This window comes from Macaca fascicularis, chromosome 18 (genome assembly GCF_037993035.2).
Source record: "Macaca fascicularis isolate 582-1 chromosome 18, T2T-MFA8v1.1".
NCBI classification, from domain to species: Eukaryota; Metazoa; Chordata; class Mammalia; order Primates; family Cercopithecidae; genus Macaca; species Macaca fascicularis.
This window is the reverse complement of record NC_088392.1, coordinates 45,357,343-45,429,431: the sequence shown is the minus strand read 5'-3', so window position 1 is coordinate 45,429,431 and position 72,089 is coordinate 45,357,343. Positions and strand designations below refer to the sequence as shown.

Sequence of the window (72,089 nt, the reverse complement as noted above, 5' to 3'; positions counted from 1 at the left end):
AAGGAAATGAAGTGATAAAATGAAGTTTCACTTTAAGAAGTTTGATATGACAGTAGACTATAGAGTGTATTAGAGTGTAGGAAGAGAGCTACAAAGAGCTTCAAAGTTATTGAAAAAAATAAAGTAACAGTAATATTTCCCAGTTACCATTGAAACCTCTCAAAGCAGAAAAATGACCTCAAAATAACTTTATTTTCTAAGCAGGGCTCCCTTAAGTGCAGAAATTTTATGTTTCTGAGATTCTGGGTATATTAGAGATGCATGCCACAGGAAGGAGACAGGTAAGAATAGGAAGTTTGAGGTCACATGACTCTCTTACTGGCTGACAAACATTCCCAGATGTCCAGCTCTCTTACCCAGATTCTTTCTACAATGTCTACAAATTGACAATGGAAAGAGAGATAATTAAATGCATAATTTTTGGGCCTTTATCCTTACTCTTGATTCTAATTTTGCCCATCTGACGGAGGTCAATATTTCATTATATCTAGAGTTTTGTAATAAGGAGCCTCTAAACCTCCCTATTAATTGTCATGAAGAAGGAAGATAAAGACTTGCAAGATGTCAGGCTTAGGTAGAAAAGTGAGACAGAATTATGAGCCTGATGAGTATACAGGAAGAGGATGAAAGAATGATGGCAGTGGCATGATTCAAAATGTAGTGATCTAGACCTTACAAGAAAATCCTACAACTTCACATTACTAAAGCTTAACTCTTATTATTTTTTATATATAATGAATTACAGTTTAGGTGAAAAATCAATTTAAAAAATCACATGACGTTCACAGTACTTGGCTATTTCCTGTTGCTTACAGCCTAAGCTATACACAAACACTAAAATTTGCTGAGATACTGCATAACAACAACCAATAATCAGTAAGCTAAATGTCTTGTTCATAGATACATACTGCCCGTTAGCCATGTAGCAAGAAGACTTCAGACTCCTTTGTCTCAGTGCAAATTTATTTCTGTTGCTCTAACACAGTCTTATAGAAGAGAAACATTCAAGATGATGACAGTCTAGCCTAAAATTTGCCTGTACTCTCCAATTCTTTTGCCCCATTTCCTCTCACCCATGATAGTTACAGAACAATATTTTATAACTATGGTGAACAATGAGGAGCAAACAATTTCTTGAAGCTATAGCCTGGAGCTTTTCCATAATAGCCTGGTTCTCCCCATTTGTCTTGTATTTTATACCTAAATGGGCTATGTCATATCCAAATGTAAAATGAGCCAAATTAACCTGTTAAACTCATGAGGTTGCCAGGTTTGGAGAAAATAAAAGGATCATGGATATATTAAAGATTGGTTTTGTGTAAAGATAGTTAATCTTTAAATCAGGCAACTTGAAATAAATCCAGTAACTGTGTGTCCAAGTGTAAGACATTTAATCTTCCTGGCCTCAATTTCCTCATCTGTAAAATAAGATATTAAACAAAAGAACTGGTGAGCTCTTTTAAAATGGAATATTCCATGAGTCAAAACCTCTTAAAGAAATAGAGAAATAGCCAGTAAATTGATGCTCCAAAGGCAGATGGCAAAGCTGGCAATGTCCAGAAAGTGACAGCTCCTTGGTTACCCAATTACACCTTTCAGAGAAAAATAGGAAGTACCCAACTGCTTCTAATTGTAATATGCACTGTGCTAGGGAAAGACAAAGTCAAATGTGTTAAAGGCCTAATGAGGTGTGTGGGAGCAACCTCCCTCTGCAGTTTGCAGCTTTTTCACACTGTTAGCTCTCACTGCCCCATCAGCAGGTGTGAAGGGAGAGTCAAGGGAAAAGAGTAGTTGCTTTCTGGCCCAAAATGATGACATAGAAGGAACCATACCAATGCCTTCACTTTATTGTTTTCACACAAACTTGACAAAGGATTCTTAAATATTGTTTTGCTTTCAGCATCAGCCTCTTAATAGGAGAAATGCCAGACTTGTTAGAAATAGAGTCTGATCCATTCTGCAGAAGAGTTAACAGTTTAGTTAAGCTCCAGGAAATCTGGATGCAGCCCATATGGAATTGTCACTGTTGCTTTCATCAAAGCTGGAATTACACACATCAATATGTGGTTGCGCCAATGTGGAATATTAGAAATCACCCTGGCATGTATCTTCCACGAGTGGCGAATCTGTCATACAGGGGCTACCTTGGTTCTGCCACTGACATGGTTAAAATGGAAAGTTTGTTTATTTGTAAAAATATGGAAATATGTTCCTGCTTATTAAACCCATTAGGATTATGAAAATCAATTGTGAAGAAATGGACATATTGCATATTAAATTTTAATTCCTATGTATGATCATAATGTTTTCTAAGATACATTTTTCAGAATAATCTCTTTTTAAAATATTAGTGATAATAGAGTTCTTAGGGTTGAAGAAATCTCAGTAAACCTTCATGTATCTCCAGAATTATGTTTGTAAATATTTTTTTCTCAAAATTCTTTCTCCAGATATAATCTTCCTTAGTAGCCTAATCCTTAATTTCATTATATTTCTCTTTATACTTACTAGAACTTATTCTTCCTGCAATTCTACTCTCCTTTAGTAGAGCACTTTAATTTACTTAACTAGAATGGCTTGATAATTGTATTGTAGATCTAAAAGATAAAATTAATTCTATATTTTAATTGATAATTTTATAGATTTCACTGAAATTTGTGAAGAATTCTGAAAGGACATTATAATTATCACTTTGTACATTTCTATTTGCAAGTCAGATACATTTGAATGAGCACTGATATCTTGGCTGTATTGTTTGAAAAATTAATCTGCAAATGAGAGTTTATCCCCCTCTTCAATTAGATTTCAAAACTAATCTAATAACTAAATATAATAGAAAATTATTTTTGCATAAGGAAACTTCAGATTGAAATGTGTGACTACTGCAATTAATTCTCTTTCTCATTTAATTTTGAAACATTTATGATCTGTATTTAATCTAATTTTGTTTTTTGTTCCCGGACTCCAAACAACCCAGGAGAGTTTCATATGAGTTATAAAGTTCCCCCTCCCATTTATCCAAAGTTAATAGACCCACATATTAATATACACCTTCAGGGATACATTTGCATCATTTTTCAATCATCTGTGATGACAAACTTTCTTTTTTAATTTTTAATTTTTGTTGGTAGATAGTAGGTGTATATATTTATGAGGTACATGAGCTACTTTGAAACAGGCATGCAATACGTAATAATCATATCATGGTAAGTGGGGAATTCATTCCTTCAAGTACTTACCCTTTGTGTTGCACACAATATAATTATATTCATCTAGTTATTTTTAAATGTATGATTAAATTATTATTGGTTATAGTTGCCCTGTTGTGCTATCAAATATGAGGTCTTATTTCTAACTTTTAAATTCAATATTATCCAATGTTACCAGAAAGAATTAAAAGAGTATTTGAAATTATTTAAATGATCTTACTAAACCATCAATTTTGAACATCTCTCCATGCTATTTAATCAAGGAATATGATGATGATGATGATGATGATGATGATGATATTGTTTGCCTCACATTAAATGCAGTAGATGATATGACTCGACTATAGAGCTCAGTCCATGTTTTTCAAAACTTTAGTTCCACTTTAGTGTTCAAAATATTTTAATAAGGGTGAAATGAGTAAATAAACCTTCAAAGTTCTTCTCGTATAAGAAACTAAATTTAATGTTGTTCACATTTTTATCCTTACACACCATAATCATCCCATGACAAAGTGCAAAAAAAACAACAACAACAAAAAAAGAAACATGATTTGTCCTCTATCTTTAACTACCTCTTTTTCTATTATCTCTGCCTTGACACTCTATTCCAACATATCACTCAATAACTCCTTGTGAATGAACTGAAACTGATATCTCATATAACATCTGTTTATTTGCGCTCCTGGAAACAAACACTCCTTAAGGTATTACTGAGTTTTAGACGTTGCAGAATAAGAAATAGTATGAAAACATCTTCTGAGGTTCAGAAAAAGAATCCCTGGAGAAACGACTTCCATAATGAAATACAAAATTCAGAAACAGAAGATGTGGTTATTCTATTAAAAAAAAAATGTGAGGCTGTTAGTATAATTGAAAACCTTCATCAATTCTGCTTGTAAGCAGGTGATTTCCTATGTAGTATTATTTAAAAGGCTTCAGGAGGTGACATGTAAAAACACACCCTTCCCAAGTTTCATGAAGTTAAAATTGTATTGTGACAATTTTATTATTTAAGTATTTAAATACAAAAGCCCCTAGAGGAAAAAGTAACACTTTATGTAGTTATCTGTGACCATCATAAAATGATCTTATGATACCTTATAATTTTGAAATTATATAAATACATTATTATACCTTAGTTAAAAGTATCTGAGAAGAAGTGTTTATAGAAATAGAATCTGGGGCTTCTTGGTTCCCAAGACACATTTAATGAACAGATACAGAAATAGCGTAAAAACGGAGGACTCAGAAACCAAAACAGTTTTATCAGTTTCACATTTTACCTGAAGCTGGCAATTCCCTAATACACTGAAGAATTCTAGTACCAGAAATCTCAGAAATAAGGCCATAGTGTATTACAAAAAGAAAAAGAGAAATTTTAGCTTCCAAACTTTGATGTTGATTTCAAAGATTTGTAAAGACTACTGTAAATTTAAATATAAGATCATTTTTTAAAATATCAGGGAAAACTAGTTTAGATAATTACTATAGTCAATTTTGGAGCTGGGAAAATTGATGCCAAATAACGCAAGCACAAACACAAGCCAGAAATTTAAAAATGCCTCAAGCTTATTTCCCTTAGAATACAGTACTGCTCCTCATCGCTCATCACCAATATTGTTTCTGACCTCAATTCAATTTAGCAGTGAGGGTGATTCTCCTGATCGCTGAAGAATCACCCTGAACTCCACCAGACCTCATTGGTGTCCCTTAAACCAGCTTTATTTCTACTAGCTCATTAGACATCTATCAACTGTGAACATCAGCTAGCCATTGGTTCTTCAGAGATGGGATTCCAACCTCTCCCTTAGCCCTGCCTTATCCCTGACCTACCAGTCAAGAATAGGCAATTAAATGACATTTATACCTCTTTTTTTTTTTTTTTAGACGTAGTTTCACTCTTGTTGCCCAGGTTGGAGTGCAACGATACAATCTTGGCTCACCGCAACCTCTGCCTGCCAGGTTCAAGGGATTCTCCTGCCTCAGCCCCCCAAGTAGCTGAGATTATAGGCATGAGCCACCATGCTGGCTAAGTTTGTATTTTTAGTAAAGAGAGGGTTTCTCCATGTTGGTCAGGCTGGTCTCGAACGTCCGACCTCAGGTGATCAACCCACCTCAGCCTCCCAAAGTGCTGGGATTACAGGCATGAGCCACTGCACCTGGCTCATTTACACCCTCTTTTAAAAATAAAAAGAATTTTCAGTTTCTCTCAGTATTCATTACTTTATATTTATCAACTGAAAGATAGAATGCGGTCATTTGTTAGGCATTGCATAGTGTCTACTGCTGTAATCTGCATAAGTGACTATTGCAGAATTTTCTGCAGTAACTTTTTAAAGCCTGAACAAATAAGATGAAGAGAAATGTGGCCGGGCACAGTGGCTCACGCCTGTAATCCCAGCACTTTGGGAGGCCGAGGTGGGCGGATCACAAGGTCAGGAGATCGAGACCATCCTGGCCAACACGGTGAAACCCCGTCTCTAAGAAAAATAAAAAAAATTAGCCGGGCCTGGTGGTGGGCGCCTGTAGTCCCAGCTACTCAGGAGGCTGAGGCAGGAGAATGACGTGAACCCGGGAGGCGGAGCTTGCAGTGAGCCGAGATCGCGCCACCGCACTCTAGCCTGGGCAACAGAGCGAGACTCCGTTTCAAAAAAAAATACATATATGTATAAAGATGAAGAGAAATGCTCAGAGCAGGTGGGTGCTTAATAGTGACTTATTCCTCTGGTGATACTGATTCCATGGGTGCCTAAATGGACACAGTGGTTTCATCCACCAGTGAGATTATTATGAAGCTGCTATCCTTCTGTCATGAATAATTGATTATTTCACTGTTCAGGGGGGAAAAACAACAGATGTGATAAACAATGCAACAAATGTGACAAAGAAGGAGCTTAAAGTTTATTATTTTACTGCCTATTATTTCACCATTTGTGACGATGCCATAGGCAAAATCACCCAATCCCTGCATGAATGTGTAAACTGCATGACACACAAAAGATTATAATTAATTTAACCCTAACTATCCAAGACCCGTTTGGGTTTTGTGGAAAAGCCCGTTTCTAAGAGAACACACAGAGCAGTGATGACTATTTCTACAACTGTGTAGTTAACAGAGTTTCTTTATGGTTCTTCTTGTCTTTCATACCAGCTTTCTTCTCACAGTTGACATCCTGTGTGCTCCAAGAGTCCAGACACCTGTGCAACCCATTGATCAGTCCAATTCAAGACCCTGATTACAAGGGTTCTACCTAGCCATTCTCCTCAAGCTAAGCAGTATATTCAATATTTACTCATCTGTCTTTCCACCAAAGTCTTACTCTACTTCCTTGCCCTACTGTACCAGCTTTTAGGAGGAAAGTAATCTGATTGATTAAAATAAACTACATTAAATCCTATAATGAGAGCTAGTAACTTTTTACCGATCTAGCTAATTGAAATCAATATTATTTTTAGAAAATAAACCTAAAATATGACCAAGATTTTGACAATTTATATAGTCCGCCTAACCTGCCAATTTCTGATGTCTTTTGAAAATCATAGCATACATCAGAAAAAATAGGATTCATGATCATCGAAGTTCTAGGTAAGAATCTTTAAAGATACGTAAGCCTAAATAGTTTGTCATTATTTCTGTAAATACAGATGTATAAAGAAATAAATTATGAAGGAAGATGATAATATTAAAAGCTGTATTTTCTAGAGCTCCTGGAAAGATGGAATTTTTCTTAAAAGATTCAGGAAGTAATGAAAAGAAGCCTTCCCAAAGTTTTGAATATGTAATTCAACAGGAAGCAGAAACATTTTTTGTAAATAACATTCTAAAAACAGGTGTTAAATAAAAAGTATGTATAGCAGAAAGAAGAAAAATAAAGAGGGTTTGGTTACAAGAGGAGGGAAAAGAAAGAAAGGAAAATTCTCAGTAGATGTCTGATACGGCATGACCCACTTAAATAGACCAAATCCACTCATAAAATGGACTCTAGGAACATTCTTAATCCCAGTTATGAGAAGTAGGTCCATTTTCTAGAATCACATGATACAATTTTCATATTTAATTGTTAACCAATATTTGTGTGGTATCTATAACATGTGAAGCATTCTTTTTGATACTAAACCTAGAAAAAAACAGACAAAATTATTTGCCCTCACGTAGCATGTATTCTAGTGAGGGAAACAAACAATAACTAAGCTAAGGAAGTAAATTTGTATTATGTTAGAGAGCAGATAGTACTATGGCAGAATGCAAAACAGGGACTGGGAATAGAAAAACAAATGGGGGAACATGCAATTTTAGAATTTGCATAGGAAGGTGAGAAAGGTTTACATCAAGAAAGTAGTGAGAGAATAAGCCATATATATTGAAGGAAGGAGCATTCTAGGTAGGAGAAAGAATTAAATGCAAAGGCCCTGGTGCAGAAGAATGCCTGTTATGTTCAACCAACTGTGAGGAGAACAGTTTAACTGACAAGCAGTGAGTAACAAAGTATTAGGAGAGGAGGTCAGAAAGTGAGAGGCAGTGGATGGGACTTACTGATTATTGTTCGGACCTTGGGTTTGTTTTGTTTGCTTTTTCCTGGTGAGGAAGAAAACCTTCAGAGAGTATTGAACACACAAATGACATGATCTCTCTTACATCTTAAGATGATGGTTGCTACTGAGTTGAGGAAAGACAAACCAGGTGAGAATGGAAGCTGAGAGACTGCTCAGGAAGGAGGCTGTTGAGCTAATTGGAACAAAAGACAATGGTGACTTGGGCTATAATGAAAGATACAGTGATTAAAATGATTGATTATTGTTATATTTTGAATGATGAGACAGTGAAATCTCCTATAATGTTTCAGAAAGGAATGAGTCAAGGATCATGAGAAACTGTAGGGATAAAACATTTTTACTTCATTGGGAATAACTAAGAGTCAGATGTGACATTGAGGCATTCTCTTTGGGACATGTTAAGCTGGTGATAACTGTACACCAAGTGAGAATTTACCCCCAAATTTTCATCACAACAATCACTTACAACAATGTAGTTTATGTACTTCTCGAGTTACATATACACTATAGAGTTGGATACAACTCTGCTTCTGTTTTCTTCTCTTTGGGACCAAAGCTTATGGTCAGTCTCTCTAACCAGAATGTTCCTAATCATCATGGTAGATGTAAAAAAGATATGAGAGTTCACACACTGCATCTTAAAACCTACTTAAACTGTGCATATCACATTTAATTGACCAAAAGAAGTCATAAGGTTAGAACTATCATCAAAGTGATGAAGTGGTGTAATTTTTTCTTAGGGAGAAAGCCAATTATGATGATGATGATGATGATGATGATGATGATGATGATGATGACAATAATGGTGGCAGTAATAGTAATGAAAATAATAAGAAAGCTTACTACAACATCCAAGTAGAGATTTAAAGAAGGCAGTTGTATATATTAGCCTGGTATTCAGAAGACAGGTTTAGACTGAAGATATGAATTTCAGAGTCATTAGACTTAGTTAATATTTAAAACTATGAGACTATATTGATAACCAAAGAATGAGTATAAAGAAAAAAGGGAAAAAGTCCAAGAACTGAGCTCTGAACCAGCCAATATTTAGAGGTTAGGGAGATGGGAAAGAATCAGCAGTCAAAGCTAAGATGGGGAATGTGGTATGGAGTAGTGAAAACAAGAAAGTGCTTCACAAAAGTCAATTAAGATGACACCAATGATTAATCATTAAATATAACAACATGGCCATCACCGAGGGTTTTGTTTAAAATAATGAAGTGGGGAATAGGAGGGGAAACAAAATCCTCATAACAACTGTAATGAGAACAACCTGGAATCATATTAAAAATCCTTTCCCCAAACTGGAAGGGAGCTGAGAGACCAAAGAGTGACTGGGACAAGTCCAGTTTGGTGAGTAGATGAGTTTATTAGGACTTATATACAAGGCACTCCTAGGTGGCAGCAGAACAGATTTAGAGATCCTCCCTGCCTCCTGTCTCTAAACTGCTTTTAAGCTAATATTCTGGCTCTTTGCCTGCTGTGTATGTGTGATAGGACTGTTTTCCTAAGTAGGTTCTCAGATACTCTCTGGTATGTTTGGGTTCTCAGGGACACCTGGTCCTTGGCTGGGCACTATGCCTTTGGCTCAACCTAAGAGACATAAACTCTCAAGTAACCTGGTCAGGGACCTGTCATACTATAGCAATGGGTTCAAAAGAAAAATGAGAGAAGAATTAGAGGCAAGCATGTATATGTTTGTTTTATGGAACTGTTATGTGAAAAAAGAAAACTGTGGTAATAGCTGAAAAGTGGGCTTAAGAGTTTTACTATATTTTTTTAAGTGAGAAAAGAAAATAGTTACTGTGTATACTGATAAAAAGTGATTCAGTAAAATGGAAAAATTGATATTATGAAAGAATGGAGAAGAGATTAACTTCCAGCATGGCAGTATGAGAAGTTCTGTAGGCAATCTCCACAGAGAATCTAGTGAAAATTTAATAAAACAACCATTTGAAGTCTCCAGAAATGGTCCCAAGGGTATACAGCAAATAAAAAAATATCTATTCAAGAATATCTGCTGAAATTCTGTAAGACAGTTGAGAGTCTGTGGTATTTTAACTAACATTATTCAATCTCCTACCCATCACTCAATGAGGTAGAGACTTTATTTCAGACTAGTGCAGTCGGAAACACAGAGCTCCTACTCTCACCAACTTCTAGTTGGGAGGATAACCTCTAAGAACGAACAGAATGTCAGCATTTTTCATCCTGCCACCACTTATCTATTTTTGAGGTTGTTATGGGTGTGGCCAAATCTGGGGGCTTCCCTTCTTCTGCCCAGCCCCAATTCATAAAATGGAAGTTATACCTTGGGAACAACATTGTCTAGAATACTGGGACCCTAATCATCCTTACCATGGTTCATAGGGTGGTGGGTGAATGCCAGGAGAGGCAGGCTAAGAGGATCTGAGACTATTGTCATCCCCCCATCTAGTGTTCATCCCCTAACAAAGGCATATCATTCAGAGAGAAATATGCCATTGTCCTCACCCCCAACTCCAACGCTGAGGCTCAACCATTTTGCCTGGCATGAGAAGCAGGCCATAACACAAATAGCTCCTATTATTTTAAATTAATTTTTTTTTGTAAGAAACTAATTTAATTTGCAACATAATACAGAGAAGTTCAAGCCTAAGGGAACTATCAAAAACAGTGGTGGTGGTTGGGCATGGTGGCTTGCCTCTAGTCCCAGCACTGTGAGAGGCCGAGGCGGGTGGATCACAATGTCAGAAGTTTGAGAACAGCCTGGCCAACATGGTAAAACCCCGTCTCTACTAAAGATACAAAAAAATTAGCCAGGTGTGGTGGTGTGCACCTGTAATCCCAGCTACTCAGGAGGCTAAGGCAGGAGAATTGCTTGAACCTGGGAGGCAGAGGGTGCAGTGAGCCGAGACCGCGCCATTGCACTCCAGCCTGGGTGACAGGGTGAGACTCCATCTCAAAAAAAAAAAAAAAAGTGGAGGTAATAATATATAAACATAAACATACATAAAAGATAAACCATAGTGAGAGGAAATTGGTAGAGTCATTGAAGATATAGGCTAAACTGTAGCCTGATTATTTATCAGAGAGAACCAAGGAAGGAGACACCCAGAAGTTTAACTGTTGTTTGAAAAGTATCAAAGACTGACCTTGAAAGCTATTTCTTCAAAGGACTGTAGATTTGATTAGATTAGTCTACAGAACAATTTATGCCTCAAAAGCATTGTTGAACATGATAGGGCATTTGACAGATAATTAATGGAGCTTAACAAGTAGGTGCAGTCAGGGAAAGTGACAGTAAAAGAGACAGTTCTGCCAAAAACACTGTAATTCCAGAGCAACAGTGGACATACCCAAGGTTGTTGCCTCCTGAGGAGGACCATCAAAGGCTTTTTCTTTGGAGTGAAATAGGCTTCACTAAAATTAAAATTATGCAGATAGTAACTGAACAACTACAACAACAAAAGGATAAATAATAATGACAAGTCCAGGAAGGGGAGCCTAGTACCTAAAATTAATACAATATATTATCTAAAATGTCCATTTTAAGAAAGTATGACCCATACACTGGGGAATAAAAGTAGGCAATAGAAACCGCCTGTAAGAGTGTACAGATGTCAGATTTAAAAGGAAAATACTTCAAAGTTGCCATCAGAAATATGTTCAAAGAAATAAAAAATATGGTTACAGAAGTAACAGAAGAAATGAAAACAATGTTGTGTCAAATACAATATATTAATAAAGAAAAAAAAATTATAATAAAGAACCAAATGGAAATTCTAGAGTTAAAAAGTATAGAAGTTGAAATAAATATTTACTAGTGAGACTACAGTAGATTTCAATTGACATAAGAAAGAATTAGCAAACTTGAAAATAAAGCAATAAACTATTAAATCCAAAGAACAGAGAGGACAATAATGAAGAAAAATAAGCAGAGTCTCAGAGAAATGTGAAACATCAATCAGTGCAAGAATACATATTGGGAATATGAGGAGGAGAGAAGACAGAGAAGGGATATGTATATATGTATTTGTTTCAATAAAATAATAACTGTAAATTACACACATCACAAATTACACACACCTTCCTCATTTGGGAAAAATAAATAAACTCTAAAAATGATAAACCCACATTCATAAAAAGACATGTCATAGTAAAAATGCTGAATGCAAAAAAAACAAGGACAAAATCTTACAGTGAGAGAAAAATGACTTATTCACTAGGGAACTCCATTAAGATTAGCAGCTAACTTTCTGTCAAAAACAATGAAGACTAAAAGGCAGTGGGATAAAATATTTCAAGTGCAATTAAAAAAAAAAAAAAGCCAACCATGATTTCTATATCCAGTATGGCTAACCTTCAAATATGAAGGTTTAAGAAAGACATTTCCCAATAACAAAACCTGACAGGATTTTTTTCTATCTGATCTATCTTACAAGAAATACTAAAATTCTTCATGTTAAAAGCAAGTGACCCCAAACAGTAATTCAAATACACATACACAGAGAGAAAGAGAGAGAGAGAGAGAGAATGTGTGTGTGTAAGAACATCAGTAAAGGTAATTAAGCAAATTATTATAAAAGCATAAATGTATATTTATTTCCCTTTCCTCTCAAGTCACTGGAAAAACAATTATATTGAACCATATGTATATAATGCACTGAGCCTATAATATATAGAAATGTAATATATATGCCAATAACGGAGAAAGAGGTAATTGACAGCAAAGCTGTATTGAGTTAGGGAAATGATTCCAGATAATAACTTGAATCTACAAGTATAGATGTAAAGAACAAGAAATGTTATTTTAAAAAGTTAATAGTAACAAAGCTACAAGTATTTACTTGTTTATATTTCTTCCCTTCTTTATGGTGATAAAATTATATAAAGTAATAATTTTAACAATGCATTGTTACATCTGTAACATTTATAAATATATATAACAATAATATCACAAAAAGAGAGGACAAGAATAGAGCTATGTAGGAGTAATGTTCCTATATCTCACTAGAAGTAGCATAAATCTGAAGCTGATTCTTATAAATTAAGGTGCATAAGGTAAGCCCTTGAGCAATCACTAAGGAAAAACCTACAATGTTTTTAATCATTAAAGAAATTAATTAATGTTCACTTAATGAAAAAGTAGTAAAATAGGCATAAAGGAAAATTAAGACATGAGACCTTAAAAAATAAAATCCAGGCATAAATCCAGCTATGTCAATATTAGTGTTAAGCATGAATAGATTCCAAAACCCAAACAAAAGGCAGGAAAATTTCAAACTGGATGAAAAAAGAAGATCCAGTTCTATGTTATCTACAGGAGACATAATTTAGATTCAAAGACAATATAGATTGATAGTAAAGAAGAGAAAAAATACATATCAGGCCAATAGCAACAACAAGAATGCCCAAGTAGCTACATTAATGTCAGACAAAATAGACTTTAAGACAAACAAAAAAAAAATACTGAGATAAAAAGAAGCGTTTTATTGTGATAAAAGGGTCTATTCATCAGGAAGATCTAACAATTATACACATATATATACCTAATAACAGCACCAAAATATATAAAGCAAAATTTTACAGAAAATGAAAGTAGAAAATTTAACAATAGTAGTTTAAAATTTTCATACTGTATTATCAATAATGGAGAAAGAAACCAGGCAGAAGAACAAGAAGGAAATGAAACACGTGCCTACCATAAAGCAAGTAGACCTAACACACCTATAAAATGCCACCGCTAATGACAGCAGAATATGCATTCTTCTCAAGTGCTCACAGAACATCCTCCAAGATAGGGTATATGCTAGGTCATAAAATAAACCTCCACAAATTTTAAAAGATTGATACAATAATGGAATGAAACCATAAGTCAATGTCTATGACAATTTTTTGAAAATCACAGATTATGTGGAAATTAAACAACACACCCTTAAATGGTGGGGGGAAGGGTCAAAGAAAGAAATCAAGAGGGAGGTTAGAAAATATTTAAAATAAATGAAAAGGAAGACATAACCTACCAAAACTTATGGAATACAGTAAAGCAGTGCTTCAAGAGGAAGTGATAACTGTAAGTCCATATATTAAGATTCTCAAGCTAATAACCTAAACTGCCACCTTGAGGCACTGAGAAAAGAAGAGCAAACTAAACCTATGGAAGTAGAAGCAATAAAATAAAAGGATTTGAGCAGAAATTAATAAAGTCTAGAAAAGTAATCAACAAAATTAAAAGTTGGTTCTTTGAAAAATATTAGCAAAATTCACAAATCTTTCACTAGATTGGCCAAGCAAAAAAGCAAGAAGAGAATCAAAAATGAAGAAAGATATCACTATGGACTTCTTTGCAGAAATAAAAAGGATTATGAAGAAAAGGTATACAAAATATGTACCAATTAGGTAAGTTAAATGAACAAATTCCCAGGAAGACAAAAATCTCTTAATCGGCTGGTGCTTCTATAACAAAATGCCAAAAACTGAGTGGTTTAAACAACATGCATTTATTTATCACAGTACTGAATGCTGGGAAGTTCAAGATCAGGGTGCCAGCATGGGAAAGTTCTGGTGAAGGCCCTCTTCCTGATTTGCAGACTTTCTTGCTGAATCCACACATGGCAGGGAAAGAAGTTCTGGTGTCTCTTTCTCATGTTATAAGGACACTCATCCCATCACGGGGTCTCCACCCTTATCATCTCACCTAAACCTAATAACCTCTCAAAGGTTATAACCTCATCTCCTAACACCATCACATTGGGGATTAGGGGTTCAACACATTAATTTTAGGAGGACACAAACATTCAGTCCAAAAAACAAAACCTATTAAAATTGACTCAAAAAGAAATATACAATCTAATAGACATATATATTCGTCAGTGTTCTTTAGAGAAACTGAATGAATAAAATATGCTTATGTGTGTATATGTATGTGAACTGACTCATGGAATTTTGAAAGCTGACGAGTCCCAACATATGCATGCAGGGTGACTTGTCCAACCAGGGACTTAGGAGAGTCAATAGTTTTGCTTCAATTCAAGGCGAACAGGCTCAAGACTCAAGTAGAGATGATGTTTCAGTTCAAGTCTGAGAGCAGGAAAAAAAGGTAATATTCCAGTTCAGAGACCATTAGACAGGAAGAATTCTCTCTTAGGGAAGGGCCAGCCTTTTCTATCCAGGCCTTCCAATGATTGGATGGGATCCACTCACACTTTAGAGGATAACCTGCTTTATTCAGTCTATCAATTCAAATATCAAACCCATCCAATAACACTCTCACAGAAAGATAATGTACGACCAACTACCTGGACATCACTTGGCCCCATCTGGTTAACACACAAAACTAACCATCACAGCCTATAACAAAGAGATTGAATTCATAATCAAAAACTACCCACTAAAAATCTCAGGCCCAGATGGTTTCACTGGTGAATTCTAACATTTAAAGATAATTATAGTTATAGTAATTCTTCATAAATTTTTCCAAAAAATAGAAGAGGAGGGAACACTTTCCAAATAATTCTGAAACCAGTAATCCTGATACCAAAATCAGGTCAGTCAGAAAAGACTCCAAAGCTATATGATTTTATTTATTGGAAATGTTCAGAAGAAGCAAATACTATATAAAGAGGCAGAAAGTAGGTTAGTAATTGTTTTGGTCTGGAGAGATGAGAGGATGGGGAATGATAGGTATATAGTATGAAGTTTCTATTTGAGGTGACATTCTAAATTTGATATTCTAAAATTGACTGATGATGGTAGCAAATAATAAATATAATAAAAACCATTGAATTGTGTACTTTAGAAAGGTGAATTGTATTGTCTGAATTATTAGTCAATAAAGTTGCTTAAAAAAGGAAGATGAGTGAGTGTGGAGAGTTGCTCAATTGATGTCCTTGTTCCAAGTATGTAAGGACATTCACTGAAATAAGAAGGTAAGGCAGAACCAGAAAGTGGGTAAATGTGGTTTATAGGGTCTGTAGACCAGACCTGCCCTCCATCCCAAGCTTCCCTGTATATGCTGCCAGTACTAGAGGGATGCTCATGTGAAGCTCTTCTTTCCCTGAGATATGTTTTGGACATTCCCCTCCCTAGGCCCTCTCCATATCTGATACTGGAGCTTTGATCTCATATGCCTTACACATAGAGAAAAAACTCCTAACCCAGATTCAAGGGATTCCATCTTACTATCATCTCAGAATGGCTTCCTGACAAAACAAGTCCATCAGAACGGGAGGAGGTATCATGTGCTATCTTCCAGTGTAATGTATCTTTCCATGTAGCTATTGAGAACTATTCCAAGTGTGCCTGCATTATAACTTAATCTGTTGTTTATCTCTAAAAAAAACCTTTGTGCTCTATCCCTCTGTTTTCACAAATAAAATGTGAAAATAATGATAGGGTCACTCCATGGCTTTCTGTGAAGATTAACTTAAATAACATATATAAAAAAATGGAAAGAGTGCATAGCCAATTGAAAGTATGGAAAGTGGCCTGGCACTAATGCCTGAGATTCCAGCACTTTGGGAGGCAAGGGACAACATACCCAGTCCTCATCTCTTAAAAAAAAACAAAAAAGAAAAAAAGAAAAAGAAAAAAAAAAGAAAGAAGAAAGGAAGAGGAGGAGAAAACAACGTGGGGAATGAAAACTTTTGTTTGCTAATGTTTTTCCTCCTATAACCAACAACACTGGTTGAGGTGTAGTAAATAATCAGTTGATGGCCAGTGGATGAGACATCTCCTACTGTGAATTACAATGTTATCCTCTGATCACATGTCTCAAGCTGAATTTGACCCTGTACTGTTCAATAATTCTAAATTATTACATTATGCATTAGAATGGTCCTAGATTAAATTTAAAGATTCCATATAACTAGAGCATGTAATTAATATATTACATGACACCATCAAAGTTCAACTGGTTCTCAACAGACTGGATGACCTAAAACAAATCTGAAATTAAGAGGTTTAGGTGGTATTTTTATAGCACAGTCACAGGATGGAAACTTGGCAACAACATGCAATAGTAGAAAAGCAAGAAATTTGCTGACAGTGTGTGGATGTGTATTATGATTTGCTTGGTTACAAATTGGGAAATCTGGGCAATTTAATTTACTCAGTTTTTTCACCTATAAATTAGGTGTAACTGGAAGAACAAATTACATCCCTCAATTTGTGGAGGTTGCTTACACAGAAGTTGCTTTCCTTCTCACGGAAAGTAATGATAATGATAGTATAGGAGGAAAAGGAGGAGGAGGGGCTGTACTGTCATGAATACATTCAGCTACAAATAATAGAAAAATCCACTAAAATGCCTAAAACATACAACTTGTATGCATATCTGTTTCACTGAACAAAAATTTCAGAGAGGCCTTCCGGAAACGGTTCTGTATCCTAATACTGTCCTTAAAGACAGGGGCTCCTCCTGTCTTCTTGTGGCTTTCCCCTAGGCCAGAGGTTGCATGCTATGCCTCCAGGGACCACATCTCCATCCCAGGCAAGAAAAAGGGGAAGAGCAAAAGGAGGAGCATGACAGCCAGGACTGTCCATTTTAAAGAGCTGGCATAGAACCCAGCATTCCCTCACAGTGCACTGGCAAAAATGTTGTCAGCCTGCTCCTTAGTATAAGGTAGCTCAGGGGTCATGGGAGCTTAAAGAAAGCTGTTGAACCTGCCAGAGAGCAAGGAGTGCTTCAGTATTAGACAGTGTGAGGCATTTTACATACATCAATTCATTTAGTCCTCTCAACAACCCCCATTTACCAATAAGGAAACTGAGGGAAGGCAGAACAGGGCCAAGATGGCTAAATAGAAACAGCAGCAATTGGAGGCTCCCATGGAAAAGAACCATAAGTGTGTGAATCTTTCACCAGCAACCAAGGTACCCAGGTTCTCCCATCAGAACAGACCAGGCAACTGGTGTGATCCACTGGGAGGAGGTAAGAACAGTGTGGTGCGGTGATCCACATGAGAGCTACACATAAAAATGACACAAAAAATAATAAAGGAGTATCACCACTGATCCCACAGAAATACAAACTAGCATCAGAGAATACCATAAACACCTCTATGCAAATAAACTAGAAAATCTAGAAGAAATGGATAAATTCCTGAACACATATGCACTTACAAGACTAAACCAGGAAGAAGTCAAATAGACCTAAATAGACAAATAAGTTCTGAAATTGAGGCAATAATCAATAGCTTACCAACCAAAAAAATCCCAGGACCAGACAGACTTACAGCTGAATTCTACCAGAGGTACAAAGAGAAGCTGGTACCATTGCTTCTGAAACTATCCCCAACAATTGAAAAAGAGGGATTCCTCCCTAACTCATTTTATGAGGCCAGCATCATCCTGATACCAAAACCTGGCAGAGACACAACAAAAAAATTTCAGACCAATATCCCTGATGAACATCGATGCAAAAATCTTCAATAAAATACTAGCAAGACAAATCAAGCAGCACATCAAAAAGCTTATACACCACGATCAAATCGGCTTCATCCCTGGGATGCAAGACTGCTTTGACATGTGCAAATTAATAAACATAATCCATCACACAAACAGAACCAAAATGAAAAACACATGATTACCTCAATAGAGGCAGAAAAAGGCCTTTGATAAAATTCAACACCCCTTCATACTAAAAACTCTCAATAAACTAGATATCGATGGAACATATCTCAAAATAATAAGAGCTATTTATGACAAAACCACAGCCAATATCATAGTGAATGAGCAAAAACTAGAAGTATTTCCTCTGAAAACCAGCACAAGACAAGGATGCCCTCTCACCACTCCAATTCATCATTGTATTGGAAGTTCTGACCAGGACAATCAGACAAGATAAAGAAACAGGGTATTCAAGTAGGAAGAGAGGAAGTCAAATTGTCTGTTTCTAGATGACATGATTTTGTATTTAGAAAACTTCATCATCTTAGCCCCAAAACTCCTTCAAGTGATAAGCAAATTCAGCAAAGTGTCAGGATACAAAATAATGTGCCAAAATTACAAGCATTCCTTTACACAAACAATAGATAAACAGCCAAATAATGAATGAACTCCCATTCACAGTCACTACAAAGAGAATAAAGTACATAGGAATACAGCTAACAAGAGATGTGAAGGATCTCTTGAAGGAGAATTACAAACCACCGCTCAAGGAAAGAAGAGGACACAAACAAATGGAAAAATATTTCATAGATAGGAAGAATCAGTATCGTGAAAAGAGCCATATGGCCAAAAGTAATTTGTAGATTCAATGTTATCTCCATCAAACTACCCTTGACATTCATCACAGAATTAGAAAAAAACTGCTTTCAATTTCATATGGAATCAAAGAAGACTTTATAGCCAAGACAATTCTAAGCAAAAAGAACAAAGTTGGAGGCATCACGCTGCCTGACTTCAAACTATACTACAAGCCTACAGTGATCAAAACTGCATGGTACTGTTACCAAAACAGACATACAGACAAATGGAACAGAACAGAGACCTCAGAAATAATACCACACATCTACAACCATCTGATCTTTGACAAACCTGATTAAAACAAGCAATGGGGAAAATATTTCCTATTCAGTAAATAGGAAATCTGGCTAGCCATATGCAGAAAACTGAAACTGGACCCCTTCCTTATACCTTATACAAACATTAACTCAAAATGGATTAAAAATTTAAATGTAAAACCTAAAACCATAAAAACCTTAGAAGAAAACCTAGACAATACCATCCAGGACATAGGCATGGAAAAGACTTCATGAATAAAACATCAAAAGCAATGGCAACAAAAGCCAAAATGGACAAATGGGATCTAATTAAACTAAAGAGCTTTTGCACAGCAAAAGAAACTATCATCAGAGTGAACACACAACCTACAGAATGGGAGAACATTTTTGCAATCCATCCATCTGACAAAGGGCTAATATCCAGAATCTACAAAGGGCTTTAACAAATGTACAAGAAAAAAAAAATCAAAAAGTGGGCAAAGTATATGCACAGACACTTCTCAAAAGAAGACATTTATGCAGCCAACAAGCACATGGAAAAAAGCTCCTCATCACTGGTCATTAGAGAAATGCAAATCAAAACCACCATGAGATAACAGCTCATACCAGTTAGGATGGTGATCATTAAAAAGTCAGGAAACAACAGATGCTGGAGAGGATATGGAGAAACAGGAATATTTTTACGCTCTTGGTGGAAGTGTAAATTAGTTCAACCATTGTGGAAGACAGTGTGGCAATTCCTCAATGACTTAGCACCAGAAATACTGTTTGACCCAGCAATCCCATTACTTGGTATATACCCAAAGGATTATAAGTCATTCTACTATAAAGACACATGCACACTTATGTTTATTGCAGCACTGTTCACAATAGCAAAGGCTCGGAACCAATCCAAATGCTCATCAATGGTAGACTGGATAAAGAAAATATGGCACATATACACCATGGAATATTATGCACCCATAAAAAAGGATGAGTTCATGTCCTTTGCAGGGACATAGATGAAGCTGGAAACCATCATTCTCAGCAAACTAACACAATAACAGAAAATCAAACACTGCATGTTCTCACTCATAAGTGGGAATTACACAATGAGAACACATGGACACAGGGAGGGGAACATAACACACCGGGACCTGTTGGTGGGTGGGAGGCTAGGGAAAGGATAGCGTTAGGAGAAATACCTAATGTAGATGACACGTTGATGGGTGCAGCAAACCACCATGGCACGTGTATACCTACGTAACAAACCTGCATATTCTACACGTGTATCCAAAACTTGAAGTATAATAAAGAAAAGCAAAGAAAGAAACTGAGGCACAGAACGAATAAGTGAATTTTCAAAGGCCACCCTTAGGACAACTATTAGTAGTTATAGTGCCATTGCTCAAATTCAAAAGAGTGTCTCTCAACTTCTAAAAGGTGAACCTTCCTCTTTGCTAAACTAGTCTTACCTCAAGGCTGACGTCTCAATGACTAGGGTTCAAGCTGTATTTCTATTCTCATGTGCTCTTGTGACTCAGGAGTCTTTGTCATTACTGGCTTTGGTATGGACTCTGCTAAAAACATATCCTCCCCTGCCCCTTCCCATCTCCCACATCCCCAGAGCTCTGTTTTAGGATTGTTTCCTCCGGAGTCTCAGGACAGAGCCTGAGCAACTGTACATCGGGGACCTGGGTCACATGGCTGGTAGCCGGTAGAGTCAAACTTTGTCAGAAGGATAAGACACCAGAAGCACCCTCTTAACCAACCAATTTCAGTTGCCATATTCTAAGGTTGTTTGGGAGAAAGAAAGTGTGGGTACACTGGTTGAGAATGTTATCTGGCCTTAGGAACAGGAAAATTTCTTTTAAAACTTCTGCTGCATTGTACTATAGTTATGAGTAGATAGCAATTACATTATGGCCATCATTTTTAATACAAGTTCTGAATGTCAGAGGTCAAACAACAGTGAGGACTAAAACCTGTCTACATAATAATGTAAAGCAACAAAAGTGGCTTTGTAAGCAGAAAGTGTGGCAGTCAGGTAGTCCTCTTTTTAATATGGTGACAGGATCTCTTGCCTCGGGATTAACATAACTGTATTTAGAAGCCATGCTAGGAGCCTTCAAGGGAAGTAGGAGCCAAGCCTTCTAACATATGGTACGAATACACTCCAGAGCAGTGTTCAAGGACTGCGTTTTATTACCTGGAGTACAAATGCAAAAACAGATCTCAGTTCAGTGTCTAAGCCAATGTGGAACAGAAGAAAAGGAAACAATCACAGAACAGAGCTACGGAACTGTGGGGGCTGGGAAGGTGCAGCGGAGGATAATTTTTTGGCAGAGTCAATACCAGAGCCAAAAATGACAAGACCATAAGCTGCCTGGGAACTAACAACAAAATTTGAGGAAGGCATTGAACCTCCTGCAGAACTGGAAACAGGGATATCAATCCATTACAAAAGTGCATAAATGTTAGCAAACCACCATGGCACATGTATCTATGTAACATGTTACATAGATACCTATGTTACAGAGATACACATAGATATCTATGTTACATAGATAACATGTTACATAGATACACGTTACCTATGTAACAAACATGCACGTTCTGCACATGTATCCCAGAACTTAAAGTAAAATTTTTTTTAAAAGTGCATAAATGTATTTACAAGGAAGGGTGACACAGCTGACATCTGGGTGACCTAGATAAAACAATAATCCCTATGCCTAGGATTACCTTGAGCATCAACCAATATAATACTACCTAAAGTGCTTTATAAACAGTAAATTGCTATATAGGTGTTAATGAGAATTGCTGCTTTCATCATTCTCTTTATTGTTATTAATCCGCATTTCGTTCAGAGCCTTGCATGTTGTAAGTTCTGTGTAATTATTGACTGGCTGATGGCAATGGTTTCCAAAAAGAAAAAGTGACCTTTCTATTCTCTCCAGTACCCCCTCTCCAATTCCCAGTCCCTGGAAAAGAAACAAAAATTAACATCATAGGCAATTCCCAGGAGATGAAACTTGCGGAAGGGACAGTCAGTAGGAAACACAAAAGGAGGCCTGCTGAGCTGCTTAAAGGGGCTTACTAGGTCTGTTTACAAGAAGAACATGCATCCTGATTGTAATAAGTGAGCTTGGAGGGCTAGACAGGCTCTTTAATCTCAGAAATGACACTGTGAACTCCAGTTCACCTGCTCGATTTATTTACATTGCTTTTGCCCGCTAACAAATCCAACTCTCCATCAGATTAATCAACATTTATCAGCCAGCGGCGGGAGCATCATTTCATAACGTAAGTAAAATAGAGAGGGAGTGAAATGGAATAGAGAGAGAATAAAACTCCCATTACTCTGTGGCTATTTTATTCCCCATGTATTTTATTCACATAATGAATGATGTACTTCTGGCTTTAACAGCATAGCAACCCTGGGTTCTGTTTGTTTAATGTTTCCCCACCAGGGACTGTGCAACTCAGTAGAATATGTATAACAGGATAAAGGAGGAAGATGGTTAAGCCCAGGTTTTGGGGTTTACAATTTCCCAAATAAACCAAAAGTGGTTAACCACTAAGTTTTCTAGAGTCTGGTGATATGGTGATGTTAATTCAAATATATTATCACCAATCAACAAAATAATTTGTCTATATGGTTTGTCATTGGCCATTAACACAAACTATTCACGCACTCATCCATTTAACAATTATTGAGCACTAAGTAGGTGCTGGAAATTGTTCTGGGTGCTGAAGATGTAACAATAAGTAGAAAAAAGTTCCTGACCCTGGGAGTTTACATTAGAAACCAAATTATAGACAGCACATGAATACATAATAAAATGTCGTGTTGTAGTAACTGTTATGATCACAAATGAAGTGAGCTTAAAGGACAGAAACCAGAAGAATGCTACTTCAGATTGAGGTAGCCAAAAAACATTACTCTGAGATGATACTGGAGCAGAGATTTTCAATAAATGAAAGAACCAGGCATTCTGATATATGAGTGAAGTGCATTTCAGACAGAAAGAAAAAACAGAAACAGTTGAGAAATAGCAATGAGGCCATCATTGATGGAAAGGTGTGAGCAAAACTAAAAATAGAATGACCATGATCCATCAATCCCACTACTGGATATATATCCAAAAGAAGGGAAATCAATATATCAAAGAGATATATTTGCACTCATATGCTTATTGAAGCACTATTCACAATAGCTAACATATAGGATCAACCTAAGTTCTATGAACAGATAAATGTTTTCTTAAATGTGGTATATATAGACAATGGAATACTACTTAGCCTTAAAAATTAATGAAATTCTGTTAGTTGCAACAGCAAAGATAGAATTGGAGGTCATTATGTTACATGAAATAAGCCAGGCACAGAACGACAAGTATTACATGTCCTCACTTCTATGTAGGAGCTAAAAAAAAAAAAAAAAAAAAAAAAGTGGATCTCATGAAGATAGAAAGTATATTTGTGAATATTTGTGATTACAAGAGCCTGGGAAGGGGATAGGGTGGTGGTGGATAAAGAAGTTGATTAATGGATACAATACTACAGTTAGAAGGAATAAGATGTAGTATTCGATACGTCAGTAGGGTGACTATAGTAAACAATGATCTATTGTATATTTCAATAGCTAGAAAAGTTCAAGTGTTCCTAGCATAAAGATAAATGTTTGAGGTTGATATCCCAATTATCTTGACTTGATCATTAAATATTGCATAAATGTATCAAAATATGTGTACACGTCTTATGTATCAGTTTTTAAAAATGGGAAAGAGCAATAAGAAAGTTTATCAGAGATGTAGTACTGGGTTATATCATGTCAACTACTATGCAATAGTAGAAACTTGAAAATAGTAAGAATTAAGTGGAAATTTTTAAAATCACATTATGATTTTGTCCCTAACTATACTACTCAAGGACAGAAAATCAGATTTGTAATTTTTTTAATTTTTCAGATTAAGCATTGATCCTGTCCAGATTACCAATATTTTAATAATGTTGCTGCTGCTGATATAATAGGTCATATGGTGATTGATTAATTGATCCACTACTGGACCAACTAAGCCAGGAACAAATAACCTTTTAAAAAAATGATTTGTTCGCTGGGCGTGGTGGCTCATGCCTGTAATCCACTTTGGGAGGCTGAGGCAGGCGGATCACGAGGTCAGGAGATCTAGACCATCCTGGCTAACACAGTGAAACCCCGTTTCTACTAAAAATACAAAAAATCAGATGGGTGTGGTGGCAGGCGCCTGTAGTCCCAGCTACTTGGGAGGCTGAGTCAGGAGAATGGCTTGAACCCGGGAGGCAGAGCTTGCAGTGAGCTGACATCAAGCTACTGTACTTGAGCCTGGGCAACAGAGTGAAACTCCATCTCAAAAAATTAAAAAATGATTTGTTTTATTTACTTAACTTTTTTTCAGTAGAAGTATAACAAGAGACAAGTGCACAATTTATATATGAACAGCTTAATAAATTATCATAAAGTGAAAATACTACCCAGATTAAAAAATTTAACATCTATCAACATCCAGAGCTTCTTGGCCTCTACCAGTCACAACTCCTCTCATCTCTCCAGAATTAAACGCTGTCTTGACTTCTATCTGCGTACATCAGTTTTGCTCATTTTAAAAATTTTATGTAGATAAGAGATTCATTCTTTATTGCATTTATCTTTTCACCTTCAATGCTGTTTAGGAGTCGATTGTAAATTATATCAGTTATATTTATCTATTATATTCTCAATAGACGTTAGAGGTGTTTCCAATTTGTGGTTATGAAGCATTATACTACTATGAATATGCTTTTACATGCCTATTCTTACACATACAACAGTTTTCTGTTGGGTATGTACCTGAGCAAATATCCAACAGAAAAGTATATACTTCCACAATTACAGTTTCACAAACCATCTTGATAGGTGTCTAGTAGCATCTCATTATAGTTTTAGTTTGCATTTTCTGTTGACTAATGAGAAGCATTGTATTTCTACTGATTGTTTAGATATCCTCTCTTGTGAAGTGTCTGATTCTCTTGTCCTTTTTTTTTTTTTTTTTATTGTCTATCTTTTCCTCATTGGTAGGAAGAAATTACCTACTTTCTTTTTTTTTTTTTTTTTTTTTTTGAGACGGAGTCTCGCTCTGTCACCCAGGCTGGAGTGCAGTGGCCGGATCTCAGCTCACTGCAAGCTCCGCCTCCCGGGTTCACGCCATTCTCCTGCCTCAGCCTGCCGAGTAGCTGGGACTACAGGCGCCCGCCACCTCGCCCGGCTAGTTTTTTGTATTTTTTAGTAGAGACGGGGTTTCACTGTGTTAACCAGGATGGTCTCGATCTCCCGACCTCGTGATCCGCCCGTCTCGGCCTCCCAAAGTGCTGGGATTACAGGCTTGAGCCACCGCGCCCGGCCAGAAATTACCTACTTTCTATACATTTGTGGCAAAATAACTTTTCCTGCTCTTATGACTTTCACTTTCTTCAACTTGTCTTTCAATGATCCAAAATTCCCAATCTTAATTTAGTTTACTTTGGCAATATTTTCATTTATTATTGGCATTTATTGTGACCTATTCGATAAACATTTCCCTATCCCAAATTATTAAGAATATTCCCATACATTATAAAATATTTTTCTTTGTCTCACATTTCACATTTAGATTTACAATAGTCTAAGATAGATATTTGTTAGCATGAAGTAGGTTTCAAGTTCTCTGGGTTTTCCTTTTCTATTTGTTAGAATATCTAGTTGAACCAACACTATTGAAGGGAATGTCTTTCCTACTCTTTGCAGTGCCACTTTCCTTGTATGAGTTGTATGTTGTAAGTCAATTTATAAATACTTGTTTCTCAGCTTTTTATTATGTCCACTTATATTAATAACCTATTCTTCTACCAACAGCAGTCTTATTAAAAAATTATAGTGTTTCAATATATGATAGAATATTTTTTTCATTTTCAACATTGTGTTAACTCTTCTTGACCCTATGTCCATATAAATCTTTTGTTACAGATTTTATTTTTTGGAGAAGTTTTAGATTCACAGCAAAATTGAGCAGAAGGTGCGGAAGGTCCAGTTTCAGTTTTCTGCATATGGCAAGCCAGTTTTCCCACTACCATTTACTGAATGATCCTTTCCCCCTTGTTTGTTTTTGTCAGGTGTGTGGAAGGTCAGATGTTTGTAGATGTGTGGCATTATTCGTGAGGCCTCTATTCTGTTCCATTAGTCTGTATGTCTGTTTTGGTACCTTCATGTTGCTATTATTATTTTGAACAACTTTATCTGTTAAATCAGTTAAGAATAAGAAAAATGAAAGGTTTCATTTTGCCTTCAATTATTCCTTCTCTGATATTCTTCCTTTCTTTATGCAAATTTGGGCTTTGACCAATATATTTCCCTTTCTCTTTGAAGTACTTCTTTTAACATTTCTTATAAAGCAGCTTTACTAGTAGCAAATCCTTGCAATTTTTATTTCTCTAAAGAAGTCTTTATAGCCTCTTCACATTTTAATTTTTATTTTTATTTTGTTGTCAATTGTCACAGTAATTATACATATTTTATGGGGTACAATATAATGTTTTGATACATGTATACATTATGTAATGATCAAATCATAGTAGGTAGTGTTTCCATTACCTCAAATCTTTATCGTATTTTGTAGTGAGAATATTCAGAATCCTCTCATGAAATATACAGTATTATTGTTTACTGTAGTAATCTTATTGTGCTATGGAACACCAGAACTTATTTCTCTTATCTAACTGTAATTTTGTACCTGTTGGCCAACCTTTTCCCCATCATATTTTTTCCGCCTTCTCCAGCTTTTCATAACCATTATTTAACTCTGTACTTCTCAGAGACCATCCTTGTTACATCGCACATATGAGTGAAATCGTGCAATATTTGCATGTGTGTGTGTGTGTGCACACTCCTGGCTTGCTTCACTTAACATTATGTCCTCCAGGTTTATCCATGTTGCTACAAATGACAGGGTTTTATTTTTATGGCTAAGTAGTCTATTGTATATGTATATCACATCTCCATTATCAATTCCTTTATTGATAGATCCTCAGATTTAGTCCATATCTTGGCTATTGTGAATAGTGCTATAATAAACATGAGAGAATGCAGATATCTTTTTGACATACTGATTTCATTTTTTTAATAAACACCCAGTAAAGAAAGTACTGGATCATATAGTAGCTATGTTTTTAATTTTTTGAGAAACCTCAATAATCTTTTGCAAAATCGATATATTGATTTATATTTCAAACAACAGTGTATAAGTGTTCTTTTTTCTCTACATCTACACCAGCACTTGTTACTTTTTCTTGTGGTTTTGATTCATGTTGTTCTGATGATGAGTGATGTTGAACAGTTTTTCATACCAGTTGGCCAATTGTATGTCTTCTTTTTTCAGAAATGTCTATCTAGTTCCTTGCTTATTTTAAAAACATATTATTTGCTTTTTTATTTTGTTTCTTTATTATACTTTAAGTTCTGGGGTACATGTGCAGAACGGGCAGGTTTGTTACATAGGTATACATGTGCCATGGTGGTTTCCTGAACCCATCAACCCATCATCTATATTAGGTATTTCTCCTAATGCTATCCCTCCCCTAGTCCCCCGACCCTCCAACAGGCCCCAGTGTGTGATGTTCCCCTCCCTGTGTTCATGTGTTTTCATTGTTCAACTCCCACTTATGAGTGAGAACATGCGGTGTTTCATTTTCTGATCTTGTGTTAGTTTGCTGAGAATGGTGGTTACCAGCTTCATCCATGTCCCTGCAAAGGACATTAACTCATCTTCTTTTTTATGACTGCATAATATTCCATGGTGTATATGTGCCAAATTTTCTTTATCCAGTCTATCATTGATGGGCATTTGGGTTGCTTCTAAGTCTTTGTTATTGTGAATAGTGCCACAATAAACATATGTGTCTTTATGATTTACAATCATTTGGGTATATACCCAGTAATAGGATTGCTGGGTCACATGCTATTTCTATTACTAGATCCTTGAGGAATCGTCACATTGTCTTCCACAATGGTTGAACTAATTTACACTCCCACCAACAATGTAAAAGCATTCCTATCTCTCCACATCCTCTGCAGCATCTGTTGTTTCCTATCTTTTTAATGATTGCCATTTCCATGAGATGGTATCTCATTGTGTTTTTCATTTGCATTTCTCTAGTGACCAGTGATGAGGAGCTTTTTTTCATATGTCTGTTGGCTGCATAAATGTCTTCTTTAGAGAAGTGTCTGTTCATATTCTTCAGCCACTTTTCGATGGGGTTTTTTCTTGTAAATTTTTTCCCATTCTGTAGGTTGCCCGTTCACTCTGATGATAGTTCTTTTGCTGTGCAGAAGCTCTTTAGTTTAATTAGATCCCATTTGTCAATTTTGGCTTTTGTTGCCACTTTGGTGTTTTAGTCATGAAGTCTTTCTCCATGCCTGTGTCCTTAATGGTATTGCCTAGGTTTTTTTCTAGGGTTTTTATGGCTTTAGGAATTGCCTTTAAGTCTTTATTCTACCTTGAGTTAATTTTTGTATAAGGTATAAGGAAGGGATCCAGTTTCAGTTTTATGCATATGGCTAGCCAATTTTCCCAGCAGCATTTACTAAATAGAGAATCCTTTCCCCATTGCTTGTTTTTGTCAGGTTTGTCAAAGATCAGATGGTTGTAGATGTGTTGTGTTATTTTGGAGGCCTCTGTTCTGTTTCATTGGTCTATATATCTGTTTTGGTACCAGTAGCGTGCTGTTTTGGTTACTGTCGCCTTGTAGTATAGTTTGAAGTCAGGTAGTCTGATGCCTCCAGCTTTGTTATTTTTGCTTAGAATTGTCTTGGCTATGTGGGCTCTGTTTTAGTTCTATATGAAATTTAGAGTAGTTTTTTTTCCAATTCTATGAAGAAAGTCAATGGTAGCTTGATGGGGATAGCAATGAATCTATAAATTACTTTGAGTAGTATGGCCATTTTCACGATATTGATTCTTCCTATCCATGAGCATGGAATGTTTTTCCCTTTGTTTGGTTCCTCCCTTATTTCCTTCAGCAGTGGTTTGTAGTTCTCCTTGAAGAGGTCCTTCACATCCTTTGTAACTTGTATTTCTAGGTATTTTATTCTCTTTGTAGCAATTGTGAATGGGAGTTCACTCATGATTTGACTCTCTGTTTGACTGTTATTGGTGTATAGGAATGCCTGTGATTTTTGCACATTGATTTTGTATCCTGAGATTGCAGAAGTTGCTGATCAGCTTAAGGAGATTTTCAGCTGATACTATGGAGTTTTCTTAATATACAATTATGTCATCAGCAAACAGAGACAATTTGACTTATCTTTCCCTATTTGAATATCCTTTATTTCTTTCTCTTGCCTGACTGCCCTGGCCAGAATTTCCAATACTACATTGAATAGGAGTGGTAAGAGAGGGCATCCTTGTCTTGTGCAGGTTTTCAAAGGAATGCTTCCAGGTTTTACACATTCAGTATGATATTGGCTGTGGATTTGTCATAAATAGCTCTTATTATTTTGAGATATGTTCCATCAATACCTAGTTTATTGCGAGTTTTTAGCATGAAGGCTGTTGAATTTTATCAAAGACCTTTTCTGCATCTATTGAGATAATCATGTGGTTTTTTGTCATTGGTTCTGTTTATATGATGGATTACACTTATTGATTTTTGTATGTTGAACCAGTCTTGCATCCCAGGGATGAAGCCAACTTGATCGTGGTGGATAAACTTTTTGATGTGCTGCTGGATTCAGTTTGCCAATATTTTATTGAGGATTTTCACATTGATGCTTATCAGGGATATTGGCCTGAAATTTTCTTTTTTTGTTTGTCTCTGCCAGGTTTTGGTATTAGGATGATGCTGGCCTCATAAAATGAGTTAGGGATGAGTCCCTCTTTTTCTATTAATTGGAATAGTTTCAGAAGGAATGGTACCAGCTCCTCTGTGTACTTCTAGTAGAATTCGGCTGTGAATTTATCTGGTCCTGGACTTTTTTCTGGTTTGTAGGCTATTAATTCCTGCCTCAATTTCAGATCTTGCTGTTGTTCTATTCAGGAGTTTGACTTCTTCCTAGTTTAGTCTTGGGAGAGTGTATGTGTCCCGGAATTTATCCATTTCTTCTAGAGTTTCTAGTTTATTTGCGTAGAGATGTTTATAGTATTCTCTGATAATTTGTATTTCTGTGTGATCAGTGGTGATATCCCCTTTATCATTTTTTTATTGCATCTATTTGATTCTTCTCTCTTTTCTTCTTTATTAGCCTTGGTTGGCAGTCTATTTTGTTGATCTTTTCAAGAAACCAGCTCCTGGATTCATTGATTTTTTGAAGGTTTTCTTGTGTCTCTATCTTCTTCAGTTCTGTTCTGATCTTAGTTTTTTCTTGTCTTCCAATAGTTTTTGAGTTTGTTTGCTCTTGTTTCTCTAGTTCTTTTAATTGTGATGTTAGGGTGTTGATCTTAGATCTTTCCTGCTTTCTCTTGTGGGCATTTGTGCTAAAAATTTCCCTCTGCAAACTCCTTTAAGTGTGTCCCAGAGATTCTGGTATGTTGTGTCTTTGTTCTCATTGGTTTCAAAGAACATGTTTATTTCTGCCTTCATTTCGTTTCTTACCCAGTAATCACTCAGGAGCACATTGTTCAATTTCCATGTAGTTGTGCAGTTTTGCATGAGTTTCTTAATCCTGAGTTCTAATTTGATTTCACTGTGGTCTGAGAGACTGTTATGATTTCCATTCTTTTGCATTTGCTGAGGAGTGTTTTACTTCCAATTTTGTGGTCAATTTTAGAATAAGTGTGATGTGGTGCTGAGAAGAGTGGGTATTCTGTTGATTTGGGGTGGAGAGTTCTGTAGATGTCTATTAGGTCCACTTGGTCCAGAGTTGAGTTCAAGTCCTGAATATCCTTGTTAATTTTCTGTCTTGTTGATCTGTCTAATATTGACAATGTGGTGTTAAAGTTTCCCACTATTATTGTGTGGGAATCTAAGTCTCTTTGTAGGTCTCTAAGAACTTGCTTTGTGAATCTTGGTGCTCCTGTATTGGGTGCATATATATTTAGGATAGTTAGCTCTTCTGGTTGCATTGATCCCTTTAACATTATGTAATGCCTTTCTTTGTCTCTTTTGATCTTTGGTGGTTTAAAGCCTGTTTTATCAGAGACTAGGACTGCAACCCCTGCTCTTTTTTGCTTTCCATTTGCTTGGAAACTATTCCTCCATCCCTTTATTTTGAGCCTATGCGTGTCTTTGCATGTGGGATGTGTCTCCTGAATACAGCACACCGATTAGTATTCTTTATCCAATCTGCCAGTCTGTCTTTTAATTGGGGCATTTCCCTATTTTTAACTACTAGTATTAAAGTTTCACGTCTTACATTTAAGTCTTCAATCTATCTTGCATTGATTTTTGTATCTGCTGAGAGATAGGAGTCTATTTTCATTTTTCTGGATCTGGATATTCATTTTTCACAGCACCATTTATTGAAGAGACTGTTCTTTCCCCAGTGTGTGTTCTTGGTGCATTTTTGGAAAGTCAGTTGGTTGTTAGTATGTGGGTTTATTTCTGTGCTCTCTATTCGGTTCCATTGATCTGTGTGTTATTTTTATGCCAGTACCGTCTTGTTTTAGTTACTATAGCTTGGTAGTATATTTTGATATCAAATAGTGTGATACCGCCAGCTTTGTTCCTTTTGCTCATGATTACTTTGGTTATTCAGGGTCTTCTGATGTTCTATATTAATTTTAGGATTTTCTTTCTATTTCAGTGAAGAATGTCATTAGTATTTTGATTGTGATTGCATTAGATCACTTGGGGTAGTAGGTACGTTTTATTAATAACAAAATAAATTCTTTCAATTCATAAGCATGTAATGTCTTTCCATTCACTTTTGTCTTCCTCAATTAACTTCATCAGTGTTTTATAGTTTTCATTGTAAAAATACTCTATTCATTGTAAAGATATTTCACCTTCCTGATTAAATTTATTCCTAGGTATTTTACTTTTTGTAGTTTTGTAAATGGCATTGCATTTTTTAATTTCCTTTTCAGACACTATTGGCTTATAGAAATGCTACTGATTTTTGTATGTTGATTTTTGTATTTTGCCATTTTACTGAACTATTAGCTCCAACTCTTTTCAGTAGAGTCTTTAGGATTTTCTATACATATAGTCATGTCATCTGCAAATGGGAATAATTTGATTTCCTCCTTTTCAATGTCGATGCCCTTAATTTCTTTCACTTGTGCAATTGCACTGGCAAGGACTTCTAGTATTCTGTTGAATAGAAGTAATGAAAGTGGGTATCCTTCACTTTTTCCAGATCTTAGAGGAAAGGATTTTAGCTTTTTACCCATTAAATATGTTAGCTGTGGGTTTGTCATATATGACCTTTATTGTGTTGAGATACATTCCTTCAATATATAATTTGTTGAGTTTTTAATCATAAAGGGATGATGAATTTTATCAAATCCTTTTGGATGTCTATTAAAATGATAATGGTTTTTCCCTTCTAATTCTGTAATATGATATATTATTGATTCACAGATGTTCAACAATTCTTGTATCTCTGCAATGAATCCTAACATGATGAATGATCTTCATAACTTGCTGTTGATTTCAGTGTGCTAATATATTTTGAGGATTTTTGCATCCACGTTTATCAGGGATATTGGCCTATAGTTTTTCCTTTCTGTTGTGTCTTTAGCTGGTTTAGTATCATGGTAATGCTGACCTCATAGAAATAGTTAATAATTTCCTCCTCTTCAACTTTTTGAATAGTTTGAACAGGATTGATATTTGTTCTTCTTTAAGTGTTTAGTAGAATTCAGCAATGAAAACATCGTGTCCTAGGCCTCTCTTTGATGGGGGGCTTTTTGTTACTGATTCAATTTTGTTACCTGTTATTGGTCTATTCAGATTTGTCTAGTTCCTTGTGATTCAGGATACAGAATCCTATGTTGGTGATTTTTTCCTCAATATTTTAAATATTTCCTTCCAATCTCTTCTTGTTTGCATGGCTTCTAAAAAGTCAAATGTAATAGTAATCTTTGTTCCTCAGTTTGTAAGGTGTTTACTTTGTTTGACTTCTTTCGATATTTATTCTTTATCATTGATGCTCTATAGTTTGAATGTCATATGCATAGGTATCGTGGTTTTTCTGGCATTTATCTTGCTTCGTGTTCGCTGAGTTCTCTGGATCTGTGGTTTGGTGTCTTCCATAGTTTGACTGTTAGAATACTGTAGACTGGGTGGCTTAAACAACAAATATTTCTTTCTCATAGTTCTGGAGGCTAGAAATCTGAGATCAGCATGACAATATGTCACTTTCATAGTGAAGGCCTTTTTCTGGGTTTAAATATTGTCATGTTTTACTGTATATTCACATGGCAAAGAAAAAACAGAAATAAGCATGTTCTCTTGTATTTCTTCTTATAGGAATTCCAGTTTCATTCATGAGAGCTTTACACTCAAGATCTAATTGCCTCCCAAAAGTTTTACCACCAAATACCATCTATTAGGGTTAGGCTTCAAAGTGTGAGTTGGCAGAGGAGGGCACATTCAATCTATAGCAGCGCCTGACATTCATTTGAAAAAACTACCCATGATTATTGCTTCAAATGTTTCTTCTCTTCCCTTGTCTCTTTGTTCCTCCTCTGTATTCCCATTATGTATATGTTATACCTTGTGTAGTTGTCCCACATTCCTTGGATATTCTGTTTAGTTTTCTTTTTCAGTCTTTTCTCTCTCTTTGTTTTTCTAAGAAGATTTTGTTGACATATTCTCAAGCTCAAAGGTTTTTTTCCCTGGCTATGCCCAGTCTACTGACAAGCCTATCAAATATATTACTCATTTCTTTTATAGTGCTTTTGATCTCTAGCAATTCTTTTTTATTATTTCTAGAATTTGCATCCTGTGATTGCATGGCCCATCTGTTCTTTCATGCTGTCTACTTTATCCATAATGGCCCTTGGCATATTAACCATAGTTGTTTTAAATTCTCACTGTGAAAACTCCAACATCTCTGCCATATTTGATTCTGGTTCTGATGTTTTCTTTGTCTCTTCAAACTTTGTTTCTTTGCCTGTTAGTATGACTTGCAATTTTTCTTGATAGTTGACATGATATATGGGTAAAAGAAATGCTGGGGTTTTGGTATTTTTCTTGCTTGGTGTTCTCTGAGTTCTCTAATGTAAATAGGGCTTTAATAATGTGGTAAGGTGTAGAGGGAGAAAAAATGTTTCATAGTGCCATGATTAGGTTGCAGTCTTTTTGTGAGCCCTTGAAGCTCTAGTAAAATAGTTTCTCTTGAGGGCGGGCCTTCTTAAGATGAACAGAATGCACTAGTATATTTTAAAGTTGTTCTTTTCCCCTCCCCTTACCAGAAGCACTAGGGTATTTTTCTCCAATCTTCACTATGAGGATCTGGAAAAGCTCCTAAAGTCAAATTCACAAAAGTGTGGGACCCTCCCCACCCCCTGACTGTGTCCTCCTGGAGTCTTTTTTCTCTCAGACTTGTCCACACTGAGCCTCCAGCAATTCGTCAATTACAACTCAAGTTTTCTTCTCCTGGCTCTGGTTACTATGGAGATTTCTTCTTGGGGGTTTCTGCTCTGGTAAGTTGTGATTCTCTATATCTAGTCTGTCTGTCTCTACAATTTTGTGGAGCAGCAGTTTGCCCTGTGACCTCACATCTCTTATGGATCTAAAAAGAATTATTGATTTTTCAGTTTGTCCAACTTTTTATGCCTTGTTATTATGGTCAACTTTCAAGCTCCTTACCTGCCAAACTGAAAACCAGAAGTGTGTGCAGATAAATTGTAGAATCACAACGACAAAATCCCGAAATGTTTACTGGGATTACATAGAATCTATAAAAAAAAACTTATTCTGACAGTTTTATAATTGTTATTCCTCCAATTCATGAATATTTTATTCACTTACTTTAATTTTCTCTCAAAAACATTTTCTAGATTTCTGTATAGAATTCTTAAGCTACTTTAATTAGATTTATTTCTAGTTAGTTGAATTTGTGTGTATGCACTACTATAAACAGTACTGGTTTTAACTTCGTTTCTACATGTTTATTTCTGGTATATAGAAATACAATTGATTTCTCTTTATTAATCGAATATAAAATAAACAATTAAGTTCAAATCTAATTCCTTATCTATAGCTTCTTTGAGATCATATGTATATACACAATATGGCATCTGTGAATAACAATTTTAGAAGAGTAGGACACATTGAATAGGAGTGATGATATAGGATTCCTTTGTCTCATCTTAAATTTCAGAGAATGTTTTCTGTTGTTGTCATTGTTCTTGTTTTAATTTCTACTTTCATTTTATATGTGGGGGATACATGTCCAGGTTTGTTACATGGGTATATTGCACCTTGCACCTAGGCAGTAGGCATAGTACCCAATAGGTAATTAATCAATCCCCGCCTCCCTCCCTCCCTTCCCCCTTTATAGTCCATAGTATCTGTTGTTCCCTTGTTTATATCCATGTGTACTCAATTTTTAGCTACCACTTATAAATGAGAACACATGGTATTTAGTTTTCTGTTGCTGCATTAGTTTGCTTAGAGCTATAGCCTCCAGGTCCATCCATATTGCTGCAAAGGAAGTCTCGCTCTATCACCCAGGTTGGAGTGCAGCAATGCGAACCCGGCTCACTGCAAACTTTGCCTCCTGGGTTCAAGCGATTCTCCAGCCTCAGCCTCCCAAGTAGCTGGGATTACAGGAATGCACCACCATGCCTGGTTAATTTTTGTATTTTTATTAGAGACGGGGTTTCATCATGTTGGTCAGGCTAGTCATGAACTCCTGACCTCAAATTATCCCCCTGCCTCAGTCTCCCAAAGTGCTGGGATTACAGGCGTGAGCCACCACATCTGGCCTCAATTTCATTCTTTTTTATGGGTGTGTAGTATTTGGTGGTATATATGTACCACATGTTCTTTATTCAGTTGACCATTGTTTGGCACCTAGGTTGATTCCATGTCTTTACTATTGTGAATAACATGGCCATGAACATATGAGTGCATATGTCTTTCTGGTATAATGATCTATTTTTCTTTGGGTATATACCCAGTAATGGGATGGGTGGGTCAAATGGTAGCTCTTTTTTAAGTTCTTTGAGAAATTAACAAGTGCTTTCTATAGAGTGACTGAACTAATTTGCATTCCCAACAACAATGTATAAGTGTTCCCTTTTCTCTTCCGCTTCACCAGCATCTGTTATATTTGACTTTTTAGAAACAGCCATTCTGATGATGAGAGAATATCTCATTGTTGTTTTTATTGGCATTTCTCTCATGCAAATAATGATGATGAGCATTTTTTCATACATTTGTTGGCTGCTTGTATGTCTTGTCTTCTTGTTCCCTGTTTGGGTCCTTTGTCCATTTTTTAAATGGGATAATTTGTGACAAACACACAGCTAACATCATACTAAACAGGCAAAAGCTGGAACCATTCCCTTTGAGAACTGGACCAAGACAAAAATGCCCACTCTCACCACTTCTATTTAACCTAGTCCTAGAAGTCCTAGCCAGAACAATCAGGCAAGAGAAAGAAAGAAAAGGGTATCCAAAAAGGAAAAGAAGAAGCTAAACTCTTTTCACTGATATGATTCTTTTTTTTTTTAATTATTATTATACTTTAAGTTCTAGGGTACATGTGCATAACGTGCAGGTTTGTTACATATGTATACATGTGCCATGTTGGTGTGCTGCACCCATCAACTCATCAGCACCCATCAACTCGTCATTTACATCAGGTATAACTCCCAATGCAATCCCTCCCCCCTCCCTCCTCCCCATGATAGGCCCCGGTGTGTGATGTTCCCCTTCCCGAGCCCAAGTGATCTCATTGTTCAGTTCCCACCTGTGAGTGAGAACATGCGGTGGTTGGTTTTCTGTTCTTGTGATAGTTTGCTAAGAATGATGGTTTCCAGCTGCATCCAATCAATAAACATAATCCAGCACTGATATGATTCTATACCTAGAAAATGCTAAAGACTGCCAAAAGGCTACTAGAACTGATAAATGATTTTAGTAAAGCCTCATGATAAAAAATCAAGGTACAAAAAATCAGTAGCATTTCTAGACCCCAATGATGTCCAGGCTGAAAGTCAAATCAAAAAGACAATCCTATTCACAACAACTAGAAAGAAAATAAATACCCAGGAAAAAGCTAACCAAGAAGGTGAAAGATTTCAACAATGAGAATTATAAAACAGAAATCAGAGACACCATAAATAAATCAAAAAACATTTCATGCTCATGGATTGGAAGAATCAATATCATTAAAATGACCATACTACCTAAAGCAAATTATAGATTCAATGCTATTCCTATCAAACTACCAATGTCATTCTTCACAGAAAGACACAGAAGTATTCTAAAATTCATATGAAAACAAAAGAAATTCAGAACAGCCAAAGCAATCATTACCAGAAAGAACAAAGCTGAAAACATCACACTACCCTACTTCAAAAAATACTACAAGGTTACAGCAACCAAAACAGCATGGTACTGGTACAAAAACAGACCCGTAGACCAATGGAACAGAATAGAAAACTCAGAAATAAAGCTGCACACTTAGAACCATCTGATCTTCAACAAGGCCAACAACAACAAGCAATGGGGAAAGGACTCCCTGATCAATAAATGGTGCTAGGACAACTTGCTAGCCATATGCAAAGGAATGAAACTGGACTCTTATATTTCACTGTATAGGAAATTTAACTCAAGATGCATTAAAGATTTAAATGTAAGACCTCAAAATATAAACATCCGGGAAGAATACCTAGGAGATACCCTTCTCAACATGGTCCTTGGCAAAGAGTTTTTGGCTAAGCCCCCAAAAGCAATTGCAACAAAAACAAAAATTGAGAAGTGTGACCTAATTAATTAAAGAATTCTGCACAGCAAAACAACCCAGCAATAAACAGACAACCCACACAATGGGAGAAAACATTCACAAACTATGCATCTGACAAGGGTCTGCTATCCAGAATCTATAAAGAACTTAAACAAATCAATAAGATAATTTGTTTATATATTTTATCATTAACTATTATGCTTTCCATAGGAATCTTGTAGTATCTTTTATCATATTAAGGGTATGCTAATAGATTTTTGTTTGTTTTAATCAAAATAGTTGTTGATTTAAAAAAAAAAAAATCAGATGTTGGCAAAGATGCAGAGAAAATCGAATGCTTATACACTGTTGGTGGGAATATAAATTAGTAAAACCCCTGTGGAAAACAGTATGGACATTTCTCAAAGAAGTAAAAATAGAGCTACCATTCAATCCAGCAGCCCCAGTACTGATTGCCATTCGATCCAGCAGTCCCAGTACTGGGTATCTTCCCAAAGGAAAATAAAGTATTATATCAACAAGCTACCTACACTTTTATGCTTATTGAAGCACTGTTTACAATAGTAAATTTATGGAATTAATGTAAGTGTCCATTGATGGATTATCACATAAGGAAATTGTGGTATATCTATACCATAGAATACTACTCAAGATATGAAAACAGAATAAAATTATGTCTTTTGCAACAACATGGATGAAACTGTAGGCCATTATATTAAATTTAATAACTCCAACAAAAAGTCATTTACTGCCTGTTCTCACTTATAAATGGGAGGTAAATAATATATACACATGAACATAGAGAGTGGAATAACAGACATTGAAAACTCGGAAAAGTGGAAGGGTGGGAGGAGAATGAGGAATGAGAAATTACCTAATGATGAAGATACCCTACATGCATCTGATTGAACTTCCAGAAAAAGAGAGTAAAGAATAAGTAGCATTTGGAGAGATATTAGCTGAGATTTTTTCATAGCTATTTAATGGCACCTAACATTAAACTCACAAACCTGGTGAATCCCTAGCAAGATAAATAAAAATATATATATATACATATGCATCCAAATGTTTCATAGTAATCCTGCAGAACATCAAGCTTTCTACAATAATGTAGTAATTAAGGCAGTGTGGAATTGTCACAGAGATCGACAAATGGTCCAGTAAAATATAATAAGGAGCTCAGAAATATATTTACACATACAGGGAAACTTTATAATTGAACTACTATAAAATAATAAGAAATAAGGTAAGCATTCTAATAAAGAAATGGCCAAAATATATGAATAAGTTTTACACAAATATTTCAGAGAAGAGTAAAAACGAATGGTTAATAAATGTCAAAACAAAACAAAAATAAACTTAGTAAATGTCAGGAAAATAACCCACTTCCAATCATCGGTAAAGATGAAGAGCAATGGTAACTCTCAGACATGGCAAATGGGAGTTTAAATTGATACAGTTTAAGAAAATAATTTAGCGTTACTCACCGAATTTGAACATACTCATATACTGTACTTGTGTAATTATGCATCGTAGTAAGTCCACTTTACTTACTTTTAGAATAATTGCTAACATTATCCTCTTCAAGTTTTCGAAATGTTCCAATTTGAACAATATACTAAATGATCATCGTATCTGTGACCAACAATTCTACTTCCGGATACATTTATCTGAGATAACCTCTTGTTCATGTACAACAGAATAACTCTGTGATTGCTTTTGGTAGCATTATTTGGAATTGTGAAACCTGAACTCTAAATGTTCAATAGAAAGGTTAGATAAAAGAGGATATGTTTTTTATGCTAGAATGCTAGGTAGAAAGAAAATAAAATGAATATATCTTTACTCACAGCATAGATGGCTCAAAAGAACAAAGTTAAGTGACATAAACAAGTGACTGAAGAATACACACGGTATGGCTCTATTCATATGAAGTGAAAGCACAGGCAAACCCAGGTAATATACTGTTAAGCCATGTGTACACATGGAGCTACATCATCCACAAAAGCAAGGTAGTGATTCACATACAACTGAAAATAGTGGTTACTTCTAGCAAGCAAAGTTTTAAAAAGAGTATACTAAAGTTTCAAATGTACTGGTTTCACTCTTAAGATAGGTGGTGCTACTGAATAATAATTGTAATAATACATACTCATTAAAAGGTATGATATATTTCACATGAGTAAACTCCAGAATTTTGATAAAATATATTATTGATATTTTTCTTTTTTTATAAATAATAAACATATTTGTGCCTTTTCTTCAGTTGAGGTGATAATGGTTTTCCTATTTATTTTAATGGCTCTTTGTATACCATGGATAATAATTTCTTCTCTACAAAATGTGCTAGACATTATTTCCTCTTGCTTATTGTTAGCAAATAAAAAGTATAAATATAATTTTGTTTCCTTTAAAATAGTCCCATATCTCTTATTGCCACATCCAATTTAGAAGTTTGATTTTTTGCTGTTTCATCATTCAGAGAAGTGCCTGTTTTGTTTCCAATACATAATTCTTATTACCTGGGACTGAATGGCACTCTTGATTATATTCTCTTATTAGACTCGAGGACCATTGGAAGTTCATGCAGAAGAGCCTTTTGGAATTAGAGAAGTCTTACAAAAACAGCAAACTAAAGCCCAGGGAGAGGGTGTGATTGCTTCTACATGCTACAGCCAGTGAACCACAGAACTGACAACAGACACTAGTTCTCTTGCCTCCAGGTCAAGCCAGTGGACCTTCACAAAGAGGGCTTCAGGTGAGCCTGCTTCTTTGCTTGCTCAAGATAAAAATACATGCATATGTAACTTTAAACTGCCAAGTAACATAACTGTATATACAATATCCTTGAGATGTGAATGACTGGATGGCATTTCAATGCTAGAAAACAGGGAAACCAGTTATAATTTCTAATTATACATGGATGATAAACAAGGTTGGAAAAATGTATTAGAACTGAGTTTACAGCTGAAAGTTAAGACTTGGCCACCAAAGAGAGGAAAATAGCAAGGACTAATATGTTTTAATGAAACAAACCACATGGTCCCACCATATGCATGCTACACTATACTGTATTCATCGTTCCTGTAGCTTTCATTTTTAGTGGCTACCTCAGCACATCAGTGTAATGGGTAGTGGAATAAATTACATATCACATTTAATTGTCACATTGAGCAGCATTTCCATGTAGGCTTTCTTAGAATTTTAATAGAGTGACCTGGCTGGCTTGCCAGCTAATATAAAATCAGCCTCCTAACTACTTTCTTTACTGCCGTCATGACGACCTCAACTGATAAGCTCTTATGACCCTTCTCAATTTAATTCAATTTGTTAGACATTTAAAATTGAATTTTTTTTCACAAATTAATGGTAAATGTGGGATTTCCTCTGTCAATCAACCCTCCCTCTTTCCTCTAGGAAAGATTATGATAGATGCATCAAAATATAACTGGCTCAAATTGCATAAATGTTCAAAGTATACAAGGCAGCATGCAATTTCACAGTGTAAAACATTTCTCAAATGTGTTGATCTGGGGTGAAAAACCAAAACCAATGTCGAGCTCATTCTTTTGCTTCATAAAAGATTAAACTTTGTGATTAATAACATGGCCTTTCAGGTCAGACAGGTATGGGTTTGAGTCCTCTTTTGACTACTTGTAAATTGTGTTCTAAGTAGACAAGTTGTTCTATTTCTTTGAATGCAGTTTTCTTAACATGAAAGTGAGATTCTTGATGCCTATCTCACATAATGATTATAAGAACTAAATGAGAAAATGTACAAAAGCAGTTAGGATGGAGTCTGGTACATAAAAGTGCTTGATAACTGGCTCTTACTTCTGTTTTTCACTGTTATGCTCCATGAGAATCTGTTTCCCAGAATCTGCATCTCCCTGCATTCCAAGGTTCTTCCTTTCAGCCAGATGTGCTAAGGTAACATTGGGTTTAATTAGCCAGGCTGGAACAGGTTTCTGAGCATATAGAAATCATATACCAGTCTCAAGTTTCACAGAGATAAGGATTACTGTACTTTTATAGGTCTCTGATTCTGGATGCTGTGGACACCTGGATTCATCAATAAAGCAAGGCCATCCATTTCCATGTCTTCCAATGTCATTTCTTTTTCTGAAGTTAAATCATGGTACTATATCTATCTTTACCAGGGTGACTATGGGCCTGTCTTACAATAATCCTATATACTAAAGTGATACATCATAGTTGTCCTTAGCCTAGAGATCATGGCCAGGCTTAGTTAATTCTTGACTGAGGAACAATTCTAAATCTAGCCAAGACTACTTGGTGTAGGGAGGCAAGCTGTCATCTGTCCCACACCAGGCTAAAGAAAGCTGGTTACTCTCGGCTACTGAGGAAGAACAATTAGCAAAGTAACTGTTTGTACATATCCTCTGCTTGCTAGCGTAATTACTCTACACCCTAATAAGAAGCCTTCCTTCTCTATGGGATGTATATGACTTTTTAAATCCCCAAATTATTGATTTTTCATGATCATAAAAGCAAAGTTTTAGAGAAAGAAGAATAGAAAACTGGTTCTTAAATTGGTTAAGGCTTACTTTCATTCTCTGTATTCCCCTGTCTTTAACCACAGTCAAATGGGGAAATGTATAAGATTTTGTATACGTTTTTGCCACCATCATCAGGTACTTTAGAGACTCCACCAACATCTCCTTTTTTCCGAGCTCAAACACCCCCACACACACACATTTGCCCTTTTTCCAATATTATTCTTTACTTAAACCCTTTTCTCTACTAATACCTGTGAATATTTCAAACATGCAGCAAGCCAGTGCTATTAGTGTCTCTCGGTTTTCTCCACTAAAAATAGGAGACACATAAACTTCCTAATTCCCCACTGTACCTAATGGAATTCCAGCCTCAATGATTTTAACAGTTATCTCCTCCACAACCCAAACTACTGAAATGTCCCCTGCTCTGCCAACTCAGGTGTCATTATTCGGGAAATATTACTTCTCAACATTCTTTTTCTAGTTGTTTGCTTTTTCCATTATTTGCAGTTCAGCAGCTATTAAGATCCAATGCTGCAGAAAACAACAATAACAACAAAAGAGCCGCTTAATAACTAAACTTAAAAACCAAACTAGTCAGCAGTGAACAATGCCTTGTCAACATTTCTAAATGGAGCAGAAAGAAGGCGAGCCAAAAGGACACAGAGAGGGCAAAAGGGAGAAAGGGACACTTCCTGATGGATGAGTATGCATAAGTGCTTCGGATAATGGCTAAGAGGTAGAGTTTGCAACACATTAAAGAGGGGGAGGAGAGAAATAGATGAACAGCCTCAGAAGGGAATCTGAGTGCAGTGAGATGGGCACACCCAGACCGTGGTGAAATGCTGAAGTCAACAAGACCTCCCTGGGGTGCGCCCTTACAAACTGCCCCCACTTCAAGGCTCTATTCCTTTTAGCATCACCACCTCCCTTCTGCTTTTTCTGTTCCCACAGGGCTTTGCCCTCAAGATAAATGAAATAAATCCCCCAACTGATGAGAACTTAATATGTTCTCCCTCCCCAAGGTATTTACAAAGGCAGCAGAGACTCTCGGAATCCCCAAAGCCTTCACGCTCCAAAGTAAAGCACGACAGATTTCAAGGAGGAGGAGATATTTTGGGGCAGAAGAGTTTTCCAGGATCCGTCAAATCACTCCCTACAGACATCTGTCTGATAGATAATATATTCTTAAATGAGCTTTCTTTTGCTATTTTGTATCTTAAGAGAAAAGGGCAAAGTTGTGACTTTCTGTGATATCAGTTCCAGGATTAAGACCCACTCTCCAATTGCCTTTGAAAAGAGAAAAAAAGCAAAACGAAACCTTCTTCTGGCTTACTTTCAGAGCTCCAGATTGACTGTGCCAAGCAGACAGACCACCCACAACCTGCAATAAATAACAACCATCTCTTCTGAGTCGGTTATCCACTGTATCACCCAAAGCAAGTGATTAAAAATTGCAATTTCTTTCACATAACAAGGCTGCTGTCAAACTGTAACCCCTCACCATGGTTTTACAAGACTATGTTGAATGGACAAAGTTCCATGTGCTGAGTTTGGTACTCCACAACTAGCCTGAGATTATCAAATCAATGCTGGAATAGAAGTTTGCAGGAATAATTTCCCTACACATTATTTTCTTTATCTACTGACATTGCCTAAGAGATTTAATTCACTCTTCTTAGTCCTTTTTTTTTTTTTTTAACTTACAAGACCTGTCATTGAAAGGCTCATCCAATTTTTTTGCTCCTCCTAATATGGATTTCTGACAAAACATGTTGCCATCCTGGTGTCATTTCTCAAATAGTCTACCAATTAAAAAGCATCATCTCAGAAAACTATGTTCAAAACTCACCTCCTGCAAGACTCCTCTCGTACATTTTCACTTAGACCCTATGCTACTACCTTTGTCAATAAGGTTCCTTACTGGCTGTCTTTAGTTGATCCTGCTTGCATGGCATCTTTCACATGGATATCTAATGAAGATATTGAACATAGTGTTTCAAAAAGCCACCTACCTTCTCCTGAGTAAGCAGAGTCATATGATTCCACCTATATAAAGTTCTTGAACAAGTGAAAGGAGCCTCAAATGGGGAAAAAAGAGTCAAGGTAGTCATTTGTGTGGATAGAATGAAGATGAACTGGGAAGGAGTGACGAAACATTCTAAGATGAAGGTCATGTTTAATGTTTTGTAGGAGTTTAGGTTAAACAGATGTATGCAACTGTCAAAACTCAGTGAAAGTATACTTAAGATCTGTGCATTTCATTGTATTTAAGGTAAAAAAGGAAGAAAAAAGCAATCAATTGCCTTCTATCCCTTCAATGCTGTTGTTTCCTCAGAAATTCTGTCTCAGAAAAAAAACCACTATTCACTTATTCACTCAGGGCCAAAATCTTAGAGTCGTCTTTGACTTACCACTCCAGTTTATCAACAAATAATGTTGTCTATACCTTCAAAATATAACTGAATAAATTTTGTTTTAAGTTTTGCAATACCAATATTCTAAGCCAAGCCACCATCAACTATTTCCTGAACCACTGCAAACCTCCTAATTGTTCTCTTGGCTTCCATTTTTGCCCTGATGCCCACCCACCTCTTTCGGCCCCATAGTCTAGTCTGTACACAACAGCTATATTCAATCATATAAAATATAAGTCAAACCATAGGTCTCCCCTGTTCTTCAATGACTTCTCTTCATAGTTAAAATAAAATCAAAATGAAAATATATTTTTCTTCATGGATTACAAGCTGCTAAATTATCTGGTTCCTGCCAAATTCACTTTTAACCTCTTTCTCCTCTCTCATATAATTCTAACCATGCGGGCTGCCCTGATGCTCTGCCAAGCATATCCCTACCTGTCTGCCTATAGCACCTTTCCCCAGATAATAGCACAGCCCACTCCCTGTATAAGAATAGATTAAGAATCTATCCTTATTTTACTTTCTAAGAGAGGTCTTTTTGAGAACTCCAAGTTGCTATCCCCATTATTCTCTATTATTTACCCTATTTTATTTTTTTTCATAGCATTCATCATTCTCTGACCATGGATTATTTGCTTCTAATTGTTTTCTGTACTTGGATACAACCTTCACAAAGTCAAAACTTTTATTTTTTCCACTGTAATATTGCTATTACAATTCCTAAAATCTGGAACACTACAGGTGGTCAGGAAATACCTCTTAAATCAATACTTTTTTTAAAAAGCTATTCAGTAATTTTTTTTAATTCTCTGTCGCAGATAGTAAAAGATGACTATCATCAATTTCTTCCTTCTCTTTATGTGTCTGCTCCTATTCACATCAAGTGAAGTTCAATCTCTATCCATTTGCATTTATGCTGATCTTAGTGACTTGTATTGACCAATGAAATGCGGTAAAGTGAAGTTTTGAGACTTTTTTTTTAAAATTTATTTATTATTATTATACTTTAAGTTGTAGGGTACATGTGCATAACGTGCAGGTTTGTTACATACGTATACTTGTGCCATGTTGGTGTGCTGCACCCATCAACTCGTCATTTACATCAGGTATAACTCCCAATGCAATCCCTCCCCCCTCCCCCCTCCCCATGATAGGCCCCGGTGTGTGATGTTCCCCTTCCTGAGTCCAAGTGATCTCATTGTTCAGTTCCCACCTATGAGTGAGAACATTCGGTGTTTGGTTTTCTGTTCTTGTGATAGTTTGCTAAGAATGATGGTTTCCAGCTGCATCCATGTCCCTACAAAGGACACAAACTCATCCTTTTTGATGGCTGCATAGTATTCCATGGTGTATATGTGCCACATTTTCTTAATCCAATCTGTCACTGATGGACATTTGGGTTGATTCCAAGTCTTTGCTATTGTGAATAGTGCTGCAGTAAACATACGAATGCATGTGTCTTTATAGCAGCATAATTTATAATCCTTTGGGTATATCCCCAGTAATGGGATGGCTGGGTCATATGGTACATCTAGTTCTAGATCCTTGAGGAATCGCCATACTGTTTTCCATAATGGTTGAACTAGTTTACAATCCCACCAACAGTGTAAAAGTGTTCCTATTTCTCCACATCCTCTCCAGCACCTGTTGTTTCCTGACTTTTTAATGATCGCCATTCTAACTGGTGTGAGATGGTATCTCATTGTGGTTTTGATTTGCATTTCTCTGATGGCCAGTGATGATGAGCATTTTTTCATGTGTCTGTTAGCTGTATGAATGTCTTCTTTGGAGAAGTGTCTGTTCATATCCTTTGCCCACTTTTTGATGGGGTTGTTTGTTTTTTTCTTGTAAATTTGTTTGAGTTCTTTGTAGGTTCTGGATATTAGCCCTTTGTCAGACGAGTAGATTGCAAAAATTTTCTCCCATTCTCTAGGTTGCCTGTTCACTCTGATGGTAGTTTCTTTTGCTGTGCAGAAGCTCTTTAGTTTAATTAGATCCCATTTGTCAATTTTGGCTTTTGCTGCCGTTGCTTTTGGTGTTTTAGACATGAAGTCTTTGCCCATGCCTATGTCCTGAATGGTACTACCTAGGTTTTCCTCTAGGATTTTTATGGTATTAGGTCTAACATTTAAGTCTCTAATCCATCTTGAATTAATTTTCGTATAAGGAGTAAGGAAAGGATCCAGTTTCAGCTTTCTACTTATGGCTAGCCAATTCTTCCAGCACCATTTATTAAATAGGGAATCCTTTCCCTCTTGTTTCTCTCAGGTTTGTCAAAGATCAGATGGCTGTAGATGTGTGGTATTATTTCTGAGGACTCTGTTCTGTTCCATCGGTCTATATCTCTGTTCTGGTACCAGTACCATGCTGTTTTGGTTACTGTAGCCTTGTAGTATAGTTTGAAGTCAGGTAGCGTGATGCCTCCAGCTTTGTTCTTTTGACTTAGGATTGTCTTGGAGATGCGGGCCCTTTTTTGGTTCCATATGAACTTTAAAGCAGTTTTTTCCAATTCTGTGAAGAAACTCATTGGTAGCTTAATGGGGATGGCATTGAATCTATAAATTACCTTGGGCAGTATGGCCATTTTCACGATATTGATTCTTCCTATCCATGAGCATGGTATGTTCTTCCATTTGTTTGTGTCCTCTTTTATCTCACTGAGCAGTGGTTTGTAGTTCTCCTTGAAGAGGTCCTTTACATCCCTTGTAAGTTGGATTCCTAGGTATTTTATTCTCTTTGAAGCAATAGTGAATGGAAGTTCATTCCTGATTTGGCTCTCTGTTTGTCTGTTACTGGTGTATAAGAATGCTTGTGATTTTTGCACATTAATTTTGTATCCTGAGACTTTGCTGAAGTTGCTTATCAGCTTAAGGAGAATTTGGGCTGAGACAATGGGGTTTTCTAAATATACAATCATGTCATCTGCAAACAGGGACAATTTGACTTCTTCTTTTCCTAACTGAATACCCTTGATTTCTTTCTCTTGCCTAATTGCCCTAGCCAGAACTTCCAACACTATGTTGAATAGGAGTGGTGAGAGAGGGCATCCCTGTCTTGTGCCAGTTTTCAAAGGGAATTTTTCCAGTTTTTGCCCATTCGGTATGATATTGGCTGTGGGTTTGTCATAAATAGCTCTTATGATTTTGAGGTACGTTCCATCAATACCGAAATTATTGAGCATTTTTAGCATGAAGGGCTGTTGAATTTTGTCAAAAGCCTTTTCTGCATCTATTGAGATAATCATGTGGTTCTTGTCTTTGGTTCTGTTTATATGCTGGATTATGTTTATTGATTTGCGAATGTTGAACCAGCCTTGCATCCCAGGGATGAAGCCCACTTGATCATGGTGGATAAGCTTTTTGATGTGTTGCTGAATCCGGTTTGCCAGTATTTTATTGAGGATTTTTGCATCGATGTTCATCAGGGATATTGATCTAAAATTCTCTTTTTTTGTTGTGTCTCTGCCAGGCTTTGGCATCAGGATGATGTTGGCCTCATAAAATGAGTTAGGGAGGATTCCCTCTTTTTCTATTGATTGGAATAGTTTCAGAAGGAATGGTACCAACTCCTCCTTGTACCTCTGGTAGAATTCAGCTGTGAATCCATCTGGTCCTGGACTTTTTTGGTTGGTAGGCTATTAATTATTGCCTCAATTTCAGAGCCTGCTATTGGTCTATTCAGGGATTCAACTTCTTCCTGGTTTAGTCTTGGAAGAGTGTAAGTGTCCAGGAAATTATCCATTTCTTCTAGATTATCCAGTTTATTTGCATAGAGGTGTTTATAGTATTCTCTGATGGTAGTTCGTATTTCTGTGGGGTCGGTGGTGATATCCCCTTTATCATTTTTAATTGCGTCGATTTGATTCCTCTCTCTTTTCTTCTTTATTAGTCTTGCTAGTGGTCTGTCAATTTTGTTGATCTTTTCAAAAAACCAACTCCTGGATTCATTGATTTTTTGGAGAGTTTTTTGTGTCTCTCTCTCCTTCAGTTCTGCTCTGATCTTAGTTATTTCTTGCCTTCTGCTAGCTTTCGAATGTGTTTGCTCTTGCTTCTCTAGTTCTTTTAATTGCGATGTTAGGGTGTCAATTTTAGATCTTTCCTGCTTTCTCTTGTGGGCATTTAGTGCTATAAATTTCCCTCTACACACTGCTTTAAATGTGTCCCAGAGATTCTGGTATGTTGTATCTTTGTTGTCATTGGTTTCAAAGAACATCTTTATTTCTGCCTTCATTTCGTTATGTACCCAGTAGTCATTCAGGAGCAGGTTATTCAGTTTCCATGTAGTTGAGCGGTTTTGATTGAGTTTCTTAGTCCTGAGTTCTAGTTTGATTGCACTGTGGTCTGAGAGACAGTTTGTTATAATTTCTGTTCTTGTACATTTGCTGAGGAGTGCTTTACTTCCAATTACGTGGTCGATTTTGGAGTAAGTACGATGTGGTGCTGAGAAGAATGTATATTCTGTTGATTTCGGGTGGAGAGTTGAGATGAGTTCAATTCCTGGATATCCTTGTTAACTTTCTGTCTCGTTGATCTGTCTAATGTTGACAGTGGAGTGTTGAAGTCTCCCATTATTATTGTATGGGAGTCTAAGTCTCTTTGTAAGTCTCTAAGGACTTGCTTTATGAATCTGGGTGCTCCTGTATTGGGTGCATATATATTTAGGATAGTTAGCTCTTCCTGTTGAATTGATCCCTTTACCATTATGTAATGGCCTTCTTTGTCTCTTTTGATCTTTGATGGTTTAAAGTCTGTTTTATCAGAGACTAGTATTGCAACCCCCGCTTTTTTTTGTTCTTCATTTGCTTGGTAAATCTTCCTCCATCCCTTTATTTTGAGCCTATGTATGTCTCTGCATGTGAGATGGGTCTCCTGAATACAGCAGACTGATGGGTCTTGACTCTTGATCCAGTTTGCCAGTCTGTGTCTTTTAATTGGAGCATTTAGTCCATTTACATTTAAGGTTAAGATTGTTATGTGTGAACTTGATCCTGTCATTGTGATATTAACTGGTTATTTTGCTCGTTAGTTGATGCAGTTTCTTCTTAGCCTTGATGGTCTTTACATTTTGGCATGTTTTTGCAATGGCTGGTACCGGTTGTTCCTTTCCATGTTTAGTGCTTCCTTCAGGGTCTCTTGTAAGGCAGGCCTAGTGGTGACAAAATCTCTAAGCATTTGCTTATCTGTAAAGGATTTTATTTCTCCTTCACTTACGAAACTTAGTTTGGCTGGATATGAAATTCTGGGTTTAAAATTCTTTTCTTTAAGAATGTTGAATATTGGCCCCCACTCTCTTCTGGCTTGGAGAGTTTCTGCCGAGAGATCTGCTGTTAGTCTGATGGGCTTCCCTTTGTGGGTAACCCGACCTTTCTCTCTGGCTGCCCTTCAGATTTTTTCCTTCATTTCAACTTTGGTGAATCTGGCAATTATGTGTCTTGGAGTTGCTCTTCTCGAGGAGTATCTTTGTGGCGTTCTCTGTATTTCCTGGATTTGAATGTTGGCCTGCCCTACTAGGTTGGGGAAATTCTCCTGGATGATATCCTGAAGAGTGTTTTCCAACTTGGTTCCATTTTCCCCCTCACTTTCAGGCACCCCAATCAGACATAGATTTGGTCTTTTTACATAATCCCATACTTCTTGCAGGCTTTGTTCATTTCTTTTTCTTCTTTTTTCTTTTGGTTTCTCTTCTCGCTTCATTTCATTCATTTGATCCTCAATCGCAGATACTCTTTCTTCCAGTTGATCGAGTCGGTTACTGAAGCTTGTGCATTTGTCACGTATTTCTCGTGTCATGGTTTTCATCTCTTTCATTTCGTTTATGACCTTCTCTGCATTAATTACTCTAGCCATCAATTCTTCCACTTTTTTTTCAAGATTTTTAGTTTCTTTGCGCTGGGTACGTAATTCCTCCTTTAGCTCTGAGAAATTTGATGGACTGAAGCCTTCTTCTCTCATCTCATCAAAGTCATTCTCCGTCCAGCTTTGATCCGTTGCTGGCGATGAGCTGCGCTCCTTTGCTGGGGGAGATGCGCTCTTATTTTTTGAATTTCCAGCTTTTCTGCCCTGCTTTTTCCCCATCTTTGTGGTTTTATCTGCCTCTGGTCTTTGACGATGGTGATGTACTGATGGGGTTTTGGTGTAGGTGTCCTTCCTGTTTGATAGTTTTCCTTCTAACAGTCAGGACCCTCAGCTGTAGGTCTGTTGGAGATTGCTTGAGGTCCACTCCAGACCCTGTTTGCCTGGGTATCAGCAGCAGAGGCTGCAGAAGATAGAATATTTCTGAACAGCGAGTGTACCTGTCTGATTCTTGCTTTGGAAGCTTCCTCTCAGGGGTGTACTCCACCCTGTGAGGTGTGGGGTGTCAGACTGCCCCTAGTGGGGGATGTCTCCCAGTTAGGCTACTCAGGGGTCAGGGACCCACTTGAGCAGGGAGTCTGTCCCTTCTCAGATCTCAACCTCCGTGTTGGGAGATCCACTGCTCTCTTAAAGCTGTCAGACAGAGTCGTTTGCGTCTGCAGAGGTTTCGGCTGCGTTTGTTATTGCCCTGTCCCCAGAGGTGGAGTCTACAGAGACAGGCAGGTTTCCTTGAGCTGCTGTGAGCTCCACCCAGTTCGAGCTTCCCAGCAGCTTTGTTTACCTACTTAAGCCTCAGCAATGGCGGGCACCCCTCCCCCAGCCTCACTGCTGCCTTGCCGGTAGATCACAGACTGCTGTGCTAGCAATGAGGGAGGCTCCGTGGGTGTGGGACCCTCCCAGCCAGGTGTGGGATATGATCTCCTGGTGTGCCTGTTTGCTTAAAGTGCAGTATTGGGGTGGGAGTTACCCTATTTTCCAGGTGTTGTGTGTCTCAGTTCCCCTGGCTAGGAAAAGGGATTCCCTTCCCCCTTGCGCTTCCCAGGTGAGGCAATGCCTCGCCCTGCTTCAGCTCTCGCTGGTCGGGCTGCAGCAGCTGACCAGCACCGATCGTCCGGCACTCCCCAGTGAGATGAACCCAGTACCTCAGTTGAAAATGCAGAAATCACCGGTCTTCTGTGTCGCTCACGCTGGGAATTGGAGACTGGAGCTGTTCCTATTCGGCCATCTTGCTCCGCCCCCCCCAAGTTTTGAGACTTTCATTGGAAAGTCATAAGACTTGCAACTTCCATCCAAATATCTTAGAAAAAATTATATGACTCTCCGCTGGGAAGCTCGTTAAAATACTGAAAGCCAATTTGCCAAAAAAAGGCCACATGTAAATTCTCCAGTTGGCAGACCAGCTGAGTTCCCAGCTGACAGCAAGAATCAACTGAGTAAGCCATGTTGGGTACACAGCTGAGTCAAACCTTCAGACAACTCCAGGTTCAGACACCATTTTATGACAACTGCATGATGGATCCCAAGTAATAGCCTTTTAGCTGATTCCAGTCAACCCATAGAATCATGAAAGATGGATTGTCTTAAGCTACTAAGTTTTGGGCAATAGATATTGCAGCAATAGGTATCTAGACATTCTTCAAATTATACTTTTCCTTCCACTCTACAAAATCTCTATGTTTTATAGTTGTTTTAGTGTACCTCAATCTATAAATATCCTGACTCACTGATGTTCTTCATGTATTCAACTGATATCTATAAATGTAAACCACTTAATATATCATGTACATTCTCTGTGCACCTTCCACAAATACCAATATTATAGTAGGACTTACAAAATATGAATAAACTATACCTATTTTATATTCCTTATGCCTCAGGTGTGAGCCAGTTCATTGAATCACATGCCCAATGCCCCTACTTCAACTCTTCCATTTTATGTGCATCTTCTTTGCCTTTGATAAAATTGCAACCCCATCCTTCATCCTATTTATATTTAAATTACATTCTTCAAAGACTCAGCCCAAGTCTTTAATAAATAACTATAAAATATCTTACCTTTGGTTTAGTACCATCAATTTATTAATATTTATTTATTAAGTCAACAATTTATAGATAAATTTACAAGGCTTTGGACACAGAAGAAAAGAGGAATAAAGCTTGGTTCTAAACTCAATGACTTTTTGATCCAAGTGTGGGAAGAGAATAAAGCTCATAAAATGTACTTAGAATGCAAAACATTATGGGATGTCAAGATGATCAACACCCAGAAGACTGTGGAGGAGGCAGATTGAGGGTGATGGGTACCTGCTGGCTTTGTGGGATGCTCCTTAGGTTGCAAAGGAACCCTTGGCGAAGCTCCCTTATGGGTTTCTAATATCATCAATTCAGTGCCCACATTGGAGATGAGAACTTGAGAACCCGCAACTTGCTTTTAAAAGCCACTTTTCTTGCCATCCACTACATCCCTCTGGGCTGCTGTCTCTTGCCATAAATCTTAGCTCTGGGAACTCCAGGGCATCTGACTGACCATGGAGTACCTCTTGGAAACTCAGGCTGGCTCCTACCTCAATTAAGCTTTTTAGAGTGACTACTCCATACTTCTATTATAAAGAGAAAAAAAAATCTCACTGTGAAGGCCTAACTCTTGCTATAATACACAGTCAGAAAATTTGGTCACAGTTAAGTGACTCCCCAAGCTACTTTGGGTGACCATAATCACATCACTTTTCTAACTCCCAACATTCTGGTTTCTAGGACTTCATTATCCTATTGTGGACATTTTGATGGTAATTAAAACATGTCAGCAACACTAAAATTCTTGTGAGTTTTTCTAAAACTGTTAGGAAAGTCTGCATAGAAGGGTAATTCCCAATTTCTTACGTTTCTTCCCCACAACCCAGCTCCTTCAAAACAACTTTCAATATCTCTTTTCAAATACCCCTTCTAAAACATATTTAACAATTTTGGCTGTAAAGATGTGTTTTTGTGGTATAATAAGAAATATGTATGTGGTCTCTGCCCCAATAACTGCCACCAAGCTCCTAAATCCTTTGTAATTTTCTGGGTGATAGAGGTACCAAGTGCATCTTTTCTTCTATACACTGTGTTTGACCCCAGTTTCTGACACAAAGTATCTTATCCTTTGGAATTTCCTAGGTGATTGGGGTGTGTTTTGTTCTGATGAAGAGACTGTTGTTGGGCACCTGAATGGGACTGGTCACCAAGAGGATCAAGCTGTGATTAGAAGCTTAGAACATTCAGCTGCCCCATTCTCCAGAAAATAAAAAGAGATGCTAGTGATTGAGTTAATAATTGATCATGCTACATGATGACGTATCCATAGAAATCCCTGAACACAAACAATTCCTGAACATAAAAATCATGAATGTCTGGAAAAGATTGAGGGTAGCATGTCCAGAGAGGGCACAGAAGCTCACACTATCTCACTATATTCCTTGGTTCTCATGATCTTCATATCCCATGTAAAATTCAGGAAGTATGGCTTGACCTCCCCACATTCATTCATTCTTGTTTTTTATTGCCACTTTGGCTCCTCATCACATTAGTTTCAATCATCTCCACACTGCTTTCAGCTTCATGCCAATTCTTTCTGGTGGACCCAAAACACAGGTGTCTGTAGATGAAGGTGAAGAATCTTTCAGTGTCCCTTTCTGGCTCTGGCTATTGCTGGGGTCATGCCATACCACAAATTCTGCTGGTAGGTGAGGCAGGGACTTCAAGGTGATGGTATAGTCCTCCAGCTCAACTTTCTTATAGCTCAAGAACAGATGGGTAGACATTACCTCATTGTATTTGTGGCCCATTAATGAGTCCTGTATATCTTCCCTTTTGTAACCCAGGGACATTAATTCATTTTCCTTGGTCTTGTAGTCAGGGACAACTTCATCTTTGTGAAGGTATTCTTCCCAATGATCTTGAGGAGCCAGTAGTTGCTAATATGGGTCTCCTCCTTAGCAGAGATGGCTGAAAGGCCATTCAGCATGTTAGACTTACTGTTGGCTTTGGAGGCAAGGTATCCCGTGGATAGCTTAAAATTGGGAAAAGCTGGTAACAAGCTAGGTCCATATTGCCTCAAAAGAAAACCAGGTACAAAGTCTATCTAATGAACTGATCAGTACAGTGGTTTCAAATTACAATATTAGACAAAAATGAGATAAACAAAACAAATACTAATGAATTAGATTTTTTTAAAATGATTAAAAAAAAAAAGAACTAGAGAAAAAAAGGGAAAACAAAGTAGACAAAAATAGAAGAAAAGCCAAGGAAGGAACAAACTAATTTTGATCAAGTCCTTCAGGGCAACAAAAGTTACCTTCTAGAGCTAGAACTAAAACCTATGCCCAGCCAGGGACAAATAATATAAGTGCTTTGAATTTCATAACAATTACAGCAGGAAATGGACCTATCATGCCTGAGACTAATTCACACAGTGGTTTTCTCACTTTTTGGTCCTAAGAATTCTTTATTCTTTAACTAAAGCAAAAGAAGTGAATGCCAGATAACTTTTAGTTTATATGGATTATGGTAGTTGATATTTGACCTACCAGAAATTAAAACCCGTAGGATGATTTTTAAAATATTATCAATAAAAACTGGAAATGTGGTGTTTTTTCAGTGGAGAGGTGTGTCAGTTTGGGCTGAAAAAGTTTGAGAAAGCCTTTTGAAATAATTGGGCCACATGACAGGCCTTAAATAATGGCAAAACAAGTACAAAGGATATTTGAGGCAATGTTTTAAAAAGAGATAGAGTGGTACATATAAGATTTTGAAATACATTTCTACTTCTTGAAACATGGAGTAGGGCTGGAGTGTAATAGAAAATGGGGATGAAAAGGTGACTTGAACTTTGATTATAGAGTAGTAATGTATTTCTCTCTTGAGTATGCTTATAAATTCCATTTGGCCAACTTTAGAGTCTGTATAAAATACTGGTTACATGCACCTATCCCAAAGACAGACTGCGTAAGTTCAAACCCAAACTCTCCGACTTGGTAGCTATGTTACTTTGGGCAGGTCACTTAACCTCTGTGTCTCAGCACACTGTCTCTAGGAACAGTGAACAGCAAGTGACTATGTAAGGTTGTTGTGCGATTTCATGTAATGTATCTATAGAAATGCCCAGAACATTGTGAGTACTTGATCATTAATACTATGCAGTTAAGGGAAAACTTGCAATGAAATAGCCATTTTGCCCTCTGTATCACACTCTTAAGTCTTCCTGAGTGTAGTGACAACTAAGACATTTTGCATTTTCTTCAAACAATTTTCAGCATTGGTTTTGTTTATTGAGCCAATAATTTTGATAACTAGACAATTCTACTCTACTTTTCATATTCATTATAATAGAATACCTTAGACAGTAGCCATTTATGTTTAATTTTTCCATGGATGTTTAATGCTAAAATTCAAAAAGGTTCATGGTACACTAAGTATCGTTCTATGTGTATTACATATGATCTTCACAACAATGTCACAAGCTGCAAGGTTTGATCCATTAACTCAAGGCTATGCAAGTACAAAGAATGGTCGGTGTTATTCAAAAAACACCAAGAGCAGAGGCAGCAGTGGTCTAAACTCACAGACATTTGTTTTCTAGGACCCAGTTGTTAGACTGGAGTTTGAAGAACTGAGCGATTCAACATCTTAATTGTAGGGATAAGTAAACCAAGGTTCATGAACTACCCAATATCACGCAAGTTGAATGCTCTTTCCATTTTCCTGCTTTGCTGTGGAATATATTTGAGGACTTATTTATGAAGATGATTTTATCTAGAATTTGGAAATAATAATACTTTATTGGGGTCAATGAAGGTTCCATTAAAAAGATTTGCCTCAAGGGATCCTAAAATTTTGCACAGCATCATGTCTCTTCTGTCTGCCTACTGGCTCGTTAATCTCCTTTCCTTCTCTTCCCTCCTCACGTTTCCCACATAAACTTCATTACTCCTTAACCAAAACTTGCTAGATTTTAATATTTCCTTCTGAAAACTCACACTCATATACATTTACTGGGAAATAATCTTTAAGAAAGATAATATTATGAACATATAATTTCTCAGGTATTTGGAAATCTCATGCTAAAAATTACAATGCCTTGAAATTTGAGCTTTCAAATTTCAACGTTTGAGCTTTCAAATTAGTTGGAAAGAGTTCAAAATCTCTTTCCAACTAATTTTAGAAAAGTGACATTGTAGTCTTTGATGGGTGATTAGAATAATCCTTTGAATACCTGTTTTTATTCTTCCTGACTTCTGTAAATATGCAACACTTCCTAAAGGAGTATCCAACAATTATCTTAGCAACTTTCCAAAAGTTAAACTGGAAAGCCTGGAAAGGGTCTGAGGAATTTATTCAGTCAACTCAGCCCCACCAAGATGTTCTTAGAGTCAATTTTACTAGATCATAGAGTCAACAACCTGACTGTGGAAGGCACCACTCTTAGCTTGTGTGATCTTCAACTGAGAATGTAACACAAAGCCTTGCATGAGAGTAATTTATGAGGAATGAGGAAGAGAGGGAATCAAGCATGAAAGAAGGGTAGTCAATAAAAGATTTGTTGAGCTGGTTACCACAGGACCACTTGCTCACTCTCAATTCTGCAAGAGCTTTGGAGTAGGCTCATGAATTGCATTCAGAATCATCTTCCAGAGGATGAAAGGCGACTTCCAGGTTGTGCATGCTGAGTTCCAGGCAGGGTCATGCAAGCAGATTCTAGCATAAGCACAGCTCCAGGCCAGAAACAGAGAGGGCTACAGCATGGCCCCAGGGAGGTACATCTGCAAGAAGCTGATCAAAGCCTGTGAGTCCCTGTATCAGAGGCCAAAGTCAGAAGCGATTGAGACCAAGAGGATTTGAAGAGGAGCATAAAAGTAGTGTGATAAAGGATCTTAGAGATAATCCAGCTGAACCTGGTATTTTATTGGTAAGGAAACTGCAGGCCAAAGAGCAGATTCCATGATAATTAGGGATGGCAACAGAGCTAGAATGGTGTTAATTGCTCCTCAGCCAGTAGTATGTATTGCCTCTTTTCTCCTTATTGGTAAAACAATAATTTTCATAAGCTTGTGCTGTGTCTTTTTGAAATTCAATTTATTAAATGAAATTTACATTCCTTCAGAGATGCAAAAGTTGTTACAAGTCTGTAGTGCACAGAAGCCACAATCTGCACTGTGGTGCAAAGTGAAATGATGAGACCTCAGGCCCTCTTATGAAAATGACATCTAACAACTCAACATCCAAGTTAAGGGTATGGGTTCTGGAGACAGACTGCCTGGACTCAACTTCTAGCTCTACTATTTACTACACAAGGACCTAGATCAAGTTAATTTGCAGCTATACATTTCAGATTTCTCCTCTGTAAAAGGCAAATGGCAGATCTGAGGATTAAATATTATGTATGAAGTGTGTGAAACTATGAATAGAAAGATTTCACAAAAAAGTTATAAAGAACTCCAAGCAACTGGACTAGGCCAAGACTAAAATTTCAACTGTTGCCAAATGCCCATAAGGATACATCTAATCATCTTGTAACTGTGTAGATAACCCACGATATGATTCTTACACATATTTTCTGTCTTCCTTACATCACTCCCCTTGAAGCATTACCACTTGACTATGTTTTACTCTCCCATTTCTGTGATGCTGTTCTTCCTCTTTGACTTAGAATGCCCTCTGATTTTTTCTTTCTGGTCATTTAAATCCTATTCATTTAAATTTCCCCAAAGTGATTCATTTCTCACTGAATGACTGCATCCCATAGGCTGGCCTAGAACGGGGACATAATGGCTGCATGTGCACTGAATGAGCTGAGTGATGAGTCACTCCTTGAGCACTGTACTGTTTCCTAGCTCTGGATAACCCTGGTTAAGCCAGTGGGGGAGCAGGAACGAACCATCCTTTCCACAAATATTCACTGATCTACAGTCATAAGCACCGAGAGAGGCTCTGAGAAAACAACAGTGAGCAAAGTAGATTTGCTCTCTGATTTTAGGGCATTTGTAATGAACTAGGAGGGCAGACAATCAACAATTGTAGTAAAATAAATCTAAGTTTACCATTGTGACAAGTGCAAAGAAGAAGAGAACATGGTGTTGTAATTGCAGCATACTGAGAACTGGAGATAGATTTGACTTCTTCAGAAAAGTCAATATATGTCAGAGCTGAACTATAACTGCAAAGTGACCAGATGTGTGTTCTGGGAGGAATAAGAAAGAATGGCTCAGGGAGAGGAACAGCATAATTAGAAGAGCTTGTAAGTTGAGAGAGTTTCTCCTGAGGATCAGCTAAAGGAATCCCAGTGACATCATGAGGTGGGTACACGAAATGCAAAGGAAATATGATATGCTTCATAAGACCTTGAAATTATTTGAACGGCAATTTCAAGAGCACATTTTTAATACAATATATCCACCAAGTCCACTATTATGTGCAAAATATTGGTATTTATTTCAGTGTGCTATGTTCAACCATGGAAAGATCATGAATATTCTTTCAATTGGTATCATTTGGGTGGAGCACCTCCCAAAAGTTAGAGTATATCCCAAATCATAATGAGTATAGTTCTAAAGTATTAATCATTCCTGCTCATCAGAACTCCTTAAATGTATAAATTCATATATATTAAGGTTTCTAGTTTCTACCTTAAGCATGAGTGTGTGCATATATATAGATATATATATAAAGAGAGAGAATATATAGAATGTATATATAAATATATATATATTCATGTATATTCATGCTTGAGGTAGAAACTAGAAACTTTAGGATTTGAAGGGCATTTTGTTTTTTTAAAGTATACATGGAGATATCCTATTTAAGAACTCATTTAACAAAATTTTTAGAAATTTGGCATACCAACTGTAATTTTAAAAACCAAGACTTACAGGTGGGTACATATCTAGTTAATGACAAAAGTGGAGTGAAAACCTAGACCTCAGGGCTCCTCAAACATCATTCATTCTACTGCCCAAAAACGCTGTGGAGCTTGCTGATCCCCGACAGCCTAAACGGCAGTCCAGAAATTTTGCAGTCACTTGACTGGAACCACCGGAGAAACCTAAGTTCTGAGCATCTAATTTTCTTTTCATATGTTTCCTAAGGCAACAAATCTCATTTACATGCACAGATGTGTTAGCATGAGCACATGTGTGCATGCGTGCAAACACACACAAACCAGAATAAGATATCTGTACAGCCAGCATACCCAGGGCCGCAGCCTAAAGAGACAGAGTTCTATAAAAAATACCTTCACTAATGTGATCAAAACCTTTCTCTCCCTCCTAAGAAAGCATAACAGAATCCGTATGAGTCAGTGACATTGTAACAGGAATAACCTTGAATCCGTTGTAATATATTTTAGGAGTAAATTACAAAACTTGCAGCCTCTTATTCCTGGCAAATTTCCTGTGCCACACTCATGACATGTAACAGCACATTGGTCTGTCCTACAACCTCAGTTGAGAACGTCTATGTTAAAGACTGCTTCTCACTTTTCCTTTTCCCCTCCTCCTTCTCCTTCTCCTTCTCCTCCTCCTCCTCCTCCTCTGCCTCCTCCTCCTCCTCCTCCTCAATTTCCTTGCTTTATTTTCTCTCATATGCTGCCTCTACATAAAATTCTATCATTTAGATTATATGTCCTGATTATCATGGGAAAAATAAATAGAGCCAAGTGTTCACTTCTTAAATGCATACTTAAATGCTTAAAATGCTTACTTATTAGTGACGAACATATCTGCACCAGCTAGACAGACTGAGAGGGGCAAGCCACATGAAGCCTTGATAAAATGTGAACCTTCCCTGATCCAGTAGAGCATGCATATGCACACACACAGAAACTGACACCAGCTAAAAGAAACACCCATCTACCCATCTTTCTAGTGAGGGAGTCCGTTTGAGAAACCCTTTTCAAGCATTTCAAGCATTGACAAGGTGAGGCAGGGGGCAGGCAGTCAGGAGAAGGTTATTTTGAGGGTTGGTTTAATTTATGGGGTTTATTTGTATCCTCTATCGTTCAGCAGGAAACCGTGTAAATGATGTTTGCATGCACTAAACTGTGATAACTGAACTGATGAGTTAAAGACTTGACTGAACATTTAATGTTGCTTATTAAATAATTATGACGAGGTTTGATGAATGGCTCTGAATCCCTGAACTTCCAACTGAGATTTTCAGCATGAGTTTCATTAGACAGACGTGGATGGAGCCTGCTGCAACCCAGCTGCAAATGAGCTTGCAAAACATTTGAACTGGAAACCTTCAGATGTGAATAATTCAACTGTCTTGGTCTATCTTTCTTGGTCCCCAAACAAGTATTTCATTTTCATTTGATGATGAAGTGGAGACACATTATCCTATGTCTATGGGGCTTTCTGAAGCATCATTGCAAGATATCTCCATATGTACTTAATGAAAAATTAATCTGTATTCTTTGTAAAAGGAAAAAAAAACCTATTCAACTTAAAAACAAGTCTTATTCTGAGATGTTAATCACCTCTCTTCCAGAAAACTGGAGTGATGTGTGCACAACACAGGTGAGAGATGAAAAACACTACTATTTATTGAAGTCTGTGAACTTGTTCAGTATCTGAGACAGATTCATTTGTTGTAATGACATGTGTCATCCTCTTTTGAAATATCCCCATGTACTGACATAAAGGCTCATTAGACCATCCAGCAATATAATTTCAAAAAAGAAAGTATTGCAAAGTTGGGATTTTTGTCCTATATCTTAACTCCCTTAAGTAGCTGTGTCTATTCTGGATAGAAGATCTGACTTAGCTATCTACTGACAATTCACATTTGTGTTTTCTTTGTTGATAGATTTTTTATAAAGACAAGCTGAAAATCAACCCCACAATCAAAAAGAAAGTAGTCTGTAGAGGAGTGAAAAGAGATCAGATTTGAGAGAGGTATGCTCCATTCAGAGCAGCAGTGGAAGGTGGTGGCTAAGGGCACGGAATTTAAAACCTCACTAATTGTGTTTGTTGGCTGTATGAATGTCTTCTTTTGAGAAATGTCTGTTCATATCCTTTGCCCACTTTTTGATGGGGTTGTTTGTTTTTTTCTTGTAAATTTGTTTGAGTTCTTTGTAGGTTCTGGATATTAGCCCTTTGTCAGATGAGTAGATTGCAAAAATTTTCTCCCATTCTGTAGGTTGCCTGTTCACTCTGATGGTAGTGTCTTTTGCTGTGCAGAAGCTCTTTAGTTTAATGAGATCCCATTTGTCAATTTTGGCTTTTGCTGCCGTTGCTTTTGGTGTTTTAGACATGAAATCTTTGCCCATGCCTATGTCCTGAATGGTACTACCTAGGTTTTCCTCTAGGATTTTTATGGTATTAGGTCTAACATTTAAGTCTCTAATCCATCTTGAATTAATTTTCGTATAAGGAGTAAGGAAAGGATCCAGTTTCAGCTTTCTACTTATGGCTAGCCAATTTTCCCAGCACCATTTATTAAATAGGGAATCCTTTCCCCATTTCTTGTTTCTCTCAGGTTTGTCAAAGATCAAATGGCTGTAGATGTGTGGTATTATTTCTGAGGACTCTGTTCTGTTCCATTGGTCTATATCTCTGTTTTGGTACCAGTACCATGCTGTTTTGGTTGGCCATCAGAGAAATGCAAATCAAAACCACAATGAGATACCATCTCACACCAGTTAGAATGGCAATCATTAAAAAGTCAGGAAACAACAGGTGCTGGAGAGGATGTGGAGAAATAGGAACACTTTTACACTGTTGGTGGGATTGTAAACTAGTTCAACCATTATGGAAAAGAGTATGGCGATTCCTCAAGGATCTAGAGCTAGAAGTACCATATCATATAACCCAGCCATCCCATTACTGGGTATATACCCAAAGGATTATAAATCATGCTGCTATAAAGACACATGCACACGTATGTTTATTGCAGCACTATTCACAATAGCAAAGACTTGGAATCAACCCAAATGGCCATCAGTGACAGATTGGATTAAGAAAATGTGGCACATATACACCATGGAATACTATGCAGCCATCAAAAAGGATGAGTTTGTGTCCTTTGTAGGGACTTGGATGCAGCTGGAATCCATCATTCTTAGCAAACTATCACAAGAACAGAAAACCAAACACCGCATGTTCTCACTCATAGGTGGGAACTGAACAATGAGATCACTGGAACTCAGGAAGGGGAACATCACACACCGGGGCCTATCATGGGGAGGGGGGAGGGGGGAGGGATTGCATTGGGAGTTATACCTGATGTAAATGACGAGTTGATGGGTGCAGCACAGCAACATGGCACAAGTATACATATGTAACAAACCTGCACGTTATGCACATGTACCCTACAACTTAAAGTATAATAATAATAAATAAATTAAAAATAAATAAATAAATAAATAAAATAAAGATATCAAGGTTCTGGATTAGAACTACCTTTGGTTGTAAAAATAAGAAAGCCAGTCAGAGAATTTAACATACCAGTAACAATCAGGCTTAACAAATAAGTGTTAGGCAGGTGCGGGAAAGTTCCTGTTTAAGTTAAATCTGTACATACTCTGTCTCTTGTCTTCATAAAATTGAATTGTTTATTGAAAAAGGCAAGAAGCTCTCCTGTGATTATTTTTGTGCTCTTAACCACGAATGTTTTATAGTTATCTCCCATGGAATATAAACCTCGACTACAAAGCTATGATCACTGCATATCTTCCTTTACATGATTGTTGTAAAAATTGTATTTGGACACTTTATGTTTATTATAAAAATAATTTTTGCTAGAATATGTTTGTTGTAGTAAATGAGGAATTTACTCTTCTACATTACAATGTATACACCAGTTCTTTGTTGAAGGTGACTGTGAACATATGAATTATGTATTCTAACTCACTACTATCTATGGGGCAGAACTTTTGTCTTACTTTTCTCTTCAAAAACCTATTTTTAAAAATAAATTTGTGATCTAACAGAAAATAAAAATAAAAAATAAAAAATAAGAAATAAAAAAACCCTCACTAATTGTACCTAAATCCCAATTCTACCTCCACTAGCTGTACAACGAGGTGTGGCAGCAAAGGTCCCTGAGTTCTAGTTTTGCTATTCAAGTAGCTAAAACTGCATCTGGAAAATCATTAAACTTCGTTGGCCTTGGTTGCCTCATCTGGAAAACCATTTTCCTTTCTTTTCTCTAAAGTTATTGAATCCTGTGCATGCACATATTAAAATTTATTTGATGATTTAGCAAGTAGTTGTCCAAATAAAGTCTTTGTAATTACATAACGATATTTTATTGGTCCTTAAAAAGTATACTTTATTTAATAAAACTAATTTAAAATCTTTTAATGCAAGATCTCAATGTGAAGTTTTGTTTACAATGTGCTGGGGGTTGTTAGTGGCTTAAAAATGTCAATGGACCTTATCCTGAATTTCTGACTCCTAAAAAAATGAAAAAGTATCTAAATTAATTTTTACATTAAAATAGTTTGCAAGCATTTAATAAATCACAGAGAAGCACTAAAGATCATAACTGACAATGTCTCCAGATATGATGACCATGATGTGATTCTGATGTTGTTAAACCATTTTTACCTGGTACCCTTCCTGATGTAGTTTTTCTCTCGCATTTATTGCTACTGGTCTTAAAGAAGAAAGAAAATAGAGAAGAGAAAAGGTGTCAGACAGTGAATAGGAATGTACCGCACCTTTGTACAGATGTTTGATTTAGAGAACCTGAAGAAATAAACACTTGACATGAATAACATATTCAAATCGTGTCCCTGAAGTTATTATTTTATGCCCTCATTGAAATACTCTCTCACCCTTTTTTTATGTATTCTCGGTGACTATTTCAGTCAACTTAAATAAAGGACTTCTATATAGATTTCATAAATAAAATAATAAATTAAGAAATTGGGACACATAAGTATTTCTAGCCAGAGTAGTAGATCCTGTATTCCACTCTGCCTTGAGCGAAGGCTGCTAACCCACTCCCTCCTCTACTGCGCAGCAAGCCAGTAGTGTAGCCTTGTTTATCAGCCTGTTTTCTGGTGTCCTCTAACACCCATTCCTATAGTTCTTCCACTCTTTTTTAGTCTCTGGATTAGAGAGCAAATCCAGGAACAATAATCTAGGGATTCAAATATAACTGCTCTCACTATTCCATGAGCAAAGCTGTATTCTAGCAAGTCTTCCTAATCTATTTCTGCATTGCTCTTAGTTGAAAAATTATTCTCCCTAACACCCTGCCCAAATATTTTATTTTTCTATCCTTTTGGGTTTCCTGGCATTCAACTCTAAGATTACATGCTGGCTTTCCCTGGAATAACCCCTAGCCTTCTTTACATCTCTGTTTCCCAAAATCTATCTCCCAGTTACAAATTTATGGTCATCATGACCTGTTTTAGGTTTTGGAATTGGCCAGAAAACTTCATTTTAGTGGGAATGATTGATAAATAACTAAAGCAAGTAGATCTCTTTAAAAGAAAAGAAGGAGTGTGGAATGTTCAGTTAAACACTATCCAGAAGGGCTGGTGAATTTTATAAACCACCTGAAAACTAGTTCTTTATACTATTTAGAAAGCAATTAACAGATAATTAGAATAATTAAGAATTGAACATGCCTTTTTGGGGGAAGGGGAAGTATTAACCATTCAACATACTACGCTACACATATTTTATTTAAAAATTGTACTTAATTATTATAATTATTTTTTTAAATTTCAATAATAACATACAAAATGTTATTCTCTTGTCACATAAATAACTACATAATAGCTTTGATTTTTGCCTTTTGACTCATAAGGCTAATGAATGAATTTGCTGACCTCTCTTCTATACCCACCAAAGTCACTATCCATGCCTAAATATTGGTCCCAGGTATCCTTTTCTATTTTGTACTCATCAATCATTTTTATAAGTATCTTGAATAATTCTCTGTTTTTTAAAGAACAGTTCTGACAGGAATTTATCTATCACACTATTTAATTACATTTTATTTTTCATAAAATGTATGAAAGGGACATACAGTAGAAACACCACAAAAAAAAAAGCAGTGTCTACACATGCAAATGAGTTCAGAAGTTTGTTTAATGTAATCAAGCTACTAATATGAATGGCACAATTAATATAACATGTTGTTCTGAAACCTACGATAGTTTAAATTTAATGGGTTTCTGCCACCCCTACTACCCACTCCCCTCAAACAAAAACCACAAAAATAATAAATAAAATAAAGCGAGCATGCCTTTTAGTACCAAATATAAAGTGCATATTTTCAGGTCCCAAAATTGACTTTGAAAAATGGTGTATGCTTTTTGTCTAATATCAAATCAAAGTAAAAAGGGAGAATGAAAGTATCCAAAGTGGGGCAATATTGCATCAAAAGGGAAAAAATTATGGAGTTGGCTTAGGCTAGCCTTACAGCAACAATAACAAAATTGTTGTTCAATTTTAATGCATGACACCCACATCAACATAACAGCAAAAAGATCAAGAATGAGGCAAGGTAAGTCATGAGGTCACTGAGATTTCTTAAAGTCCTGAGTCAGACTTCAACTGCCTTTGTGGAAAGTGGGACAGCGATGCCTTTGAAGCAAGCAAGCCATCAATCTTGTAAAATACCAAGGCAATCATTAGTAAAAACAAGTCAAACATCCATCCTCTTCTCCCACATTCCACTACCCCCAAATAAACTGAGCATATTGTATAAGAAAAAGTCACATAAACCAAATAATTTCCCACGACGCTTTTATCTCCAAGAAACATTGTCAGAAGTCGTTAGATACAAAATGAGAAATGAAAATCATCAGTTAAAATAAATAAACCAAATGATGCCAGAATGTTGTTCCAAGAAAAATTGTGACATTTCAGTTGCCACAAAAATTCTGACACACAATAGATAACAACAAGGAAGTTCCAAGTTTCATTTCTATCCAAGATTCTGGGGCAAGTGCTTTTTGTTTTTTAGGCAATCAATAAACAGATGGTTTCACTAGCATTCAAATCCCATTTTTTCCCCATTTGCTCTATAAAACAAGACAATCAGACTAACGGAATAGTCATTCCAGTTTTTCATAGTTGTCGTGTGCATGATGATCTGATGTGTATTTTTCTTGAAGATGTTTTGGAAGGGAAGAGGGGTGGTGTTTCTTTTCCCAAACAAAACAGTAACATTTAAAATTGTATCTCACAAAATACCCCCTATCAGGAGACAGTCACCCCAGATGCCAGGTCAGCAAGGTGAATTAGGGTCCACAGAATTGCTTTGACCACAACCATGGAAACAATAGCTGCAGGACATGCCAAAATGCCTAACTCCAAGGCATGATCTCATAGTTTAATATGATGGGCAGGCAACATAAAACTTCAGTCGTAGTTCACAAAGGGAAAATATAATTTCTTTCTCCTTCAGTGGCAGTGATTTACAATATTTTGGCTTTGGATTTTCTTAGGTTCAGGCATTTTTTCTTACTGACTCCAGTTTGTGGACAAGATCCAGACTGGCAAGATCTGCAGAGCCTGGAGATGGTGGGAAGGCAGCCCAGAGATCAGAGATCAAGAACAAAGAATACTGAAGTCTAACCAAAAAAGAAATAAACTTTTGTCTTCCATCCAAGTCCAACTCTTTCATTTGGGATAATACAGCTTCCAGAGTTCCTGGGAACTAGTCAAACCTCATGTTCCTTCCTTTGCCACAAGTTGAGCTAGCTAGGGCTGAATAGCCCTACTACGTTGCGCCAAGAATTAGGCTTGATTCTTTTCTTGCTTAGCATTTTAACTTTGAAATCTACCCTGTGTTAAACAACACAGCCACTTGCAGTCTGTCCATAAAATCATCACATTGAACTCACTTCCAGGCAATAAGGAGTTTTCCCTTCCAGTTATCCCAGAATGTCTCAGTTATCACACACACACAAATGGCCATAGTCTAATTGTTGTAAAAGATGTATGAGTATATGAATAAGTGTGGGGGCATTATATATGTGTACACTGCATACATATTTTCTGTCAGAGTAATTTAACACATTCATTTTAATAAAATATGAACACAAGGAACATTCCAATAAACAGATGTTTTCTTACATATATTTTTATCTCACTTAATCTATATATACATAGTGAAATAAAATCAATTTCTATTTGTTTAACCACTAAATCATTAGAGGACAATTATAGTGTCTTGCTAGTCTGATGGAAAACATCTTTTCAAATAAGATGTGTTCCAATAGCTGTTATAAGAGTTAGGTTTTAGTTGAGATAATGTATACTTCATTTAAAAATTTTAAGGATGGCCGGGTGTGGTGGCTCATGCCTGTAATTTCAGCTCTTTGGGGGGCCAAAGAGGGTGGATCACCTGAGGTCAGGAGTTCAAGACCAGCCTGGCCAACATAGTGAAACCCTGTCTCTATTGAAAATACAAAAATTAGCCAGGCGTGGTGGTGCATGCCTGTAATCCCAGCTACTTAGGAGGTTGAGGCAGGAGAATGACTTGAACCCGGGGGTCGGAGGTTGCAGTGAGTTGAGATCACACCACTGCACCCTAGTCTGGAAGACAGAGCAACACTCCGTCTCAAAAAAAAAAAAAAAAAAAAAAAAGTTAAGGATAAACCATTCAGCCATTTCCCCTAGATGTTGTAGTTGTACTACTGCCTGGCTCTGAGATGATCTAAGTGATCTCTTAAGGTCTCTTAGCCTCCTTGAATTTAATTCTATGGTGATAATATAAATCTAATGCAATTCAGTTGAGTCTTAGAAGGCCTTCCATCGGTGTTCAGCCTGAATAGTGACTTTGGTGAGTGAGTTCCAGAAGAAAAAAAAAAAGGCCAGGGATTTGCCTTTGGAAAACGCACAATTATTGTAGTAAGAGAAGCAAGATCTATTATTTACACATAAGATTCAGAGAGACAGTGGGAAGAAGAGCAGAGGAAAAGTATGATCGAAGAGCACATGGAGTTCCAAAATGAATATAAAGACAATAAATAGAATAATAAAAGGCCCCAAATGGAAGGACATGTTTGGGCAAGAAATCTCACAGATCTTTGAAACAGGAGGGATGATGGGGTCAGGTAACACAAGGGAGAACCATGATACTTAATTTTCTTAACCCCTACTGCCCAACCCCCACTAAATGGGGCACCATGACTCCTGATCTCTCTGCACACATTGCTATTAGAGTGCATTGCCTCTTCTCAGTTGGGCAGAGAAGGGTATGAGGAATACTCTGCTAATGGAAATGACAGGGTTAAGTACATTTTAAATGGAATTTAAACCATGAAACAAAATTGATGCATCTCCTTTTATTGTTCAAAAGCCAATAGAATCCCCTGATCTATTCCATTCCATTTATTTCTGTCCTGCTGAGCTAAAGGATAGAGAAGACCTTCCTTACTCCAATAAGTGAATAGCCCTGCGTCTCTCATTGCTGCTGTGTCTTTGCTGACCTATATTCCTTGCATATGGATGGATTACCACTAGTGGGTTCAACAGACGCTATAATATCATTATGCAAATGCAGGTTCACTGCCACTCGGGCATCCTATAGACTGATCACTTCATTATCAGCCTTATCAGAAAATACAAGAGAATTGTGTCCCATGCTCAGTGGAATGAGAACATAATTTACATGAAGTAGTTTATTGTATGGCTCCTCTATTGGCTAGAGATGAGCACAGCTGACCTCAAAAGCTGAGATATCAACAGGCATAGCTCAGTTGAGGGACCGCCCGAGCTGCCTTTCTGTGCTCTGCCTCCTCCCCTCTGCTCTGCCCTCTTCTTTCCTCCAAATAAGGACCTACGTGAAGACACTTTACAGCATTTAATTTGTTCACCTGCTGTCATATATCCTTGAGGAGTGTCTGCCTAGGAATAGAAGAAGCAGTTTAGACCTGTGCCTAGAGAGACAGGTTGTTTAGTGAAAATCTCTCAAACCTTAGGATCAGGAAATCTGGATTCTACACGCTGGGTTCACAGTATGACCTTCACCATTTTACGTGATTCTTTTTTTTTTTTTTAATTTTTTCAAGTCACTTGACATATTTAGAGCTCTTGTCTATAAAATCAAGGAGTTAGTAAAGACTATCTTTAGAGCATCTTTTAGCAGTAACATTTTATTGTTACCTGAAATTTTAATTTGATATATTTCTCCGAGCCTTATTCTATGAAAATAAAATGTAGCTATTGATACTTATTCCAATTAGCAATTATCATAGTTTCCTATAAAAATTGTGCATTTAAAATTATACTAATTCATGTAGTAGATTGTGAAATATAATGTGACATTATTATTACTAACAAGACTAACAGACTAGAACTGGAGCCTGAGTTCAGGTCCTGACACTGCCACTGTGTGCTGGGCCACCTGACCCAGGTGATCAGCTCTGCCTTTATATCTAACCCAGAATGGACCTTCACATATTATCTTCCTGGAAAGTTCCAACTTAAATAAAACCTGGCATTCAATTTTCACCTTTTCTGGCAAATCTACCCTCTAGATCATTATAACCCTCTATTTAGATTTACTACAGCATCTCTCCTATTGTAATTTAGTTAACTTGTTTTTGCATTGTTCTCTATTTCTGACTGTCAACTTCTTGAAATGGAGTCTGTCTTTTAAAATTTTTACATCTACTGCTGTCATCATGTTACACTACACCTGGCACATAATAGGGTTCAGTAAATGTTTGATTAACACAAGTCACAATGGAGGAGATTCAGGTGGAGCTGATAACAAAATCTTGAGAAAAGGTGGTATGAAAAAGAATCCCCCAGACTCAATGCTTGGGTCAGGTGGACATATTTCCCATGGCCCCAAAGGAGACGTGCCAGAGAAATACCTCCCAAAGACCCACAGTGCCTGTTGGAGGAGAAATTGACTCATCAACCTACAACAGTTGTACCAAGCAGGTCTTCAGTTAATGTCTATGTTGCTGAGAGCCCTTCTCTATCTTCCAACTACATTGTCTCCAGAATTACTCCAAACATGAGGGTCTGCCAACAGAAAATAGAACAATTTTGGCTAAATTATGTAACAGAGTCTAGAGTCTACACCTAGCCTTTCATCTTGTGAAAGCTGTGCCTCTGAGCAATTCCACTAGCCTCTAAGTCCCTGGACAAGTGAAGAGTAGTACTCACTGCCTTTAGGACAGGAAGGCCTCAGAAAGTCCAACTCTTAAATCTGGAACAAAGGTTTAACCCATCTAAATAGTAGGTTAATGCCAACTTTGCAATTATAATCCTAAAACTCACCATCTCTACCCAGAATTTTTTTTTTTTTTTTTAGAAAAAGCAGAAGCCCTAGTAGACACACAAAATATTGTTGGTGAATAAGTGAAAAAATGGTTAAGTAAATACAAGGTTCAGTATCTTCATTATTTAGCTGAGTACATCATAAAATGCTTAAATTTGAAGGGAAACTTAGAATTACATGTCACCATTCATTTGACAAAGAAAACTAAGGATGAGAAATGTTGGCATCTCTTCCTTGATTCCCTAATTAATCAGTGGTCAGAGTTGTTCTTGCTTCTAGTCTATCATTATTCCTGTAACATCAGCTATGAAATCTGTTCTTCTGCATGAATCCTTGGCTTCGACTACTGAAGGCAAAGTTTCTATAGTTGACTGAGATCCTCTTAAAGTCTGGTCGCATTCTCTTGGGACATCACTTATAAGGGTTCAGGGCATCCCTTCATTGTATAAATAATTATTGCATTACAATTCTTTGCCAGGCATTCTGGTCAAGTTATAGTGACATTCACAGGTAAATATTCTATGTTTCCTATTTTATAGATACTTAGAATTTTACATAAATATATAAAATATTAATCATTACCCTTTTTTCCTTGCCCTCTCATCCTCAGTATCAGCTAGCTATTCGATGACTAGCAAAAGATACATTGATCACTACGATGGGATCTTACGATTTAAAAAATGATGCTCAATTACAATGGCCAACTCCCAAGGGACATTATTTTAGGGAGACAGGGGTACTAAACCTTAATTGGCTTCAAAGTTCTAAGGAAATCAAAAATGATTGGGTAGATTTTGCAACTAGGATGGCACATGCTAGAAAGTGTGAGGGACCTATTTCCTCTGTTCTCATGGAAGTACCAGCATGTTGGACATATCTTCTGAAGTCGGGGATTAGGTGAGCACAGAGACCAGC

At 36.8% G+C, this 72,089-nt stretch overlaps 1 long non-coding RNA gene across 1 annotated transcript; it reads left to right on the top strand.

Moving 5' to 3' along the window:
- Positions 1–40,712: 40,712 nt before the first annotated feature.
- Positions 40,713–67,538, top strand: LOC135968172 (uncharacterized). The gene is made up of 2 exons (XR_010582729.1): positions 40,713–40,902; positions 67,381–67,538. It is a non-coding gene; the product is annotated as an uncharacterized lncRNA (long non-coding RNA).
- Positions 67,539–72,089: the final 4,551 nt, after the last annotated feature.